This window comes from Bufo gargarizans, chromosome 6 (assembly GCF_014858855.1).
Source record: "Bufo gargarizans isolate SCDJY-AF-19 chromosome 6, ASM1485885v1, whole genome shotgun sequence".
Taxonomy (NCBI): domain Eukaryota; kingdom Metazoa; phylum Chordata; class Amphibia; order Anura; family Bufonidae; genus Bufo; species Bufo gargarizans.
Window position 1 is genome coordinate 77,750,473 of NC_058085.1, and position 72,089 is coordinate 77,822,561.

General features: G+C 42.4%; 1 protein-coding gene and 1 pseudogene across 3 annotated transcripts; both read right to left on the minus strand.

Moving 5' to 3' along the window:
* Positions 1-6,070: 6,070 nt before the first annotated feature.
* LOC122941847 lies at positions 6,071-38,331 on the minus strand. Of its 3 annotated transcripts, none has more exons than XR_006390529.1 (6): positions 38,072-38,331; positions 10,811-10,896; positions 8,549-8,683; positions 7,514-7,624; positions 6,453-6,816; positions 6,071-6,380 (listed from the first exon to the last, which is right to left on the minus strand). XR_006390529.1 is itself a non-coding variant. In XM_044299311.1 (5 exons), the coding sequence occupies exons 1-5, from the start codon at positions 17,909-17,911 to the stop codon at positions 6,523-6,525; spliced, it is 741 nt and encodes a 246-aa protein (XP_044155246.1). In that variant the 5' UTR covers positions 17,912-18,066; the 3' UTR covers positions 6,071-6,522. The 3 variants fall into 3 exon arrangements, 1 of the variants encoding a protein (XP_044155246.1); XR_006390528.1 differs by lacking the exon at positions 38,072-38,331 and adding an exon at positions 17,797-18,066; XM_044299311.1 differs by lacking the exon at positions 38,072-38,331 and adding an exon at positions 17,797-18,066 and having other exon boundaries at positions 6,071-6,816.
* On the minus strand, positions 21,071-21,284 carry LOC122942806 (annotated as a pseudogene).
* Positions 38,332-72,089: the final 33,758 nt, after the last annotated feature.

Here is a 72,089-nt window from a genome sequence, read left to right on the forward strand (position 1 = left end):
ACTTGGGAATCTAGCTAACCTGCAACGAACGGAGGACTATATTCACTGTGTGCTTTTCCATTAAGGTAAACCAGACTCTACTACTAACAGTGTTCGTTACAGACAGACATACATAGACAGAGATACATAAATAGATAGACAGATACATAGGTAGAGAGAGATAGGCAGAGATACATAAAATAATCTAATTTATATTTTAATTTATTGTTTTAATTATCATTAGAGGTTGACATACTCTGAGATATATGTGATTTTTTACATCGACTACCTACACAAAATCTACATTACACAGGTAAAAAAAAAACAATGTATTATTGTTCAAAGTAATATTGTATATGAAATATTTTTTTTTTTGAGTCTTTGAGTAAAGATGTTTTTAACAATAATTTTAATTGGTGCGTATATATTCCAGCTAGATTCCCACATTGTCTGAGATGTTATTACAATTTTATCTTTCAATATCCATTCATAAAACGCAAAGCGAACAGTATTATGTTATCATTAGATTTGGATAGTACACATAGCCTGCAGTATATCTTGAACACTTGCCTGTCAATCAAGGATGGTATAGCGCATGGATAGGTAGAGCAGTGTTTCCCAACCAGTGTGCCTCCAGCTGTTGCAAAACTACAACTCCCAGCATGCCTGGACAGCCTTTGGCTGTGCGGGCATGCTGGGAGTTGTAGTTTTGCAACAGCTGGAGGCACACTGGTTGGGAAACACTGAGGTAGAGCATGCCTGGTATTGCATAGAATAATGATTGACATGGAACACTTTAATCGTCAGATCAATTAGCACTCTTAATCAGTGACTGAGGCTGATTAAATTTTATTTATATAGATTAATAATATTTATATTTGGATTTTATATAAATAGTAATCTTTGATGTATTATTTTTGTTTAAATATATCCTCTAATATATACATAAACAAATTGGAGTAGATCAAGATGTTAGAACATTATAAATCACACCAAGCCCTGCCATTGTGTGATAGCTCTAGGCTGTCCGGTCATGCTGATAAAAGTAGTTTTAAAACTTCTGATAGTAGTCATTTTGAGGATGCGTGTTTTAATAATACACTTAAAGGGTTTCTATCACCTGAAATACCGTTATGTAGCTGACTGACATTAGCAATGCGCTGTCAGAACTACATAACAGTATGTTTATAACGTTGGTCCCTGCAGCCGTTTTTGTTAAAAAAGCACTTTTATTATATGCTAATGAGCCTATAGGTGCTATTTGGGCGTAAAATCAGCACCTAGAGGCTCCATCCGCTCACCCTGTATTCCGCCCAGGTCCAGTGTTGTGCCCGCCCAGCTCCTCTTGATTGTTGCCACGGTCCGCCACATGGCTGCCGAAATCCCGTGCCTGCGACGTTCACTTCTGTTTTCGGCGCAGTCAGTGAATGACGCGATCCTGGTGCCGGATTACTCAATGCACCTGCGCCAAAGACAGAAGTGAACGGCGCACGCACGAGAATTCGCCCGCTGGCTCAGAAGGAGGATAGCATTGCAGAGGAGATGGGCGGCCTTGACAGACGAGCTGTGCGGCATTTAGTGTGAGTAGATGGAGCCTCTAGGTGCTGAAAAGATGCCCCCATAGCACCTAGAGTCTCATTAGCATATCCATATAATTTAATTTTTTATCGAAACGGAACCACACAAAGTTATGAGAATAGCATTGTTAAGTAGATCAAACACTAGCAGATCGCTAGTGTCTGAGAGCTAATTATGTCAAAATTAGGTGATATAAACCCTTTAATAGTATTTATGCTTTGTATTGTTCGTGCTAGCGTTTATACTGTCTGTAATTTCTATTCTTCCTAATGTTTTTATTTCTTATATGCTCAAACAGGCCTAAAACAGAATATCGCGATGCCATCCTGCATTGTGTCTAAATGCCATAATAGAACTGGCGATAAAGGAAAAAATCCAAACATCATATTGCATTCTTTTCCACGAGATTTGGATCGTATTATATTGTGGCTATCACAGACCGGACAAAATTTTGAGGACATTCAAGCTCTATCTCGATCAATACAAGAAGGAAATAAATCAAATAAGTATGTTATTTGTTCTGAGCACTTTACTCATGATTGTTATAGAGTGACTCACTATGGAAGAGCACTAAACAAGGATGCTATTCCGACCATTTTTCCTGTTTCACGACTAGGAGAGTCTATAATTGAAGAAAGTTTAAAAAAAAAATAAAAATCACTCCAGAAAACGAGCACGTGAGGTTGACTTGCCAACAACAAGCATTGTTGAAAATCCATCATCGTATTGTGAGTCTGTTGAAATGGAGATTGTAAAACCCGGTATGTGCAGTGTTTCAACACAAACAGATTTTAATTTAAAAAATTCCTATTTAAATTATATAGTTCATTCTGAAATTGTAAGTGAGATGGATGTTGAAAAACGAGCAGAACCTCACTCTATACAACCGTTATTATCAACACCTCGACATGAAGGTGTAAGGAGAGTTCTCATAAGTACTCCGGATGTTTCTTCTCCACAAAAAATAAATAAAAAATACTGGTGAAGTACAATTTTATCCCGATTGTGACATTTATGAAGGAATATGTTCCTTATCACCAATACATGAGGAGAATTTAGAGACTTATGAATTCCCAGATGATTCTGTAACTACAAACAAAGAATTAGAAGATAGAGTGATTGGTTATCTTCCTGGAAATGAAAGTTTGGATGAATCTGATCTATTTATAACAGATACAAATATGGAAAAAAAGAAAAAAAATGAAAAAGAATCCATCCATTCCATAAGTAATGAACAACTATTAAACCAGCATAAACTTTTAATTTTTGAAAGTTGTCTAGAACAGCTCTTTACCAAAGTTACTTGTCAAAGTAATAAAGGGTGTAGATTTTTGGTTACATCATGGACAAAACATATGTCAGGATCATATTGTAAATATAAAGGTACATGCGCTGCTGGCCACAAATTTATCTTATTTGAGACACAACCAATGATTGGAGGTTATGCTGCTGGAAACATATTGATTGGAGCCTCAATACTGTTTACTGGACAAAATTTCCAAAAAATAAAAGAGTTCTTTAACGTTTTAGATGTACCCATTATCTCAGAAAAATCATATTACCGATATCAAATGAACTTTTTGTTCCCTGCAATAGACATAGCTTGGGAAAATGAAAAAAAATTGTTTATAGAATTTAAAGGCTCAAAACCCCTGTGTGTGTCTGGCGATGGCCAGTGTGATAGTCCAGGACACAGTGCCAAATATTGTATTTATACACTAATGGACAATGTAACTAACAAAGTTATTGATTTCGAAGTGGTTCAGAGAAGTCAATGCACTTCTTCAGTAGCCATGGAAAAATTTGGTTTTGATAGTGTACTAAAAAGAATTCTCGATAAAGGATTGAAGGTGAAAATCTTTGCTTCAGATCGCCATGTTGGAGTAAGAAAGAAATTGAAAACAGATTATCCGTCTATAATTCAACAATTTGACGTGTGGCACTACGCAAAATCATTGAAAAAAAAACTTCTGTCTGCTTCAAAATTAAAATTATGCAAAGAAATCACACCATGGATAGAAAAAATTATCCTACATTTTTGGTGGAGTATCCAGAATTGTGAAAACTCTACGGATCTTCTACGTGAAAAATGACTTTCGTTACTCCATCATATAAAGAATGAACATAAATGGGATGGTGAATTATATTCTTCATGTGCGCATGGACCGATTGAAGACTTAAACAGAGATCTTTTTTGGCTGACAGAAGAAACACCACCCTACATAAAAATTGAAGAAATTGTGACCAGCAATCAAATCTTAAATGACTTACAGCATCTCACCCATAATTGCCACACCGGACAACTTGAGAACTTCCATAGCCTTGCTCTCAAATACAGAAGCAAGAGAATTCATTTCGGGATAGACGGCATGGAAGCCAGAACTAAACTTGCGGCACTGACAAACAATAACAATGTTGGTCGTGAACAAGCAGTAGTCAGTGTTGCAAAAAAAAAATACTGAGGAACAAGGTACTCTTAGAACTTCTTTGAGAATAAGAAAAGGCAAAGGCAAATGGATAATTCGAAACATTTATGAGAAAATGAACGTCGACTACATTGAGAATATTACACTGGATGTCATTAGACTAGTGAAAGGAGAAATAAAGAGTGGTTGGATATCACGTGCACCGAATCTACCTCCAAATCTGTTGAATTTAGAGCGTCCATGTAAGGAGGACATAAAGAGGCAACAGCAAATACGTTTTAAATGTAGAGTAGTGGCAGACAAGCAGCAATTTGTAATTTAATAAAAAGTATTTATTATTTATTTGAGTTGCTTTAAAGTTAGTGTTTTTTTTTTTTTTTTTTTTTGTTCTGTCACTAATATATTATATTTGTATGCAATTTAATATATTAAAAAATTTTCATTTAATCATATATTTGTTCTTGTTTTTCTTCTGAATTCAAATTAGTCAAGAGATAAATATTAAATTATTATTTAAATATTTACAAATTTTATATTGCAAATAGTACATTACCTATGACACCACCTAGCGTGTGCGCACTGCAGCTCGATAAAGTAATGTTGGTACCATGTTCGTATTAGTACACATTATTGGTAAAAATTATTATTTTATATATGCATATGATGCTCTAGTGCCTACTAGGGTGTGACCATTACACACATAACCTTTTTTTTCTTATCAATTAATAGGTACTTTGCAATTTGATTAGATTTATCCATGCATGATCTGGTTGACACTTTCGGGTATAGTCAATGAAAAGTCCTTATGGTTTTTGTAGTTGAAAACGGAGTAGAAACTAATGGTCTAATTATAACATCCAATTTGCTTAAAAATGATCATTTAGAGATGATAATTAATTCTACTATTAATAAATGCAGACACATAATAAGATAGCCTCAACATGGATGTTTTAGGATGTCAGGAGAACTTGTAATTGGTCAGCCAGTGTTAGGCCTCTTTCAGACGGGCGTTTGTGGAAAATGTGCGGGTGCGTTACGGGAACACCCGCGATTTTTCCACATGAGTACAAAGCATTGTAATGCGTTTTGCACTCGCGTTAGAAAAATTGCGCATGTTTGGTACCCAAACCCAAAATTCTTCTCTGAAAATTCGGACTTGGGATATGTTTTCCGTTGATTGTATTATTTTCCCTTATAACATGGTTATAATGGAAAATAATGTCATTCAGAATACAGAACACATATTAAAACAGCGTTGTAGGTGTTAAAAAAAAAAAAAAAAAAAATAATTTAACTCACCTTAGTCCACTTGATTGCACAGACCGGCATCTCCTTCTGTCTCCTTTGCTGAACAGGACCTGGGGTGAGCATTCATTACAAGAACAGGACCTGTGATGACGTCACTACGGTCATCACATGATCCAGCACCATGGTAAAAGATCATGTGATGGATCGTGTGATGACCGGAGTGACAGCATCACAGGTCCTATTCCTTTTAAAGAATGATCACCACAGGTCATGTTCAGCAAATGAGACAGAAGGAGATGCCGGTCTGCGCAATCGAGTGGACTAAGGTGAGTTAAAATTTTTTTCATTTTATTTTTTAACACCTACAACGCTGTTTTAATATGCATTCTGTATTCTTAATCACATTATTTTGCCTTATAACCATGTTCTAAGCGAAAATAATAATAATCGGGGCTCCATCCCGATCGTCTACTAGAAAACTTGCGTGAAAATTGCACCACATCCGCACTTGCTCACACAACCCCATTCAATTCTATGTGGCCTGTGTTGGCTGAAAAATGCAGAATATACAGCATGATGCGATTTTCATGCAAAACAAAAGTGATGCTTGAAAATCACCGCTCATGTGAACACCCCCATATAAATAAATGGGTTGGTATTCAGTGCGGGTGCAATGCGTTCAACTCAAGGATCGCATACATGCGGAATACAATCCCGTGTGAAAGGGGCCTTATAGTTTCAGATATTTTGACATAGGCCCTTTATTTTCAAGCTTGAATTACAGGAAAACATGCAAGCTATTCATATTATATGACTAATAAATTCTTTTATTTAACAAAATAACATATTTTTTAAATATGACTTTAAAATAGTCAATTATAAATTCAAACATAACTAAATAAATATCAAATTGCTTAATTTAAATAAAACTTTTTTTAAACGGTATAAATTTAATTCAGCTATTCAAAAGCCATAAATTCAGCAGCATGGTCCCTTCGTGGTTTGAAGCCAAGGTATTGTAAATCTGGATCTGGGAAAGATCTTCTTACACTTGCGACAGCACATGAAGGAATAGGTTTTCTATTTCCAGCACCAAGGTATCCATGTATCCACCCAGTAAATGATCTGTAGGCGGTTTTCCTTCTACACCTATGTTGATGGAATATCAAAATTAATTAATATGTAGATACATTTTTTAATCTAATTTAATAAATATATTACCTGTTCATATCCTTTCTGGATGGTTCTTTTTCTGTGTAAACAAAAGATATTAAGTTTACAGTTACTGTTTCTACTCTGTTACAGAAAATATTAAACAATTCATGTTCGGTTTGCAATTTAGGTTATCCATTAATGGTTCTGCATTTGTGATTTCTTTGCAGCATACAGACTCGATATTTGTTCTCATAGGTATGCAGTTCCCACACTGACACCAATATACACTTCCAACTCTATTCTCATCTTCAGTTTCGTTGAAAACTATGTAATTCTCATTTTCAGATCGTCTTGGATTTTCAGGAAAACAGCCAATCGCCTGTGTATCAGCAGTGTATTTTGCTTTCATTTCTGATAATAATGTTTGCAACTATAACAAAAATAAAATGAGATATCAGTATCCAGTACTAGATTGTCCCACACCGTTATTACAAAGTTCAGCTGTTAATATTATGAAAAATATAAAAATAAAGTTATGGAACTATTATATTTATATGTAAGCTCCGGGCTATCCAAATTAAATTATTTATTCAGTCAGTGTAAAGTCATCTCTGTCCCCATTAAAAGCAATGCTATGTACCCATTGTATTTAACCAAAAATCATCATAAAACTCGAGATACAATTCATCTAATTAAATTTTCAATATTTTCTTTGTATGGAAAAAACTTTATATAAACTATGAAATCAAAATTTATAATGATATATAATAAATTACTATTAATTGTGTTTTTAAAAAAGATAGAATAGAACGTTGTTCAAATATCACACTCCACATAGTATTAAAATTATGCACTAATGTGATTGACAATTATAGACGGCCCTATTTTTGAACAATTGTTTATATCATTTGGAGGCTTTAATTATTGTCCCCAGCCAGACTTTACGGCTGCTTATTTTGAGTAAAGAGTTCTCAGCATTGGTACCATTAAAATAAATATTTTACTTTTACAGATATTACATTTTAAATATTGACACAAGCCTGTAAACCAATAATTTTCTAAATGTTTACTTGGTTTAGTATTCGTTTGTTTAAAAAAAAAAGGATAATGTAATGAATTTTTTTTACCTCCTCATCCACTGAATTACGTGTGTTATCGATGCGATCCTTCAGATTTGATATTTGCTCGGCAGCAGCAGTATGTTCGGGATCACCACTAAAATCTTGTTCAGCAAATGGCTTTAAAAAAAAAAAAAAGGAATAATTTAAATATTAATTTTTTAATATAGCTATATATGGCCCTCTTATGGATCGCATCATACCACAAAGATGAGAAATTTAGCGTCTTCCACTCTCACACGACCTACTCATAGAATTCCCTCTCTGTTGTTGTCCCTCATGATTCTGTCCTGGGAACCCTCTTATTCTATATATTTACAGTTTCATACTTGGACAGCTGATTGAATACCATGGCCTTCAGTATAACTTATATGCTGATGACAAACAAATCTACCTTTCTGGTCCAGACATTACTACCTTACTATCCATGATCCAACAATGCCTATCTTCCATATCGTAATTCTTTTACTCACAATTTCAAAAACTTGACATGTATAATACAGAATATATCATCTTTCCACCATCTTGCTAAAGGCCTACAACATACCTATCTATAACGATCAATAGCTGAACACTCTACTGGGTCAAAGAAGTCATCTGCCTTGTAGTGATCTTGGATTATGCCCCCTAGTTGAGAAACCATATACAATTACTTTCCACCACCTGCCGCCTTTAACTTAAAAATATCTCTTTTATCCGTGCATTACTCAACTAAAGTCTTCAAAAATGTTAGTGCATGCCCTCATTATCTTCCGCCTAGACTAGTGAAACAGCCTTACATCTAGCAATATCACTCCCCTCCAATCTATTCGAAACTCTGCTGCCAGACTAATCCACCTCTCCTCCTGTTACTCCTCTTCCTCTACCCTCTGAAAATTCTTTAATTGCCTCCGCAATAACCATTGAAAACAGTTGAGATGACTCACACATTTCATCTTGTGTCATAGGGACATATGCGGTGACATTTTTACTCTCCAATTTTCAGGATTATATGTTTTTAACCATTTTACATACTAAGTATAGAATAACAAAAATAATACTTACAAAAATATATTCTCCCTCATCTTCCACAATACACTGTACAATGTCATAATTGCTTGAAATAATGATTTCCGAATCTTGACCGCTGCTGAATGTGATAATAATTTCTTCTTCTGTATTAATATCCAAGGTAGAATCCTAATAATTTTTTAAGAAGAATAGATTTTTAAATTTATGTTTTATTTAATTATAATAACTTTTCATATTTACTATGATCATTGACATTACAATGTAGATAGTGATACGTATCCACCTTAATCTGAATTAGGTGTTCTAGATTAATGTATTGCATGCAGGCTTTGACTGGCCAACCGGGATGCCATTGAAACGCCTGTTGGGCCCCTTGCATGTCTCCGTACACTACAGCCAGAACAAACTAACCAAGCGGGACAGTTACTATACTGTGAGGTGCCTGGCTGTTTGAAAGGTGCTGTAATGCAGCATTGGCACCATTTTTTTTATTTTGGCAAAGGGACAACACAATACCTGCATGGCTTATTCCTTACTCCAAAGTAAAACTATAGATACCCAGCATTAGCAAACATTCAGCGCTGGAGCGCTGGAGCGTTATCCGAGGAGAAGTTGATATCAGTCACATATGGTATAATGTCTCTGGAGATTATATCAGCACTAGAGCGTTATATAAGGAGTGGCTGATATCAGTCACATATGATGTAATGTCTCTGGAGGTTAGATCAGCGCTGGAGCGTTATCAGAGGAGAAGTTGATATCAGTCACATATGGTATAATGTCTCTGGAGATTATATCAGCACTAGAGCGTTATATAAGGATTGGCTGATATCAGTCACATATGATGTAATGTCTCTGGAGGTTAGATCAGCGCTGGAGCGTTATCAGAGGAGAAGTTGATATCAGTCACATATGGTATAATGTCTCTGGAGGTTATATCAGCACTAGAGCGTTATATAAGGAGTGGCTGATATCAGTCACATATGATGTAATGTCTCTGGAGGTTAGATCAGTGCTGGAGCGTTATCAGAGGAGAAGTTGATATCAGTCACATATGGTATAATGTCTCTGGAGGTTATATCAGCACTAGAGCGTTATATAAGGAGTGGCTGATATCAGTCACATATGATGTAATGTCTCTGGAGGTTAGATCAACGGTGGAGCGTTATCAGAGGAGAAGTAGATGTCAATCACATATGACTGTGGATAGGTCATCAGTATCTGATTGGTGTGGTCTGACACCCAGTACCACTGTCGATCAGCTGTTTGACAAGGCTCCGAGGCTCCTTTGAGCGGGGTGCCCTTCTCTGTGCTTTTTATAGGTTACCTGACTTGGGGTTCATAAATCACATGACATCATCCCCATCGAAGTGCAAGGTGATGAGCGTGATACCAATCACAGCCGCTATACAAGGGATGTCGCTGAGCTTGGTGAGCTGTGAGGAGGCCGTGGCGCTACTGCCATTCTCCAGGCATATTCATCATTTTGAATATGCCTGGAGAAATACCCTTGACTTTGGATTTTGTTTAGGCTGTGGGACTGTGTGTTTCATCTAGGACATGGAATGTCAACGTGGGAGCGCTTTCAAAAATAGAGAAATAACAGACAAAGTTAGCAACCAAGGCTACTTTCACACTAGCTGCACGGATATCCGTTAGTGAACGGCGGGTGAACAGCCTGTTGGATTCGTCCTACAGCTAATGACCGTAACCCATTAAATATAATGTTGGCCAGGTGGAGTGCATGACAGAATCAAACTAGGACATGTTGTACTTTTATTAATGCATCCTCTTGGCGTGTGCCGCCTTTGCTCTGCAGGAACTCCGCCTGGCCACCATTCTGGCCAAATGACCCGGATCAGTAGTCCGGGGGCAAACGTTCACAAGCGGCAAGACGGATCCAACAGTCTGGTTACCCGCTGAAACAGCCTGCAGGAGGTACGTGCCGCTAGCGTGAAAATACCCTAAATGAGCTACATAAAGAGGGCCTTTCATTATGATAAAAAATATCAAATAAGTATACTGACATGTAAAATGGCGCCAATGCATCTCCCTTTACTTACTATTAGCCCAGGGAGACGATACGTTCTCCAGGTATGTCCTCCGGTATCTTCAGAAATATATCTCAACTGGGAGGAGTCAGCCATTTTAGTCCTGGGAGTATAATTATACCAGGCTGTAGCAGGCTGATGGCAGCGCTCAGCTGACCTAGTGTTTTGTGTTTTTTCAAAGGCTAAGTACTATTACATTTATTGGTAATGCATAGTTCAAATATTATGCTTTTCAAAAACTCACCAGAGTACTTTGTGAATTTTGTCTTGAAATTTCTTCATCCGTTAGATCCATATCTTGAATTTTTTTGTTGCATATAATCCTATTAACTTTTTAAATAAAAATTTAAAAAAAAAAAATTTAGGCAAAGAATTTCATTTATTCATTGAATATTAATAAAATTGTTTGTTTGTTTCATATATATATATCTGACAAAACTTAGATATTAATAAACTTCTAACTCAAACTATCTCAGTCTATATGTTTATCGGGGTCTTTCTTTGTCTATCTATCTCTGTCTATGTATCTTTGTATATGTGTCTCTGTATCTCTCTCTGAGTCTCTGTATCTCTTTCTCTGTTTCTATTTCTCTAAATCTCTGTCTCTGTATCTATGCCTCTGTATCTGTGCCTATGTATCGCTGCCTAGGTATCGCTGCGTGTCCATGTCTGCCTGTCCATCTCTGCGTCTCCATGTCTGCCTGTCCATCTCTGCCTGTCCATCTCTGCCTGTCCATCTCTGCCTGTCCATCTCTGCCTGTCCATTTCTGCCTGTCCATTTCTGCCTGTCCATCTCTGCGTCTCCATCTCTGCGTCTCCATCTCTGCCTGTCCATCTCTGCGTCTCCATCTCTGCGTCTCCATCTCTGCCTGTCCATCTCTGCCTGTCCATCTCTGCGTCTCCATCTCTGCGTCTCCATCTCTGTGTCTCCATCTCTGCCTGTCCATCTCTGCGTGTCTGCCTGTCCATGTCTGCATGTCCATCTCTGCGTCTCCATCTCTGCGTCTCCATCTCTGCCTGTCAATCTCTGCGTGTCCATGTCTGCCTGTCCATCTCTCCGTGTCCATCTCTGCCTGTCCATCTCTGCGTCTCCATGTCCATGTCTGCGTGTCAATCTTTGCGTCTCCATCTCTCCCTGTCCATCTCGGCCTGTCCATCTCTGCGTCTCCATCTCTGCGTCTCCATGTCTGCCTGTCAATCTCTGCTTGTACATCTCTGCCTGTCCATCTCTGCGTGTCCATCTCTCCATGTCCATCTCTGCCTGTCCATGTCTGCATGTCCATCTCTGCGTCTCCATCTCTGCGTCTCCATGTCTGCCTGTCAATCTCTGCGTCTCCATGTCTGCCTGTCAATCTCTGCGTGTCCATGTCTGCCTGTCCATCTCTCCGTGTCCATCTCTGCGTCTCCATGTATGCCTGTCAATCTCTGCGTGTCCATCTCTGCCTGTCCATCTCTGCGTCTCCATCTCTGCCTGTCCATCTCTGCCTGTCCATCTCTGCGTCTCCATCTCTGCGTCTCCATCTCTCCGTGTCCATCTCTGCCTGTCCATGTCTGCATGTCAATCTCTGCGTGTCCATGTCTGCCTGTCCATCTCTCCGTGTCCATCTCTGCCTGTCCATCTCTGCGTCTCCATGTCCATGTCTGCGTGTCAATCTTTGCGTCTCCATCTCTCCCTGTCCATCTCGGCCTGTCCATCTCGGCCTGTCCATCTCTGCGTCTCCATGTCTGCCTGTCAATCTCTGCTTGTACATCTCTGCCTGTCCATCTCTGCGTGTCCATCTCTCCATGTCCATCTCTGCCTGTCCATGTCTGCATGTCCATCTCTGCATGTCCATCTCTGCGTCTCCATCTCTGCGTCTCCATGTCTGCCTGTCAATCTCTGCGTGTCCATCTCTGCCTGTCCATCTCTCCGTGTCCATCTCTGCCTGTCCATCTCTCCGTGTCCATCTCTGCGTCTCCATGTCTGCCTGTCAATCTCTGCGTGTCCATCTCTGCGTCTCCATGTCTGCCTGTCCATGTCTGCGTGTCCATGTCTGCCTGTCAATCTCTGCGTGTCCATCTCTGCCTGTCCATCTCTGCGTCTCCATCTCTGCCTGTCCATGTCTGCGTGTCCATGTCTGCCTATCCACCTGTGCCTATCTATCACGACTCTATCTATATGTATCTTTATGATAATATATCTAAATTTCTCTATGTATGTATATATATATATATATATATCTATATCTGTTTCTATGTGTATATATATGCCTGTCTGTGAACATGTAATATATACACAAAGAAACATATATAATGATATATATCAGTTACACAAAAATATATTCATATTTATATATATACTATTTGACAAATATATACAGATATTTATATACGTGTCATATATAAGTATCTGTATATTTATTGAGCAGGTGCTTATTATTCATAATCGTTGGTGGTATAGTGTTAATAATTGTACTTTTTATCAAATCATTTATTATTATTTATTCCCATTTCGTTGGTGTTTTTTTGTGGCAGCATGCTTATTACCTACATACTTACCAGATTCGAGCATCCAGCGACGTCATCCAGACTCTCCGCCTCCTTCCAGCGATGCCGGCGTCTTCTCTTCCGGGTGTATGCGATGACGTCATCGGCGCAGGCGCATAGAGGATGGAGCGGCCGACAGAGCAGCCGCCTCTCAGTGCGCCTGCGCCGATTAAAGAAAGGTACGGCGCAGGCGCGATATTTTGAATTAGAACAGGGCCAGCAGAGAACGATCCCGTTCCCTGGCCCTGTCAATCAAACGACGGAGGGGGCGTCATGATGAGAGGAGGATGCGCTGCTACCAGCAAGTAGCCGCCCTACTTGCTGGTAGCAAGGTAATTTACATATTATAAAACTTGATTTTTAACCAAATCTACTGAATGAAAATGGATATTTAGCATATGTACAGGGAGCTTGCAGTGTAGGGATTAATATTAACCAAAAAAAAAAAAACGGTTTAGTGGGCTGACAGAAGCCCTTGAAGTTGTTGACCACAAGGGGGCTATCATCCCCCGAATCCTCTTGGACTGGTTGCCTCTTCTGTCTTTTCTTTTTAGCCCTCCCAGTCACATCCTTCCACCTATCCTCCTCTTCATTGTCCTGGCCAAAATGGAAAACTTCTCCAGATGAACTTTCTGGTATCGCAGGCAAGTCTAAGAGGACTAAAGGGGGTTGGGCTACCTGCCCTTGCTTCCATAGGCTCCGACCCACCTTCTTGATCCCGAACAGAATCGATGGCTACCAACTGGGATCCCGTCAGCTGCTCGCCGTTAAGTGTGGGACCCAGACACATCTTGAGGATCAACCAAGTCACTGTCTGGTCTACTAGGCTTCAACCGCTTCTCAACCAGCTTAGCAGTCTTTTGCAGGGCATATGCATAAGAACGCCCCGGGATGAAAATATTTGGGCATTCCCTGCACGCATGCCCAGTCTGGCTACAAGCGTCGCATTTACGAGCCCTAACACAATCACCTGCCTCGTGTCCTGGCTCTCCACAATTCCGACAGCATCTCCCCATTGTGCAATCACTTGCAACATGTCCGAATTTATAACACTGACGACAATACTTTGTTTGACCTTCATAATTTAAAAATCCTCTGTAACCACCAACATAAAAATTTGCCGGAAGGTGTTTAACTCCTCCAATACCATCAGAAGAGGGGGAAAGTCTAATTCTAAATTTATGCTTTCCAGTAGCCAGTCCCCATCGGTCATAAAGTTTCTGAGGGCCTTTAACTGGAACAGCAAATTAAAATGCACGTACCAAGTCCATTGGCGTGTAGGGGTTGAAGAGGTGTACTGTGACTGTTCTCTCCTCCATCAAATAAGCAGTAAAAATGTCAAAACTGTGCAAAATAGAAGCAGGATCCTTCTCCTTTAAAGACTTAACTTTTTCGAAGACATCATAACACAAACCCTCTTCTATGAGAAATCCTGCAGTAAAAAAAAAAAAAATGAAATCCAACTCCATGGCTCTGACAATAACGTCCTCCACCATCGTCTGTCTTCTAGGCTGGTGCAAAAAAGCTGGCTTAACCAGAAAACAAAGTGTATTCTGAACTAATTGACGCTCCATAGCAGGACCTAGGCAGCAAATGATCACTCCTTGTTGTCTCTGGACTAATCCGCTCTCCTATAGCAGCATGGGGGTAAAACACCAGCTATAAACCGATACCCTCCCACAAGGCCGGAGAGACTGGTACCCTTGACATCTCTGACTAAAATTTTTTTTTTAAAATTCTTAGAAGCCTGAAGAGCATGCCACACAAAAACGTGGACTAGGTCGCGGTCTATCGCAGGCCCTCTCCATAAGAGAAGGGCCCCCCACAAACCATTCCCTATCCCTCCGGGGCCGAAGCTCCTGCAAGGGATTGGGACAAATGGCAACTACTCAGCCGAAGCCAAGGGTACGCCCATCTATGCTCCCGGCTTTCGCCTAGGCTGCGACCCAAGGCGTCAGCCAGGAGCCTCAACAAAGGTCTGGACCTGTAAGAGCACTGCAACCCTGAAAATCCTAGTGACAAACAACGTGTAAAGTGCACACAGTGAACACAAAAATAAATAAAGTGAATGTGTGCCCTTACGGACCGGACATTAGACTGGAATTATGAAAATTCCTTGTCTCGTCAAGGCCGAAGCCGAGCAAAGAGAGGTGAGTGTGCTAAAATGTGTGAAAGTGAAGTGTGTGCAAATGTGCCATCACTCAGTGGGATCCCACCCCCAGTGAGTTCAGGCATCCCTGGGGCACTTCTGCACCTCAGGCTTCCAAACAACTCAGCCCGTGGCTTAGAATCCAGCAGAGCCCTTTGTCACCTAACAAGGGTACCTTTAAACCCGTACACGCTAGGGATGCTGTGTGGTTCACTGCTCTCCTCCATACCACACTGCATGCCCTGTATGGACGGAGTTTACAGCCCGGGAGCAAGCTCAACTGGACTGATAAGAACAGATTTTTTTTATTTTAATAGTAATAAATTTACATCAGCAAAAAAGTACATACAGCAGAAGAAAGAAAGTGGAGTAATCACAACATATTAACCATCTGCATGTAACAGTTCAATTACATAAGCATGATCTCCATCAATCCCACCAATATATGACATAAAGTCTCGACAAAATGATGTTAACACATACATTCACAGACACCTCATCCCTCTTAAAAACCAACAAATTCCTGGCGTCCCACAGACCTTCCATCACACATACCATAATAAACCACAACAGTCTAGTGTTCATCCTACCCCGCACCCCTATACCATACATAGCTACCTTCCATCTCATGGATGCCACACCTGTCAAAGCTGTCACCAGACCCCCCATTCGTTTCCATACACCTTACGCATACTCACAATCCAAAAATAAATGTTTTTCCGATTCATTTGCTCCACAACCATCTCTCGGACAAACGTCCACCTTAACCAGGTCTCTTCTTTTCTGTACATCACAAACTGGTAAAACATTCTGGAACCAAAACCATACAATATCTTTCTGCCTGTTGGTGATACCCTTTATAGCCAATTTCCTCCATACAGTCATCGCCTCAGTCGACCGTACGCCTACTATATCGCATACAATCTCCTTGTCTCTCATCCCAGCCAACATCTGCCTTTTATCCTTCATTTCTTTAGACAACAAGTCATACTTTCTAATAAACTTCTCAATGACTTCGTACAACTTTGGACATTTAAACGACACAGGCACTCTCGTATCCCTGGCATACCAACACAAACCGTACAACATCCATCCAGCCATATATCTTGCCGTGCACGCACTCTTACTCTGCTTTTCAATTAGCAGCACGAACATCTTAATATAATTAAGTCCAAGGAAAATCTCAACGTTTGGAAAATCTAGACTTCCATTTTCTCGCTTGTTATATACATGTTCCCATTTAAGTTTCTCCATCCGACTCCCCCAAAGGAAAGTAAATACTAACAACCCTCATGATGTTCCTATTACACCCCGGATAGACACCCGCTACAAAAAGGCCAATCGGTAAGATCACCGCCTTAATAATCAAAATTTTCCTTGTCAAAGATAACCTCTCTCAGCCTCCAGAAGTTTAATTTACGCTCTACCTTCTTCCCACATTCGTCCTAGCTCTCATTCCCTTTCAGATGATCATTCAGCCAGACTCCTGCACCTTTCTCATTCTGCACATCTTCAAAACAAACTCTATTATCCCCAAAACATTTAAAAACTGACTTACCCCAATTAACTTTGAATTGCAGACACACCACAAATGAGATCCAACCATAACTTGCCTCTTCTCATAGTAGCCAGGTTATCACTCACAATGGCCACATCATCCATGTATCCTAATATTTTCACAGTTTTTCCCATACTACCTGGCACTATTAGGCCTTTCATCACTTTATCTTTCCTCAAAAGACAAAAAAGCACTTAAATTACACAAATAAACAGAACAGGGGACAGTGGACACCCCTTACGCACGCCACTCTGTACTCTCACCTTCCCGCTCAGCCATCCATTCACTAATATCTCACTCGACACATCATCATACAAGCTCCTGATACCATCCACAAATTTCTTAGGGAAACCCATTTTTACCAACACACCAAACATAAACTGATGAGCCACCCTAAAGTAGGCCTTCTCAAAATCAAGAGCCAATAACATAAATTTTGGTTTCCTCACCAAACAATCACCAATCAGATCCCTTAACAAAAACAAATTTCACTCATCCTTCTCCCTGGCGCTGCGCATACTTGATCTTCATTCACAACTTTACCAACCACCTTACGCATTCTGTTCGCTAACAATTTACTATACATCTTATAGTCTACATTCACAAGTGTAATAGGTCTCCAATTTTCCAATTTGTCTCTATCACCATTCTTCTAAAAAATTAGCACCACCACCCCTTCTTTCATGGACGCCCCTATCACCCCTTTGTCCCACATCCTTTCCAAAAATCATTCCCAATCAACTCCCACACTTTCACATAAAACTCAACAGGCAATCCATCCTTCCCCGGTGTCTTATTTTTCTTACAACTCCCCACAACCTAATTTCTTCTACCAAGATAGCCTCACTCAAGCATTCCTGATCAGCAACATTCAATTTCTCATCCAGAACTTTCATTACATCCAATCTGATAGCTTCATCCAGCAATTTTTTACTATACAAATTACCATAGAAATCTTCAGCAACTCCAATTATACTTTTGCCCTTAATACACTCACCCATATCATTAAGTAGTTCCTGTACGTCTTCCTTTTTACTACATATCTTCTTAAAAAAGAACCTGGAGCACTTCTCTTCCTTTTCAAGAACCTCAATCTTTGACCGGAAAATCATTTCTTTCCCTCTTCTTTCAGTAACCAAAGCCCGTTCTCTTTTTGCCTCCTCCAGTAAAGCTGTTATATCCTCCCCTAACTCCTTCAACTTTCACAACCATTCAAGCTTTCTATGCAACCTATTAAATTTGTTCTTCATCCTCCTTGCTCTTCTCTAGCTCCATTTCTTAAAAAATACCTTAAATATAGACTTCATCCACTCCCACCAACATAATAAATTCTCAAACTCACTCTTCCTCCCCTGCCACCTTTCATACTGACATAAGTTTCCACACACCCCTACTATACAAAACGTTCTGCTTCACTCTCTACACAAACTGACAAACACATATGGTCAGAAAGAATTGCATCATATTGCAACAGCTTTGTACACTTCAAATTTTGGGAAATGAAAATAAAATCTATTCTAGAAGTGATATCCCCTCTATCCGACTTAAAAGTAACCGGCAGTGGTTTCCCTATCACAAGCCCAACATCAAAAAAGTAAAAATCGTTAACAATTTTTTGTAACTTATGCCTAGTTACATCAACCTTCCCACCCTCAATACTACAATTGGAGTCCCCTAAAAGAAAAGTTGGCAACCTGCCTGCTAAATAAAAACTCAATTTGTCTAACAAAACAAATCTGTCCTTCTTACCCGTAGGATAGTAGACATTAACTATATTAAACCACCACCCCTTATAACTAATTACTGCAATAATGCACCTCCCCACCTCCACCACAAAATGATCCTCAAAAACAAGATCCCTTTGACCTAACAGAATCCCCACCCCGTCATTTTTATTAGAGCAAGAGCCCGACCATATTGTATCGCCATATGGCCATTCTCCTGCACAAACAGGAACTGTAATCCCACATTCTTGCAAACAGGCAACATCAGGATTATGATTTTTAACATACTCAAAAAGAGGAGTTCTACGTATTTTTGACGTTATCAGTCTCACATTAAGGGATAGGACATTGATTTTAACTTGTTCCCCTATTGTAAAATTTTGTTCCAGGTATAGTTATAAATACCCCATTGCTTCTTTAACCGATCCCTCCTGGAGGCTGTCTCCCTCCTGTGCAGAAGGACAGGGAGCCGTCCTCGTCTAAAAAAGACGCAGTGTTCTCCAGAATTGAAGGTCCCTGTCAAAGACAAATCCACCTCACCTCCTTTAAGATCCGCAAGTAGATCTAGCATCTGGGCAAGCTCCTCCGCCACTTGGGCTACCTCCATATCTGTACATCCAATAATCTTCCCGCCGGCGCGAGGAGATGCTTCCTCCTGCTGGGAAGCGGCGCCATGCTGCACATTCTCCTGCTCACTGACAGGCGCTAAACGCTGCTGCTCCGCCCCCTGCGGTGGTTGGCTGGGCAGTTGAGATACTTGCGCTGCTCTGTGCGGTACCCGGTGAGGCGGCCGAGGCAGCTCTCCAGCCCCGGCTCATGATGGGGCAGCTGTTGAAAGCGTATCCTTCCTTGTCGCACAAGTTGCAGACAAGGGGATTAGTACAGTCTCTAGCTACATGCCCGCTTTTCTGACATACCTTCTCTGTCTGGGTACAGTTCTCCTGCACATGTCCATACACTTTGCATCTCCGGCAGTAGCTTGGAGCATCCTGGAAAAAGTGGACGTTTGTGCGTATGCCGCACACCCCCCGGCCCTGAGGGGTCCGGGCGAAAGCGCACAAAAAAACATATGCTTGCCAGTCCAGAGGCCGTGGCTTCCCATTATCTTATGTGAATAAACCACTTTATCACAAAACTTGGTCAGAAAAAGAAAAATGTCATCAATATCCACGTAAGGGTTAAACATGACGACAATAAGATGCACATCTCTGTCGTACAAAACGGTGAAAGTCAGTCCATCCAGCTCAGGGTTATTTTTGTTGGCTTCCAAAAAAAGGTACAAGTTATGGCATGCTGCAATAGTAGTAAGCACTAGAGTACATCGTCCTCCAATATGGTCTTGCAAGCATAAAACATCAGCCTTCTGCACATAATGTTTCTTGAAAAGTACTTTGTTCACTAGGTATTCATCTGTAAACTTCGCTTTCTTGTCTTCAGATACATAAATCCCCAAAGTATTTCTGACCCGATATTCATCCGTCCCGGCGTAGTCAATCATTTTTGATCGCCTTCACAGGTTCCCCGCCTTATCCTCAAGAGGATGGTCCAGGATCCATGGCCCTCTGGCAAGACACTTGATCTTAGCCAAAAGGACGAGAAGCAATACCCGGTCGGCCTTGACGACCAGGCCGATGTTCCCCAATGCAGATCACTTCTCAAGGCGACAGCCTACAGGCCCCAGCCACAGTCCAGGCTTCTTGCTCTTACAAACCCGGGAGAACGAGCGTCCTTCACTCTGCAATCATCATCATGCTCTCTATCTGCATAGCACCGCCCACCCGGTGCACGCCCACTGTTGGCCGCGCCTTTTCTTCGCGTGCCAAAGCATGTCAAACAGAAAGACAGATAGGAGGAGAGAATGGAGAAGTGAAGAGTAGTGAGAAAAAATTGGCATTGTTGATGTCAGGGCCCCATTGTTCAGTGTTCCTTCAGGACCCCTTGTGATGTCATCCAGTGACCTGACCTTACTTGACCTCTGACCTGACCAGCCTCCTGTGACACGTGCAGTGTTCCGTCCATTGTCCAGACAAGGTAGGTGCAGCTGCTGCTGATACATAGAAAGTGATGGACTACTTTCTAGCCTCCAAGTAATCCTGTTCAGAAGATCCAATCCACAAGAGGGAGACACAGGCGTACTTTACTTACTAAAGCAGTGGAAAAGCAAAATGGTTACATCCAGCCAACTTGCTCCAAACAACGTGTCACTTTCCAGGAACAACTGAGGATCCCATCACATGTGCCCAAGAGGGCAGGCCAATCAAACCCAAGGTGCGTGATGGGCCAAACACTTCATTCAGTTGATAAGCCAATTGATGTATCAGTCTTAATTGGATTTGGGGTGTGAGGAGACTGGGCGGGTGGGTGCCGGAACAAACCTACAGCTGCTGCATTAGGAGATTGACAGACTAGATGCAGGTACGCAGCAAGCAGCACAGCACTGGGCAGAGAGAGGAAAAGCTGAAGTGCAGACTGAAGCAGGACACACACAATGTTCCACTTGCTTGCTGGAAGGATGCTTGCTGCTTACTTTTTTATACTGGATTAGGAAGGGGGTGCACAGGTCCTGGAGGTACTGCAATACCAGGTCAATGCATGGAGTGGACAGAGCAAGCTCTTTTTCCATCTCCCTGTTCAAAAAATCCATTTAATATATGGTCCCCAGATAGGGGACATATCAGATATTAAACTGATAAAATGAGGTGATATTTTTATTTATTTTTTACCACTCAGGGTACAATACAAGCAACCTAATATAAAAGATCAGCGTATGTTCAAAATTGCTTTTATCACCTCATCATCGTGGTATTTTCTTTTTTTCTTTTTATTTATTCATAAAGTCAATTCTTCACCAAAAACCTCCACTTTTTGTGATTCCATACCACCTTTGTGACAATCCCAAACGTAAATTACATACAATCTAGATAGATTAATTTTACACATTCAAAAACTGGTACATCCTTTTTCTTAAAAACAATCAAATTCCGTAAATCCCATAAACTCTCTATTACACACATCATAATAAACCACATCATCCTCACTTTTAATTTTCCACAAGCTCCCATTCCGAACATAGCACTTTTTGCATTTACATTACCAACTCCCGTTAATTCCTTAATCAATTCTCAGAGTTTCTTCCATACTTCTTTGGCATAATCACATCCCCACAATAAATGTCGTGGATTCACTTTCACCACACACTTCAGACTTAATTAATTCCCTTCTCTTTTGCACTTACGTATAGGCAAAATATTATGACAACTCATCCACGCAATATCTTTTTGTCTATTCGCTACATTTGTCATAGAATTTTTTTCCAACACTCCTATTGTTTCATCCGATCTCAAACCTAAAATGTCACAAGCAATTCAAGTTTGTCGAATTCTTCACTATGAAATCATTCATACCAAAAGACATCAAATCATTCTCCTTAATAAAGTTTTCAATCATCACATACCAAACCGGACACCTAAAAGCAACAGGAATTCTTGCATCACGTACAAACCAATTTAAACCATATAACATCCTTCCTGCCGTATATCTTACCATAAATGAACTCTTATTACCCTTACCTAACACACAAACAACTTAGTATGATTAATACAAAAAAAAATAATTAAGTTTCATAAGTCCCAAACCACCATTCTCACTAAACTTATACACATACTATTTTTTATTTTTCCATGCGACTACCCCACAAAATAATAGGTAAAACACAAACAAAATCTGCCTTGATAATCAAAATCTTGCCCACTAGCGTAAGTTCACTCATCCTCCAAATATTTTATTTATTTTCAATTTTTTTACCACATTCATCCCAACTTTCATTCTCTTTTAAATCATCGCTAAACCATACACCCAACACTTTAACCGCACCTTCCAATCTAGTATCTTTATCACCAAAACATTTAAAAATACTTTTCCCAATTTACCCTAAATCCTGATGCCCCGCAAAATAAATCCAGACACAGTCTTTCTCTTTTTATGGCAGCCATATTATCATTTATAATTACTATATCATCCATATATCTCAACACATTCACAGTTTTACCCATACTTCCAGGAATCAGCAATCCACTCATAACTTTATTTTTTCTCATCAGACATAACAGCACTTCAGTTACACATATAAATAACATAGGTGACATCGGGCATCCTTGTCTTACTCCGGATTTAATCTCAACCTCCTCACTTAACCTCCCATTCACCAAACATCTACTCTTAGCTTCTTTATATAAACATTTGACACCATTCAAAAAAAATAATTGGAAAATCCATTCTTTGCAAAACAACAAACATAAATTAATGTGCAACTCTGTCAAAATCAATCAAAAAGCATACAATCTCCAACTAAATCATGCAATAATGCTAAATTATCGCACATACTTGATCCTCCTCAATTATACTTCCAATCACACTCATTCTACCAACCAACATTTTACTAAAAACTTTGTAATCAGCATTCAACAAGGATATAGGAATCCAGTTTTCTAGTTTTTTTTATCACCTTTTTTATGTATAAGAACCACCACGCTTTCTTTCATACTTTTACATAATACACCATGCTTCCACATACAGTAAATGTACTAATCTCCACCAAATTATCACCCATCCAATTCCAAGCTTTCATATATAAATCTACTAGTATCCCATCCATCCCTGGAGTTGTATTCTTCTTACTTCCCGTAACTGCATTCTTTATTTCTTCTACTGTGATTTTGTCACTCATAACAGCACAATCCTCCTTACGAAGTCTTCCTTCCATATATCTCAAAACATCATACATTAAACTTTCATCAATCCACTTTTTTTTAGAATAGATTTTGATAAAATTCTTCCACCACACCCATCATTTTTTTCCCCACTAATACACTCTCCATCCTTATTCAGGATAGCATCTATATTTGCTTTTTTCCCACATACTTTTTTAAGGAAGAATCTAGTGCATTTCTCATTTTTATCAAGATATTCTATTTTTGATCTATAAATTAACTTTTTACCTTTTCTTTCCACCATTTTTTTCCTTTGTACTCTCACCTCTTCCAACAAATCATTCACCTCAACCTCCATTGCTCTCAATTTTAATAACCATTCATATCTAACATTTAAGTCATTATACTCATCCCTTAACATTCGTTCTTTTTTATATCCCCATTTTTTGAAAAAAGATTAGATTTTACCTTTTAACCACTAACTAACACATCATTATACTCTTCATTCCTTTTTTTCCCAAAATGCATACTCCACCTTCCAATTTCTATATTTCACTACAGCAATCATACATCTTCCCACTTCCACCACCATATAACTATCAAAACTCAAATCTTAGTTTTTTAACAGTATCCCCACACCATCATTTCTATTGGTTAAAGATCCGGACCAAATGGAAGCCCAATCTAACCAATCCTTTTCAGCTGAGGAGTCTGAAATTCCACACTCCTGCAGAGCAATAATGTCTGCCTTTTGGCTTTTAAGAAAGTCAAAGACTGCAACCCTCTTTGCCCTTGATTTTATAGATCTCACATTTAGGGAAAGCGTATTAAATGCAGCTTTGGCATCTATGTAAGAATTCTTTCTCTTACATAATTACCGGTTCCCCATTGCTTCCTCACCCTACTTCTCCGGGAGGCAGGAAGCCTGATGTGAAGGCCCCAGTCCCTTGATCTTCTAAAAAAGCCACATAATCTGGGATTTGGGATATAGGGTATGCACTCTCTTTGAGCGGGTGTGCCTCTTCATAGCCTCCAGGGGTCATCAGGATTTTCTGTCTTTTCGGGGTCGTACTGCCGTCTTCCTCTGCTGGTCTTGTTTATGTAGTTGTGAAATCGCCAAAGCATGTCAAACAGAAAGACAAATAGGAGGTGGGAAAGGAGAAGTGAAGAGTAGTGATACATTTTTTTTTTTAAATGCCATTGTTAATTGTGATGTCAGGGCCCCATTGTTCAGTGTTCCGTCAGGGCCCCTTGTGATGTCATCCAGTGACCGGACCCCTGACAATTTCCAGGAACAGCTGAGGATCCCATGTGCACAACAGGCCAATCAAAACCAAGGTACGTGGAGGTCCAAACACTTCATTCAGTTGATAAATAAGCCAATTAATCCGTTAGTCAGTCTTAATTGGATTTGGGGTGTGAGCAGACTGGGCAGGTACCGGAACAAACCTACAGCTGCGCTGCATTAGGAGATTTACAGACTAGATGCAGGTATGAAGCAAGCAGCACAGCACTGGGCAGACAGAGGACAAGCTGAAGTGCAGACTGAGGCAGGACACAACTTTCCACTTGTTATATATATATATATATATATATATATATATAAACATCAAAAGGATGAGGCAGCACTCCAGGTAAAGTGAAATGGTGGATCTTTTATTCCCTCTGCAACGTTTCAACCGTCTCAATGCGGTCTTTCTCAAGCATATCACAAGGTGTCATACAAGGGTATATATACCCACAATACATAGCAATCTATTATAGTGACAATTATTCAATACACAACATGGTTAGTCCATACAAAATATAATAAAGTGCATAGTGCAATCTACAGTGAATCTATCTGACATGATTACATATAACGTGATGATTTACATATCATGATACATTACAATACAATGTGTACAAATCCAGCAATTCTGGTAACGGCCTCAACTGTGAATTAATTATTGGCCTGTAATTCATCAACACACTAACAGTCACCTGTGTATCTATAAAGAGTGCAATTATAACAACTAAAGTTAAAAACAACTCACACCGTAGCACATGTGCAGGGGCGCCAAAATCCGCGTCCTCACTGTCGAAACGCGCATGCCCAAACTGTCAGTCGCGTCACAGACGCGACACCATCCAGAAAGAAGCCAGGAGCCGTCACCATGGAAACGTGACGTCAAAGACACGCGACCAGGGAAGCGGCCACATGACCAAACCAGAGGCGTCGCCGAGACCCGCCCACGATGCAGGGCCCGCGTCACCCGGCCAGACACGCCTACCAAAGTGGCGTCGCTGCTATGGCAACAACAGGCCCAACACCATGCACAGCGGCCCCACGAAGTACCGCGGCAGGCATAGGGCAGGCGCGAACTAACAGAAATCAGCGGAGGGAGAACAGTAGGCCTAAAATAAAATCTATGAAGGCAGACAGGCGAGGGTTAGTGAACACCTCACCGGGTCATCATACATATTTAGAGATCGGAGTGAACGTGGTCCGAGTATGTCGGCACCATGGGTAACCCCTAAATAATCTGTGCCATACTCATGTTATACGACAATGGGACGGGGACCACAGGGCCACGTCGTTCTCACGATCATCACCCCCGGTCCATAACGGACATGGGATCCAAGACACGTCCATGCCAAGGTACCCAGATCCAGAAACCGTCCCTCATGTCTATGAGACAAAAAAAGAAACCACCACTCCAGAAAAGTAATATAGTTACAGTAGACCCATTGAGTTTCTTATTGAAGGAAATACAGTTACACAGGCCCCAAAGATCTCCCCCAACGCCACATATCGACAAAAAGACGCCCACTGTCCATGAACAACATAGGTGGAGTCCCAATAACTGGAGAAAGAAAAAGAAAAAATATATGTAAGAGGATGAAATAGAAAAATTGTACATATATACACAATTAAATTCCATAGTTGATGACACCAATAAATATTCACATACACGAGGGCACGGCAAATTGAGGATCCAACGGGAGTAGCAAAGAGCCCCCTCCTATACCACACTCCACTTGAAATCGACATTGAGACCATAAGGTCTCAGGGTGTTGAGGCGATGAATCCACCTCAATTCCCTCTGTTTAAGGGCCAGCGTCCTATCCCCTCCCCTTCTAGACAGGGTAATCTGGTCCACTAGCATAAACTTCAAATCCTTCTCCCTGTGATTAGCCTCCACAAAGTGTTTTGGAACGGGCAGATCTTTTCTTTTTTGTCTAATTGAGAACCGGTGATTATTCAAACGTGTCTTCATGTCACAAGTGGTCTCCCCAACATAAAGGAGACCACAAGGACAGGAAAGCACATAAATCACAAAGGAGCTATTGCATGTTAAAAAATGACCAATCTCATATTGGGTCCCTGTAACTGGATGCGTAAACTTCTCACCCTTGGTCATGTAAGAACAGTTAACACAACCCAGGCAAGGGTAAGAACCCCTCCTCCGGGAGCCAATATGAGATTGTACCAAGGTCTTAGTAGGAATGTCTGCCCGTACCAACTTATCACTAAAATTGGCATCCCGTCTGTAAGAAAGCAAAGGTGGCACAGTCAAGGCTGTAATATTAGGAAAATTACTCCTAAGTATTGGCCAGTATTTACGGACAATCTGAGCAATAGAAGCACTCTGTTCCGAGTACGTAGATATAAACGGTATCCTCTCAATTTTACTACATGTATTCTCAGATGGTACCTGTTGTAGATCTCTCACCCTGATGAGGTGTTTATTAATCACCTGAGCAGGGTAGCCTCGTGTTTTAAACTTATGTACCATCTGTGAAAAACGAGTAGGGAGTAGGTCAGGGTCCTGCACCACCCTTTTGACCCTAAGTAATTGACTATAGGGTACAGAGTTTATGATTGACCTCGGATGACAACTGCTGTAATGTAACAGCGTGTTACAGTCAGTAGGCTTGGTATAAATATCCGTAGATAGTGTGTTGTTCACTATAGTGACCGTGGTATCAAGAAACTGGACATGGGTGGCCGAGTGTACCAAGGTAAAACTAATGTCCGGGTCCATGTTATTCAGAAAATCATGAAAACTCCCTAACGAGGTGGAATCACCCTGCCAGATGAGGAAGACGTCATCTATGTATCTCCACCACCCCAGGACATTCCTGAAGTGGTGGGATACATAGACAAGGTCCTCCTCGAGGGCCGCCATGAAGACATTGGCATAAGTGGGTGCCACATTCGACCCCATGGCGGTCCCTCGTAACTGGAGATAAAAACTCTCCATAAACAGAAAATAATTATTTCTCAAAACCAGATCAAGAAGATGGATAATAAAATCCTGACAGTGTAAAGAATGGCTACTGCCCGACAACTGCCTCCGGACTGCAGCCACCCCCCTATCATGGTCAATGGAGGTGTACAAACTCGTTACGTCAAAAGATGCCAGGAGACAATTGTCCGGCAACACAATGTCAGAGATCTTATCCAAAAAATCACCAGTGTCCCTAATATATGACCTGGCAGTAACCGCATATTGTCGGAGTAATCTGTCAAGAAAAATAGAGATGTTGGAGAAAATGGAGCCAGTGCCCGCAACAATGGGGCGGCCTGGTGGGTCAATCAGTGATTTGTGAATCTTTGGGAGTACATATATAACTGGTGTACGTGGTTGTGACACAGATAAAAACGATTAAAGTTCACCATCAATAATATCCTGACGCAAAGCTGCGTCCAGGACCTTCTTGATGCATCCTGCAATCTCAAACCTCGGATCACCAGCCAACTTCCTGTAGACACTCGGGTCACCCAGCTGTCTCCTGATCTCCTGGATGTATTTAGAGGTGTCCATGACAACAACCGCACCACCCTTATCAGCTGGTTTGATGGTGAGGCTGCTGTCATGGCACAACCCCTCCAAAGTGACAACCTCAGAAGAAGTCATATTGGGATATTTTAAAGGCATATTGGTAGCCTCCTCACGTAATGAGGCTACATCCCTAGAGACAGCCTTCTTAAACGTTTCTAGAGCAGACGAACCACTATGTGGTGGAAAATCACTCTTATTGAACAACCCAAAGGATTTCAACCTCAATTCAGTACCAGCAGTCGATTGCTCCACAGGAGGGCGGCCTGCAAACCATATCTTGAGTTCAATGTTCCTATATAGGCGCTGCAGGTCGACCTCCAGATTGAACCAATCGACCCTGGTTGAGGGGCAGAATGAAAGGCCCTTAGACAACACCTTAATTTGTAAATCAGACAATGGCACAGAGGAAATATTTACCACAGTAGACAGATTATTCACTGAGCCTGATTCCCCTTCCTGCGCAACGCCATAGGTTTGATTGTTCTTGGCGATTTGGGATTTCCGCCACTTGTGGTGTCTTCTGCCACCCCGTCTGGTTCTCTGACTGTCCCGGGGCCCATCTCTAAAAAAGATTTCATAGGTGTAGGGTTTTGGGTGGCCGACGACCCAGACTGTCCCGACTGGTAGTGTTTCCTGTTATTACTCTATCGCTGTGAAGAGAACTGTCTCTTGGATATGTCATTTTGCCATGTATAGATTTTGCCTTTAGCGTAATCATCGGCGTCCCGCTGCCATTTCTTCCTTTTGGTGGCTTCTTGTTCCTTGGTAAATTTAGATAAATACTCCATACAACTGTCCTTATAGACTTTAAATTCATCCTGCCCCAGCATAGTTTCGAAAGCCGACGTGGTCTGGGCTTGCCGCGTCCTGCTATCCGCCAGTTCCTGTTGTAGATATTCCAAATTCAGGAGAATAATGTCATAGGCATATTTATTAGAGATCTGTATAAACTTTTGCGTATAAACAGATTCGGCAGGGAAAAGATTCGGTTTAAGTTGTGAACGTATGCCTCTAGGGATTCTATGTTCCCTAAAATATTGACCAAGAGTCATTAGGTGCAAGTCAGTGGACACAATCTTCTTGGCGTCTGCCTAAAAGCTTCTCTTTAACTCAATCAAGGTGGGTGTGGACAAAAAAGAGGGATCACTCACCAGACCCCGCAAGATCCTCTCCTCGTCCGCCCTGGTGTATGTGAATACGTCGGGGAGATCCATATTGGAGATCCAGTAAGAAATGGAGTAAGGTGCAAGCTGGGGAAGTCCAATAATACAGAAACCAAAATGCGGATCCCAGCAGCACAAGACAGAGATATAGGTGCAAGTCCTCTCAGCCGTGGGCTCAAGCGGCTATAGATAGATAAACATCAAAAGGATGAGGCAGCACTCCAGGTAAAGTGAAATGGTGCATCTTTTATTCCCTCTGCAACGTTTCAACCGTCTCAATGCGGTCTTTCTCAAGCATATCACAAGGTGTCATACAAGGGTATATACAGTTGTGTTCAAAATTATTCAACCCCCACTGAAATTGAGTGTTTTGGCCAGTTTGACATTGATTTTGATCATTTCAGTCATCTTGTTTACAATTAAATCAAAGAGGCACTTGTAAGTCAGACAAATATCACATAACATTTATAATGAAATAACCACAAATGTATTTTCAGTGCTCACATCATTATCAGTTTTATTCAACCCCCAAGTGACATTCAATCTTAGTACTTAGTACAACATCCTTTTCCAGTTATAACAGCTTTTAAACGTGAAGCATAGCTTGACACAAGTGTCTTGCAGCGATCTACAGGTATCTTCGCCCATTCTTCATGGGCAAAAGCCTCCAGTTCGGTCACATTCTTAGGCTTGCGCGCTGCAACTGCTTTCTTTAAGTCCCACCAGAGGTTCTCAATCGGATTTAAGTCTGGTGACTGCGATGGCCACTTCAAAATGTTCCAGCCTTTAATCTGCAACCATGCTCTAGTGGACTTGGAGGTATGCTTGGGATCATTGTCCTGTTGAAAGGTCCAACGTCTCCCAAGCCTTAGGTTTGTGACGGACTGCATCACATTTTCATCCAATATCTCCTGGTACTGAAGAGAATTCATGGTACCTTGCACACGATGAAGCAAAACAGCCCCAAAGCATGATTGACCCCCCGCCATGCTTCACAGTAGGCAAGGTGTTCTTTTCTTCATAGGCCTTGTTCTTCCTCCTCCAAACATAGCGCTGATCCATGGGCCCAAACAGTTCTAATTTTGTTTCATCAGTCCACAGAACACTATCCCAAAACTTTTGTGGTTTGTCCACATGACTTTTGGCATACTGCAGTCGACTCTTCATATTCTTTGGAGACAGCAAGGGGGTGCGCCTGGGAATTCTGGCATGGAGGCCTTCATTACGCAGTGTGCGTCTTATTGTCCGAGCTAAAACTTCAGTACCCACATCTGACAAATCTTTTTTCAGTTCCTCAGCAGTCACACAGGGACTTTTCTCCACTTCGCGCTTCAGGTAGCGCACAGCAGTCGAAGTCAGCATCTTCTTTCTGCCACGACCAGGTAGCGTTTTAACAGTGCCCTTTGCCTTGAATTTGCGAATGATGCTTCCTATGGTGTTTCTTGGTATGTTTAACATCTTTGCAATCTTCCTATAGCCATTGCCCTTCCTGTGAAGAGAAATCACCTCTTCTCTTGTCTTCCTGGACCATTCTCTTGACTTCACCATGTTTGTAAACACACCAGTAAATGTCTAGAAGGAGCTGAGTATCACAGTCCTTTTAAATCTGCCTAATTGGTGCTTATTATGCTTGATTGCTGCTCCTTGACATCCACAGGTGTTTTCAATACCTGATCGAAAACACTTGAATGAACCTCTGTTCTTAAGAGTGGTAGTCTTTAAGGGGTTGAATAATTGTGTCAATGAAGAAATCACAAAAAAACACATTTAATACTGTATTACAAAAACAATTGATGTCATTTTAGTTGCATTTGGTTCTTTAAAAAGTCCTTGTAAGATTTCATTCTGAACACAATTGCAAATGTGCACTAAATTCCCTAAAACCCTTTACAGCATTGGGGGTTGAATAATTTTGAACACAACTGTATACCCACAATACATAGCAATCAATTATAGTGACAATTATTCAATACACAACATGATTAGTCCATACAAAATATAATAAAGTGCATAGTGCAATCTACAGTGAATCTATCTGACATGATTACATATAACGTGATGATTTACATATCATGATACATTACAATACAATGTGTACAAATCCAGCAATTCTGGTAACGGCCTCAACTGTGAATTAATTATTGTCCTGTAATTCATCAACACACTAACAGTCACCTGTGTATCTATAAAGAGTGCAATTATAACAACTAAAGTTAAAAACAACTCACACCGTAGCACATGTGCAGGGGCGCCAAAATCCGCGTCCTCACTGTCGAAACGCGCATGCCCAAACTGTCAGTCGCGCATGCCTAAACTGACAGTTTGGGCATGCGCGTTTCGACAGTGAGGACGCGGATTTTGGCGCCCCTGCACATGTGCTACGGTGTGAGTTGTTTTTAACTTTAGTTGTTATAATTGCACTCTTTATAGATACACAGGTGACTATTAGTGTGTTGATGAATTACAGGCCAATAATTAATTCACAGTTGAGGCCGTTACCAGAATTGCTGGATTTGTACACATTGTATTGTAATGTATCATGATATGTAAATCATCACGTTATATGTAATCATGTCAGATAGATTCACTGTAGATTGCACTATGCACTTTAGTGTTAAGCAAGATACTAGTATTTTGCTGTATTTGTGAGAGGAGAAGCTGATTACATGGCTACTTACTTGCACCTGTGAGGCCAGGCTGGTTGGGTACTAGGCTATTTATAGGCTCCTGTAGGCCTAGGCTGACGACGGTTCAGCTGATTTCACTACCTGTGAGTCAGCTCTAGGATACAGCAGCATGGTGTGGAGGCTCCTTACGGCTGGGCGATGGCAGAATGTCTTAGCAGGGCGCTGGTATTCACGGTAGGATCGGAGTGGTTTGCACGGGACCAACGCTGCGGTCCGCGACATGTAGCGCTAAACGGTTGTATGAGGGTTGTTAGTTGGTTCAAGTCATGCACGCTGTGTTTTTATATCAATGGTAAGGAAAAAAATAAAATAAAAATGCTGTGGTATTGCACTTGATGGCATGGTGCCTACAGGGCGGCATGCGATGCGCAGTACTCTGGTTCAAAGCAGAGCGGGGTGCTAACGGTCTAGTGAATGCTCGGCTGTCTAGGGGCTCGTTGGGGGTCATTGCATATAGTTGTTGGCCTAGCAGGCGCCTGGTGTAGGTATGGTCGCAGGTTTCCTCTATTGGAAAAATAAAATAAAAAATGTGTGTGTTTTTAACATGCAGGGGCACATCCGTAGCTAACGCCAAACATGCAAGGAGTTGGGGCGTGTATACCAGGGGTCTCTATGTGGGGATCCATGCAGATCAATCGAGGCGCCCGCATTTGAGTTCTGATGCTCCTGTAGGTAAGAGTGGTTTATCTATAAACTGTATGTTATGGGCACGCATGTATCAGTGGTTCTGTGCTGGGGTATAGGTGCATTATATGTTGCCTTATTGTCGTTGCTCCAAGGTTCATGTTCATACACGTTTTGTGTTTTTTGGGTGGTGCTGTGGTGACCATCCCTGAGAGTAAAAAAAAAAAAAAAAAGCCTGCAGCATTATGTGGGGGCGTTACCTTCAAAGCTATGTCCATGTGTCTGCATTTACAATTTATACTCTGTTCACCACTAGAGCTGCGTTCATGCGTTGCTGTTGCATAACATTGATACCCTGTTATCTCAGATTGCATTCACAGCTGCGTTATACAGTGCTCTTCATGCTCACAGCTGGGCCCATACCATGTTTCAGGCACTACTCACATCCACAGCTGCGTTCACCCACCTGTTCATACATCACTTCGGCTTCCACTTAAGGCCGCATTTTCCTTTTCATTGCTACATCATGGTTACTCAGTATTTTCTCTGGGGCAGTCAGTGCACCGCTCTGATACCGTTCTCCTAATGAACATAACTGCTTTCCTTCAGGTTACATTTCTTCCCTCGCTGGCGCCTGGCCCCGCCATTAGGGTCTCTCACGCCTGGCGGTTAATAAGTCCTGTCACGACTACAGGCGATTACGAAATCCTGTCACGTCTACAGGTTAATAAGTCCTGTCACGTCTTCAGGCAATTACGAAATCCTGTCACGTCTACAGGTTAATAAGTCCTGTCACGTCTTCAGGTGATTACGAAATCCTGTCACGTCTACAGGTTAATAAGTCCTGTCACGTCTTCAGGCGTTTACGAAATCCTGTCACGTCTACAGGTTAATAAGTCCTGTCACGACTACAGGCGATTACGTCCCGATCCATTATCAGAGTTAAGCGGCATATGCCATCCTCTAAGTTTTTGGGTCCTTTATTAATAATAAGAAATAATTTAAGCAGTGGCCTGGGGAAGTATAGGTGTAGTATTTGCTACCAGCAATAGTTGGTGTCCGAGCAGGGCCCTTAGCGAATGGTTGGACTTCATTAAGCCCTTCCATCACATTCACCATTGTTATTTCAGTCGGCAGCTCCCGGGTTCAGACCTTCTTGTAATATGTTCATATGATCGTCAACATAGGGGTAAATCGTTTCTGACTACCGACCGCTCTTTCAAAACATCAATTTTAGCTACCTCCAAAAACAACGGCACGTGACAAAGAGGTAAGGTATATAGAAGTCGCTGATATGTACGGTATATTCCGCACCTTCATCGGGTAGAGTTTTCGGCGTTCAAAGCGGGAATCGTAATGGTATGTATATATTTACTCTAAATAAGGTCTATGCTTTTTGGCCCCTTTAGGCTGCCCTACAGCAGCAGTTACGGCACAATTCTACTGCTTGTTGAAGTTAGGGTTAGATAGGTTAGGGACACCTTTCTGATAGCCGATCCGAACATAAGTGTTAAGCAAGATACTAGTATTTTGCTGTATTTGTGAGAGGAGAGGCTGATTACATGGCTACTTACTTGCACCTGTGAGGCCAGGCTGGTTGGGTACTAGGCTATTTATAGGCTCCTGTAGGCCTAGGCTGACGACGGTTCAGCTGATTTCACCCACCCACCCACGCCATCTTACAGTCACTTCATATAGGGGTGGCCCCCTTTAGGCTGCCCTACAGCAGCAGTTACGGCACAATTCTACTGCTTGTTGAAGTTAGGGTTAGATAGGTTAGGGACACCTTTCTGATAGCCGATCCGAACACAATTATATTTTGTATGGACTAATCATGTTGTGTATTGAATAATTGTCACTATAATTGATTGCTATGTATTGTGGGTATATATACCCTTGTATGACACCTTGTGATATGCTTGAGAAAGACCGCATTGAGACGGTTGAAACGTTGCAGAGGGAATAAAAGATCCACCATTTCACTTTACCTGGAGTGCTGCCTCATCCTTTTGATGTTTATCTATCTATAGCCGCTTGAGCCCACGGCTGAGAGGACTTGCACCTATATCTCTGTCTTGTGCTGCTGGGACCCGCATTTTGGTTTCTATATATATATATATATATATATATATATATATATATATATATATATTTTTTTTTTTTAAACCTTTCAGGTTAGATATCAGCAACATAATATGAAACATCAGTGTATCATCAAAGTTGCCTCTATCAACTCATCATCGGTTCTCTTTTCTTCTCTTATATATATATTTTTAATTTTTTTATTTCCTTTATTTACTTGAACTTTGTCAATCCTTCACCAAAAACCTCCACTTCTTGTGCTTCCACACTCCCTCTGCATCCATATCACTCTTCTGACGATCCCAAACATAAATAACATACAATCTCGATAGGATTAATCTCACACAATCAAAAACTAATACTTCTACTTTTTCTTGAAAACAATCAAATTTCATACATCCCATAAACTTTCCATTATGCATATCATAATGAACCACATCATCCTCACTTTTAATTACCCACTAGCACCCATTCCAAACATCGCACTTTTTGCATTAATATGAGTAACACTAGTCAATTCCTTAACCAATCCTCCAAGCTTGTCTCACAGATTCACTTTCACCACACCCTTCTCTTGGACACACATCAGATTGAATTAATTATCTTCTCTTTTGGTACTGGTAAAATATTCTGACAACACATCCATGCAATCTCGTTTTGCCTATTTGTCACATCAACAATAGAAAAATTCTTCTAAACTCCTATTGCATCATCCGATCTTAAATTTGAGATATCACACACAACCTCATTTTGTCAAATTCTCCTCATCACTACTTTCTTATCTTTAAAATCATTCATACCAAAAGACCACTAATTATTCTCCTTAATAAAATTTGCAATCATCATATACCACATGGGACACCTAAAGGCAACAGGTATTCTCGCATAAACCACTTTAGACCATACAACATCCATCCAGCCATGTATCGTACCATACATGAACTCTTATTATTCTTACCTAACAAACACACAATCAACTTAATATAATTAATACATAAAAAGAATTGAAGTTTCATAATCCCTAACCCACCATTCTCAACCAGCTTATATACATATTCTCTTTTGAGTCTCTCCATACGGCTACTCCACAAAAAGGTAAAAATCTTTTTCTCAACAATCTTCACTTTCTTTCTATTTACCGGATATACAGAAAATACAAAAAGAATAATCGGCAAAACAACCGCCTTAATAATCAAAATCTTTCAACAAGCGTAAGTTCGCTCATCCTCCAAAAATGTAATTTCTTTTCAATCTTCTTACCACACTCATACCAACTTTAATTCTCTTTTAGATAATCATTGAACCATACACCCGACCCTTTAACCACACCTTCTTTATTTTTCACATCTTCCAGTCTAGTATACTTGTCACCAAAGTATTTAAAAATACACTTGTCCCAATAAACCCTAAATCCTGATGCTCCACAAAATAAATCCAAACATAATCTTCTTCTCATCGCAGCCATATTATCATTTATTATTACAATATCGTCCATATAACTCAACACATTCACAGTTTTACCCATACTCCCAGGAATCAACATTCCACTCAGAACTTTATCTCTCCTCATCAGACATAGTAAAAGTTTAATTACACAGATAAACAGCATAGGTGACATCGGGCATCCTTGTCTTACTCCTGATTGAATCACAACCTCCTCACTCACTCTTCCATTCACCAAAAATCTACTTTTGACATCTTTTATATAAGCATTTTACGCAGTTCAAAAAGACCTTTGGTAAACCCATTCTATACAAAACAACAAACATAAATTCATGCTCGACCCTGTCAAAAGCTTTCTCAAAATCCACCAAAAAAGTCATACATTTCGTTTTCCGATACATACTATCTCCAATTAAACCTGTAATAATACCAAATTATCAAACATACTCCTACCCGGAACAGCACATACTTGATCCTCTTCAATTACACTCCCTATCACACTTCTCATTCTACCTGCCAACATTTTAGCAAACACCTTATAATCTATTTAACAAGGAGATAGGTCTCCAGTTTTCAAGTTTAATCAAGTTTCTTTTATGTATAAGAACAACTATACTTTTACATAATACATCATGCTCCCACATAACCTGACAAATCTCCACCAAAATTTGATATATAAATCCACAGGTATTCCATCCATTCCTAGGGTTTTATTCTTCTTATTTCCCATAACAGCATTCTTTAATTCATCAACCGTAATTTCATCACTCATTAGACCACACTCTTCTTCACTAAGTCTTCTTTCCATATGTCTCAAAACATCATCCATTAGACTTTTATCAATCCTCTTTTTAGAATTTTTTTTTGATAAAACTCCTCCCCCACGCCCATTTCCTTTACCACTAACACATCCTCCATCCTTATTCAGAATAACATCCATATTTGGGTTTTTTTCACACATTTTTTAAAAAAGAATCTAGTACATTTCTCATCTTTTTCCAAAATTTCAACTTTTGATCTATAAATAACTTACCCGTCTTTTCTATTATCTTTTTCCTTTGTATTCTTACATCCTCCAATAAATCTTTCACCTCAACACCCATTGCTCTCATCTTTAATAACCATTTATATCTTACATTTAAGTCATTATATTTATTTCTCAACATTCGCGCTTTTTTATATCCCCATTTAAAAAAATATATATAATTTTACCCTTTACCCACTCCCACCACATTAACACATCACTCTACACATCTTTCCTTTTTTTCCATCTCTCATATTCAGTCTTAAAAGCAGCTATAATAAACTCATCCTCTAAAAGACTTATATTTAATGTCCACAAACCACGACCATATCCTTCTTCAACGTTACTTTCTACACAACATAACATCATATGATCCGTTACAATCTGCCACAATTTACCACCAGTCACGTCCTTCTTTTCACCTTCAATCACGCAGTTGAAATCCCCTAATAAAATTGTAGGTATTCTTCCAGACAAAAAAAAGATAAAAAAAATTCAAATACAATCTTTCCTCCTTCTTAACAGAACCATACACATTCACAATCCGCACCTTCCATTTTCTAAATTTAACAACCGCAATCATACATCTCCCCAGTTCCACCACCGTGTAACTATCAAAACTCATTTCCTTATTTTTAAGCAAAATCCCCACCCCATCTCTCCTATTTGATAGAGACCCAGACCAAATGGAAGCCCGATCTGTCCAGTCTCTCAGCTGAGGAGTCCGCTATCCCACACTCCTGCAAAGCAATTATATCAGCTTTTTGGCTTTTGAGAAAGTCAGAGGGCAACCCTCTTAGATCTTGATTTTAGTGACAGCGCATTAAGTGTAGCTTTGGTAGCCATGTAAGGATTTTTCCTCTAACATAATTGTCAATCCTCCTCTGCTTCCTTATCCTATTCCCCTGGGATTCGAAAAGCCTGAGCCGAAATCCCTGGCCTCTAAAAATACAACATTATCCGGAATAGGATTTTCAGGGTACATACCCTCTCTTAATGGACTTGGCTTGATGTACTCTTCCGGCGTCATCCGGACCTTCTGCCTTTTTGGAGCCGCACCACCACCAACCTGTAATCGCAGTTTAGGAGCACTATCGGCCTCCAATTTCTCAAACACCTCTTTTCACCCTTTTTAAACAACAAAACAATTATACTCTCTTTCATACTTTTTTTGTTAAAATCCACCTATCCAATACCTCCTTACTTACTTCCCACACATAAACCCCAATCACATTCCAAAACGTACAATAAAATTCTACAGGCAACCCATCACTCCCAGCTACTTTCCCTTTCCTCATCCCATTCACAGCCTCTTATATTTCTCTTTTCCTTATATCACTGCTCAAAAAATCCTTATCCACCATATTCAAACTCCCTTCCACATAACTCAAACATTCTTCTTCCAAACCTACAGTCACGACTCTTCTCTGAAAACAACTCAGAATAAAATTTCCACACTTCATCCAACACCTCATCTTTCCTCATTACTTCCACACCGTCCTCTCTAAACACACTTACCATTTCAGTTTTTTTTATAAAAGCCTTCTTGAAAAAAAATGTTGTAAACTTCTCATCTTTTCTTTAACTTCAACTCTCGCTTGTGCCATTATTCTCTTCCCTCTTTCATCCAACATCAACTTCACAGTTTCATTAGTTTCTCCACATCCATACAAATATTCTAATCTTCTCTGACACCTTTCATACTCTTCCCTTTCTTAACAAAAAATGTCTTAGTTTCTTGCTTTGCCCATTTCCACCATTCAGACACACTATAGAATTCTCCCTTCCTTATTTCCCAAATCCTGGACCACTCCTTATATTGCTCACAAATACACTCATCCTTCAACAAAGATACATTCAATTTCTATACACCCTTCCCATATTCATACCTACCACCATTGCTCACCACACACTCAACCCAGGCATGATCCGTGAAAGGAACCCTTCTCCTTTTAAACTCCATGACGGAAAAGAACCTAGAAATAAAGACAAAATCAATTCTAGATGAAATATTGGGTAAAACCAAAAGAACCATCATCTTTCTCTAAATGCATCTTTAAGATTAAATAGACTTGTGGTCGGGGCTATGCGTTAACGAACCTACCCCTTCATTCACCCACAACAGAACTAAGCGGTCTGAATTGTGCCATAACCGCTTCCGTCGAGAGTACACCTGAAAGAGGCCAAAAACCCAGCATGAAACACAAGACATGTATATTGCCATATTACCACGCCCAACTCTGAAAGGCACATGAAATTTCACTAACAGGGTTTGGAACATATCGGCCGTAACAAGACGAGCGCCACCGGCTCAACTTACGGATAAAGTGTGCCGGGACATGATTCCTGGAAGCGGCCGATGCTGCCCCTATCCTGAACGAATGTCCTGACACAGTGAGGGGGTCTAACCCAAATTGACCGCCAGTATCCGCACATGCGCTATGAATTGGGAGGTGGACAAGGCTGCTGCCCCGAAGGGTAACAGAGGGGTGTTAGTGCCGCGATCGGCCAGTGCCCCTGACCATCCCTACACCTGAGAAAACAAAGTAATTCTGCTAAGCTAGGGCGTCAACCGCTACTATCTGCGCATCATGTACGAGGGAGCCACAGAACAGGAAATTGTGCACGAGCGACAACTGTACCAGACGCCTCATCAAGGACATGGCCAGTTGAGACCTGGATTCGCCACTGACCAGGATAGTCATGGTGGAGGAGCTATCAGAGGTAAAGAACCCGATGCGGCCTGTCCACTGGTCACCCCAAACCTAGGCTGCCGCCACCACGGGATCCAAATCCCTTGCCTTCGTTGACCGGGGAATTCCTGTGGCCACGCCCCGTTCAGCCAATGGGAGCCAAAAATGCAGCGAAACCAGTGTCCACCCTGCTGCTGGAGAATATAATGGGGGAGTTGTGCGAGACTGCCGGCACAAACATAGACACGCCATTCCAATGACTCAACAAGTGGTCCCATATGCTTAAATCTGCTTGCGCCTGACTGTCCCGGAACACTGGACTATCCTGACAGGGAGCTTCTGATAGGAGTAGTAACAACCTAGCTACAAAAGACCTACCTTGAGGCATAACGCGCATCGCAAAATTTAGCATGCCTAACAACGATCGCAGTTCCACCTTCATGGTGACCCTACCAGTGACGAAACTGTTTCTTGTTTTATTTCTTTGTTTATTTTTTTTTATTTATTTATTTTTTTGCCTTTGTTTTTCTCTGTGAGAGACCCTAGTGGCGGAGCCACGCGTGAGGGACTCTAACGGCGGAGCCACGCGTGAGGGACTCTAACGGCGGAGCCACGCGTGAGGGACTCTAACGGCGGAGCCACGCGTGAGGGACTCTAACGGCGGAGCCACGCGTGAGGGACTCTAACGGCGGAGCCACGCGTGAGGGACTCTAACGGCGGAGCCACGCGTGAGGGACTCTAACGGCGGAGCCACGCGTGAGGGACTCTAACGGCGGAGCCACGCGTGAGGGACTCTAACGGCGGAGCCACGCGTGAGGGACTCTAACGGCGGAGCCACGCGTGAGGGACTCTAACGGCGGAGCCACGCGTGAGGGACTCTAACGGCGGAGCCACGCGTGAGGGACTCTAACGGCGGAGCCACGCGTGAGGGACTCTAACGGCGGAGCCACGCGTGAGGGACTCTAACGGCGGAGCCACGCGTGAGGGACTCTAACGGCGGAGCCACGCGTGAGGGACTCTAACGGCGGAGCCACGCGTGAGGGACTCTAACGGCGGAGCCACGCGTGAGGGACTCTAACGGCGGAGCCACGCGTGAGGGACTCTAACGGCGGAGCCACGCGTGAGGGACTCTAACCAGAGAAGCCATGCGAGAGAGACTGTAATGGCGGATTTATGTTCCTTTTTTTTTTTTTTTCCACCACTCATGCAGCACCAGTATGACTCGGGGACTTGCCTAACCATGACTCTCTTTGACAATAAACCATACCTGGATGACCTTGCAGTGACGATAAGCAATTAAAACGAGAGCCAGACCTAAAGGAAAAGCATAGACATTAGTGATCTGAACCACGTGCATAAACATCACCGTGGGGTGTCGCCGCAGTCGGCTGAATGGTTGACGGGCCCATGCAAAAAAAGGCAGCTATCTATGTAGTAACATATATGCAAATTGCGACAAGTGCATGAAAACAGGCAAATTAGAAATCCTGCCAAACTGAACCAAAACAATTAAATAAAATGCCATGCAATGTGAAGGGTCTGACGCGCCCCTACTGACGTAAGTCTAGGAGCGCATGTAACTGGGAGCACTACCCCCCCCCCCCCAATAATTTACCACAGACATACTGTATGGTATCAATCCCCCTACCTAACTAACAGCACGGCGGCCCGTGCCAGACTTTGCCCCCCACATGTAACATTAAAGGTGATGTGCAAAACTATGGTCGTCCGATAAGGTTAAAACCCAGCCAGGCTGAATGACACATGCACTTCTTGGATAGCCCAGACTGATGTAACCAGTTAATCAGCCCATCACACAAGTATGTGACTGAACCTCTCCTACACGTGCATGTGGAGCATCCAGCCTCATTGATATGTTGCCCATGCCGTCTCAATCTCCCCCCCCCCCCCTCCTAAGCCCCTTACAAGACTCCCCCCTAGCAGACAGATGAAACTCAACCCGAGTTCCTGCGCATATGCGAACGGAGTCCCGCTGCCTCCCGCAAGTCACGTGGGAGCGGGGCGTGCTGCCAGACTGTCGTTCCGGTGTGGGGATGTCCCTTTCATACCTTAAAGGGACCGACCCCACCGACCGGACAACCGAGCTGATGCTGCGCTGAGGCAGCGGCCACTTACCCGCCGCCCGAGGAGGAACAGGACGCCGGACTGCAGGGGGAAGCGCTGACCGGAAGTGACGCACTGTTGCCTAGGAGCTGCTGACGCCGCCGGCTGGAACAGGAACACTGCTGCCGTCCGTCCCCTGTAGTGAGAGGTGAGCAGCAGATATAGGGCAGGGCGCCCCTCCCACAAATTCAGGCCAATAAATCGGCCTTGATACTAATCAACTCTTTACCTGTGCTGTCCACACCACTTTCCCCACCGCACATTACTCCTCTCCATTTCACCTATTGTACAATTAAAGTCCCCAACTAACAAGGTTTTTTCCCTCCCCCCTTAAAAAAAAAGTTTTTCAAACACTTCACCCCTTTCCTTCCATCCAGTTGGTGCATATACATTGAACAACCTGTAACATTTCACTCAAAAAACCTCAATAATACCCTCTTCTTGCAAGTTGCATTCCTGTAAACATAAAATGTCAAAGGCATAACTCAAAATCAGATAAAAAATTGCAGGTCTTCCCACTGCTGAGTGAATACTCCTCACATTGAGAGAACCAACAGTAAACTGCATGTTATGTCACAATTGAAATAGTAATACATACATCACATCTTAAGTATTTACTTTTCCCTCCCTTTACACTTTTCCTGTTTGACAGAGGACCCTGAAACCCCCTTTTTTATGTCCTCCATACTTTTGGTAAAGTGCAGAGTTTTTTAACAATACCCCTTTCCAAATACATCGGACCCGACAAAGTTGAAGAAGAGTCCGAATCTACAGAAGCAGTAAGGGAATCCCCCTCGCCCCCCCCCCCCCCCTCAGAACTCTTCAATTTTTTGACTCGCTGGAATTGAGCACTCCTCCTCTGGCTTTCTTTTAAGGGACGCCTTATCTACCACTATTTCATCCGTGTCCTCAGGGACCTCTGAATCTGGGGTCGGAAGTCCTTGCCCTTCAGCCGACAATAAGTCCAAAACAGCTTCTGGGGAGACCTCCTCCATCTCCTGAATGTTTACAGTCTCCTCAGGTACCTCCACAGAAGGAAGAACAGGAGGAGGGTCATTCCTCACAACTGCAGCATAGGATCTGCCTTGTTCCCTGGTCTCCTCTAGGGTTGCACACTGTCTGGCCAGGTGTGAATCGGAACCACACAGGTGACACTTACAGCCTCTGTCACAATCTGAGGCTACATGACCTGTCTCAAAACAGTTCCTTTTTGGCAATTATCTTTAACATGGCCAAAACTAAGACAGTTCTGACAGAATTCAGGCTGTCCTGGGTACTGTATATATGCTCTAGTCACACCACTTTGTTGACTCTAGATAACTTCTGGGTGACCGCACGTCCCTGAGAAGTCGACGATCCATTTGGATGTCTGCCCTATAAACTTTCGATGTTATTTTATGCGCCTACCATGGTGACCACGGGTAACGAGGAATCAGGGTTCGCTTCTGGAGAGGGAGCCTGAGTAACGGCTATGGCTACCACTTCCATCAAAGGCAGGAGGGGGGCGCACAAATTACCCCCTTAGACTCAGGGAGGTAGTGACGATAAATAACAATACAGGACTCTTAAGAGGCCCTATCATTGGAATGAGTACTAAAAGATTACAGGAAATGTTATACAGGAGAGGTATCACAGGTAATGACACTGTTCGCATCATCTACGGCAAAGGTACACTGTATCTCACAGATATACAAGGGCCTGCAGGTGAGCTGACCCTGTAAAAGATTTTCGCTGAGGGCCTGCTGGTCAGCTGACGCTCTAAAAGATTATATTTTTTATATCCGCACACTTTACACAGCAGATGTGGCGTGGATAATTTAACTGTCCGCAGCGGACACAGTCTACGGAAAAAGTATGATTGATGGCCTGCTGGTGACCCTGAAAAACATTAGGGGTGAGGGTCTGCTGCTGAGGCTGACCATCTAAAACATTATGGGTGAGGGCATGCTGGTGAGCCGACCCTGTAAAAAATTAAATGAGAAGGCCTGCGGGTGATCTGACCCTATCATAAAAAATTATATGAGAGGGCCTGCGGGTGAGCTGTCCCTGTAAAAAAAATTATATACAAGGGCATTGTATGCGACGAATAAGCATGTTGATATTATGAAGGAGGAGAAGGAGAAAAGGAAGATTTAACCCAATACCCTTTTTTGTGGTGGAAGGGGTGCATGGGAATGCAGAATATTCAGTACATTATAAACAACACATTTAAAGTGCCTTTATGTTAATCCGCTTTCCTCTGGTAGAGTTGAGAAGTCAGGGGCAATCCAGGCCTTGTTCATTTTTATAAGAGTCAACCTGTCAGAATTTTCAGTTGACAGGCGGATACGCTTATCTGTTATAATGCCACCAGCAGCACTAAATACCCGGTCAGACAAAACGCTGGCGGCAGGGCAGGCCAGCACCTCCAAGGCGTAGAGCGCCAGTTCATGCCACATGTCCAGCTTGGATACCCAGTAGCGGTAAGGCACTGAGGGATCACTGAGGACGCTGACACGGTCTGCTACATACTCCTTAACCATCTTCCAAAACGTTTCCCTCCTTGTGACAGTAGGCCACGCATCAGGGTGTCATGAAACTGTCCAAGGCCTTGGAGAGTGTTGCCCTGCCTCTGTTGGAACTGCTGTGTGTTTCCCTTGTCTCCCCTCCTCGGTTGCTCAAGGAAGTACGGACTCTGCCGCCAGCATTGTCAGATGGAAATTTTTGGAGCAATTTTTCAACAAGGAACTTCTGGTATTGCACCATTTTGCTCGTCCTCTTCACCTGAGGAATGTTCTCTTTGTAGCAGGCATCGAGAAGGGTGAACACCCAGTAATCAGTGTTGTCTAAAATGCGTATAGGTCGCGGGAAAGGCAGCCTAACATGAAGTCAGCCATGTGTGCCAGAATACCAACAGGAAAGACTTTGCTGTATTGTACCGTGTCTCTCATGAGAGCAAGGCTGTCTGCAATCCTACAGCCAGGAATGCCGCAGGTCTGATCCGGGTGGACGATTCTGCCGATGACAACCTTCAGCCGATTGGCTAGCACCTTGGCAAGTATCTAGTAGTCCACGTTCAGGAGAGAGATGGGACGCCAGTTTTTCAAGTCACATCTTTCCCCCTTCGGCTTATACAAGATCGTGATCATTCCTTCTATAAACTATGGGGGCATTCTACCCTCCACCAGCAGGTCCGGACAGATCAAGCACAAAAAAGACTTAACAATAACTTTGCCCTACTCATCCCCGCTACACTCTCACTCACTATCACCACATCATCCATATAACAAAGCACTTTCACTGTCTTACCCTGACTTCCTGGAACCAACAATCTTCTTATCATCTTATCTTTCCTAATCATACAAAGCAACACCTCAATTACACAAATAAAGAAGACAGGGGACATAGGTCAGGTGTGAGGCAGGCTTGTCCTAACATTCACCTGCCTACTTAATACACCATTAACCAAAAACTCCCTCATTACATACAAACCCCTAACCGCATCAATAAACTTCTTTGGAAAACCCATTTTAGCTAACACACTAAACATAAACCTATGCGACACCCTATCATGCGCTTTCTCAAAATCTACAGTTGTGTTCAAAATTATTCAACCCCCACTGAAATTGAGTATTTGGCCAGTTTGACATTGATTTTGATCATTTCAGTCATCTTGTTTACAATTAAATCAGAGGCACTTGTAAGTCAGACAAATATAACATAACATTTATAATGAAATAACCACAAATGTCTTTTCTGTGCTCACATCATTATCAGTTTTATTCAACCCACAAGTGACATTCAATCTTAGTACTTAGTATAACATCCTTTTCCAGTTATAACAGCTTTTAAACATGAAGCATAGCTTGACACAAGTGTCTTGCAGCGATCTACGGGTATCTTCGCCCATTCTTCATGGGCAAAAGCCTCCAGTTCAGTCACATTCTTAGGCTTGCGCGCTGCAACTGCTTTCTTTAAGTCCCACCAGAGGTTCTCAATCGGATTTAAGTCTGGTGACTGCGATGGCCACTTCAAAATGTTCCAGCCTTTAATCTGTAACCATGCTCTAGTGGACTTGGAGGTATGCTTGGGATCATTGTCCTGTTGAAAGGTCCAACGTCTCCCAAGCCTCAGGTTTGTGACGGACTGCATCACATTTTCATCCAATATCTCCTGGTACTGAAGAGAATTCATGGTACCTTGCACACGCTGAAGCTTCCCTGTACCTGTAGAAGCAAAACAGCCCCAAAGCATGATTGACCCCCCGCTATGCTTCACAGTAGGCAAGGTGTTCTTTTCTTCATAGGCCTTGTTCTTCCTCCTCAAAACATAGCGCTGATCCATGGGCTCAAACAGTTCTAATTTTGTTTCATCAGTCCACAGAACACTATCCCAAAACTTTTGTGGTTTGTCCACTTTTGGCATACTGCAGTCGACTCTTCTTATTCTTTGGAGACAGCAAGGGGGTGCGCCTGGGAGTTCTGGCATGGAGGCCTTCATTACGCAATCTGCGCCTTATTGTCTGAGCTGAAACTTCAGTACCCACATCTGAAATCTTTTTTCAGTTCCTCAGCAGTCACACGGGGACTTTTCTCCACTTTGCGCTTCAGGTACTGCACAGCAGTCTAAGTCAGCATCTTCTTTCTGCCATGACCAGGTAGCGTTTCAACAGTGCCCTTTGCCTTGAATTTGCGAATGATGCTTCCTATGGTGTCTCTTGGTATGTTTAAGATCTTTGCAATCTTCTTATAGCCATTGCCCTTCCTGTGAAGAGAAATCACATCTTCTCTTGTCTTCTTGGACCATTCTCTTGACTTCACCATGTTTGTAAACACACCAGTAAATGTCTAGAAGGAGCTGAGTATCACAGTCCTTTTAAATCTGCCTAATTGGTGCTTATTATGCTTGATTGCTGCTCCTTGACATCCACAGGTGTTTTCAATACCTGATCGAAAACACTTGAATGAACCTCTGTTCTTAAGAGTGGTAGTCTTTAAGGGGTTGAATAATTGTGTCAATAAAGAAATCACAAAAAAAAACATTTAATACTGTATTACAAAAACAATTGATGTCATTTTAGTTGCATCCATATCCCTCTTCCATGCAATCTTCTCCCATCCACTTCAAAGGCAGCACTCATCATCATATACTGTAATCTGAAAAGAAAACATCAGATTGTTGTATACTTAAGCATTTTAAATTCCTAGAACAAAAAAACATAATCTATTCTAGACATTACATCCCCCCTATCTGATTTGTAAGTTGCCGGGCGCTGGTACCCCCATCTGCCACACTGCACAATCTGCTCAAGAAAAATCCCTAACCAGAAAACCTAATTTCCTCCCAGACGCATCTAACTTATTCCCTTCTATAACACAATCTCCCACCCATACCATTCTACCAGGCAAAAAGAGAGCTAGTTTCTCAGTATTAATAATTCTGACCCTCCACCCATTCCCCCCCCCACAATAACTATTACACACTTCCCCACCTCCACCACAGTATAACTTTTAATCCTTAAGTCTTTATTTCCTAATAATACCCCAACACCATCATTTCGATTCTTCTCAGAACCAGAGAAAACTAATTGTCCATGAGGCCAGTCTCTTCTACTCAGAGACTTACTTATACCGTATTTTTGCAAACACAAAATATCTGCACCATGGGATTTATAAAAATGTATAAAAATCAAAAATACAAGTCCTTCTTGCTCTTGACTTAATCAATCTAACATTCAAGGATGCAATATTAATATTGTGTTTACCTGCCATACAGGGGTTTTAATTGTATACATGCCAGACGTCTTCTTCCTCAACCAACTCCGTCTGGAGGCGGGGGACTTCATGTAAAGCCGAAGCCCCCTACTACTTCTTCTAAAAAAGGTTCCTCAGAAGAGATCACCGATTCAGGGTAGACCCCCTCTCTTCTAGGACTCGTACTTCCCGTACTCACAGGTGATGGATACCTCCTCATTCTCTTGGGATCCATTTGCCAGTTATCCCCATAGGATCGGGGAACCCCTCTTGAGAAGTCCCCTTGACCCCCACCTTCTTCTTCCTCCTCCACCTCTACAATTTCACTCCAGGAAAGGGGGGGGGGGGTTGTCTTATCCAGACCTCTACTCTCCCCCTCGCCCTCCCCCTGAAAATCTCTAAGTCTAGCAACTCCTCCTCCACTTCGGCCACCTCCATCTCCACCACAGTACGGCTCTCTTCAGGCTGTGGAGGCTCTGGACATGGGGTTTCAGGGGCTACCTGTACAGGTGGGCTCTCTGCTGTCTCCCCCCTACTTCCCCCCCATTGTGAACCTCAAGATCTCCACATAGGATGTCTTCTTTGAAGGCGTGACCCTCTGCCTGACAGAGGTTGCAAACCATATCATATGTACAGTACATTCAGCTGCCTTATGTCCAGGTCAGCTATACTTCCCACATGTTGGACCCACTCTGCAGTTCTCCTGGACGTGTCCATACCTTTTACACTGCCTGCAAAATTGTGGGCATCTTGGGAAAAACAAGTACTTCCGATCTCTCCCAATAGAAAAGTTCAATGGGGGATAATGCAAACCTCCAGGACCATCCGGGTCAGCACGAAACCGCACCCGGAATTGGTATTTTCCAGTCCAGAGTCCTTCCCCATTCATTACCCTCTTCTCAAATTTAGCATACTCAATGCTTAGATAAAAATGCTCTGATAATACTCATTTCCACATGGGGGTTATACATAAAGACAACAAGGAAAACTTTCACTTCTTCAAAAATAAAAATAAAGGAAAGTCCCAGAAGTTCAGGATTCTCCACATTCTCCTTAAGGTTGTAATAAAAGGTCTGGCAGGCAGCCAAATTGTTAAAGACGAGGGTAAATTTACCCACCTTGTTCTCTTGAAGGCACGGGATCTCCCTCTTCTCCACTTTCAGAATCCCGCATAGGATGTTCTTCACCAATGGCTCAATGAAAAGACCTTCTGCAATCCTACATCCACGTCGATATGCACTCCAAAACGGACCTGGTTCTCTCCGGCCCAAGCATGACAAATTTTAACACCCATAATGATCGCCTTTCGTTGCTCAGGGACTAATCCGCCCCCCCTATAGCAGCAAGAAATCCAACCATGGTTATAAACCGCGGCCTTCATTAAGGCCGAGGGTCCGGGTACCCTGAGCACCTCTGGTAAGATCCAATGCAGGACACCTGATCTTAGCCAAAAGGCCGAGAAGTGATACCCGGTCGACCTTGACAACCAGGTCAATGCTCCCCAATTCTCAAGGCGACATTCCAGGAAGCTTCTTGCTCTCACAAACCAGGGAGAATGTGCGTCCTCCGCTCTGCAATCACCATCATGCTCCTCTTCGGGTTCCCAATTTGCATAGCACCGCCCACCCAGTACACGCCCACTTTTGGTCACGCCTTTTTTTGCACGCAAGTTCTGGTGCCAAAGTGTGCCAAACAGAAAGATGTAATCCCTGAGCCTGTTTGAAATCCTGCGTGTGCACACTACACACTGTAGTCTGGGTCCGTGCGGACTACAGGTAATGGCATCGTCGAGCAAAGTGCGGATGCGCCGGCATGCAGCGCACTTCTCTTGACAATGCCATTACCTGTAGTCCATACAGGCGCAGACTACAGTGTGTAGTGCGCACGTGCGGGATTTCAAAAAGGCTCAGGGATTACGTCAGCGCGCCGGCTCTTGAAAATATTATATAAGAGGCGGCACTGAACTCAGGAAGGCGGCGCTGGGCACCAGACCGAGGGGTGCGACTGGGCACCAAGTTGGGAAAAGACATCCTCTTGGGCACCTTATGTAAGTCATTAGCATATCACTAAAATCGATTTTATAAAGAAATAAGTCAAGACTATTAGTTAATAAGGGCATCATTTAATACAGCTCAGGGAGACCTAAAAGCTATGTTTTACTGTAGGGGGTAAAATGTGGTGACAGAATCCCTTTAAATTCTTTCATTCCTATTGCCCATAAATCATGCTTTCTTATAAACCTTTCAATCACTTCATACCACACTGGACATTTAAAAGACACAGGCACTCTCGCATCCCTTTCACACCACTTCAAACCATACATCAACCACCCAGCCATATATCTCGCCATACAAGCACTCTTAGTATGTTTTTCCACTAATGTCACAAACATTTTTATATAATTTAATCCCAGAAAAGTTTCTAAATTAGGAAAATCTAATCCTTCATTCATCCTTTTCTTTTACCCATATTCTCGCCTGAGCTCCCTAATTTTTCAGCTTTCATTACTTTCCTTGAATACCCCTGCCACAAAAAGAATAATAGACAAAATTACTGCCTTAACAATTAGTATTTTCCCGGTTAGAGACAAAACTCTCATCCTCCAGAAATTAAGCTTTCTCTGAATCTTCCTTCCACATTCATCCCAACTCTCATTCCCTTTCAAATCATCATTCAACCAAATACCTAATACCATCACCTCATTTTTCTCATTCTTCACATCTTCCAGACACACACTCCTATCCCCAAAACATTTAAACACAGACTTACTCCAGTTGACTTTGAATGCAGACGCACCACAAAATATGTCCAACCATAACATTCCTCTCCTCATAGTGGCTAAGTTATCACTTAAAATAATGACATCATCCATATATCCTAAGACTTTCACACATTTCCCCATGCTGCCTGGTATCAAAAAACCTTTCATCACTTAGTCCCTTTTTATTAGGCATAATAATACTTCAATTACACTAATGAAGAGCAGAGGAGACATCGGGCACCCTTGTCTCACTCCACTTTTTTTACTCAACCATCCATTTACCAAGATTTCACTTGACACATCACCATAAAAACTTTTTACACTATCCACAAATTTCTTAGGAAACCCTATTTTCTCCAAAACAGCAAACATAAATTGATGTGCCATTGTATCATACGCTTTTTCAAAGTCTATTGCCAACAACATACATTTTTGCTTCCTAGTCAAACAGTCACCAATCATATCTCTCAACAAAATAACATTTTCACACATCCTTCTTCCTGACACTGCACATACCTGATCCTCATTCACAACACCACCAATCACTTCATGCATCCGATTCGCTAAAAACTTACTAAACACCTTATAATCCACATTCAGAAGAGTAATAGGCCTCCAGTTTTCTGATTTATTGTTATTGCCTTTCTTTTTAAACATCAACACCACAACTCCTTACTTCATTGAGGCACTTATTACCCTTCTCCCACATGTACTTACATACCTCTACAAAATCATTGCCAATCGAATCCCACACTTTCACATATACTGTACTTCAATTGGAATTCCGTCCTTTCCAGGTGTTTTCTTTTTTATACAACTCCACACAACCCTCTTTATTTCTTCTACAGAAATATCGTCGCACAAAAACTCTTGATTTTCAGCATTTAGTTTTTCATCAAAAACTTCCATCACCTCCCACATTAAGCCCTTATCAATCCATTTTTTGCTATACAGATTACCATAAAAGTCTTAACAACCCCAATCACACTTTTACCCTTCACACACTCTCCTCTATTATCGATTGTTTCCTACATGTCTTCCTTCTTGCCACATACCTTTTTAAAGAAGAATCTTGAACATTTTTCGTTCGTTTCAATATTTTCGACCTTGGACCTAAAACCTAAAAATTATCTCTTTTCCTTTTCTCTCTATGATAAATTTCTTTTCTCTTTTTGCTTCCTCCAACAAATCTTTTACATCCACACCCATTCCCTTCAATTTCCACAACCTCTCAAACCTCTTATTTAATTCATTATACAAATTTTTCAATCTTCTTGCTCTCTTATATCCTCATTTCCTAAACAAAAGTTTAATTCTAGACTTCACCCACTCCCACCAAAGTAATATATTCACAAACTCATCCTTCCTCAACTTCCATCTTTCATACTGGTACCTAAATGCTTTCATCACTCTCTCATTCTCCAACAAAACCGTATTTAGTTTCCATTTCCCCTCTACCATACAAACACTCTTCCTCACTTTCCACACAAACAGACAAACACATATGATCAGAAAAAATAGCATCATACTGTAACATTTTTGTACAATTTAACTTTTTTTTAAAGAAAAATACAATTAATCCTAGAGGTAATATATCCTTTATCCGATTTAAAGGTAGCAGGTGGTGGCTTTCATAGAACTAAAGCAGAATCAAAAAAATTATTTCTCTAACTTACTTCCAGTTACATCCATCCTCTCTCCTCTACTACAATTAAAATCACCTAGACGAAAAGTCGGCACTATACCTATTAAAAAGAAAATCTATTTATCCAACAATTCTAATCTCTATTTTTTCCCTATTTGACAGTAAACATTTATTACTCTAAACCGCCACCCTTTATAATTATTAATCGCTATGATACATCTCCCCACCTCCACCACAGTGTAACTTTCAAAAGAAAAGTCTTTGTGACCCAACAAAATCCCAACACCATCATTCCTGTTAGTACAAGAACCCACTCGATCATATTAATTCTCCATATTGCCATTCATTTGCATATATAGGTAATACCATCCTCCTGGAGACATGCTATATCAGGGTCCATTCACACATCCGTATGTGTTTTGTGGATCCGCAGATCTGCAAAACATGGACACCGGCAATGTGCGTTCCGCTCTATAATAGAAAATGTCTAATCTTGTCCGCAATTGCAGACAAGAATTGGGCATGTTCTATTTTTTTCTGGAACGGAATTGCGGACCTGGAAGTGCGGATCCACATTTCCAGATCCGGACAGCACATTGTGTGGCCCCATATAAATAAATGGGTCCGCAATTCCGTTCCTCAAAATGCGGAACAGAATTACGGACGTGCGACTGGAGCCTAAGGGTTGTGATTCCTGATAGTCAAAAATTGCAGTTCGTCTTGACATTTTCATTAACAGTCTTACGTTTAGGGATACGACATAAACTGCAATTTGTCTCCCCATTGCAAAATTTTGTTTCGGGTATTATTACCAGTACCCCATTGTCTCTTTATCCTATCCTGTCTGGAGGCTAGCCTCCTCCGCAGCAAAAGTTCCTCGAACCTGCCTCGTCTAAAAACGAAGAGTTGTCAGGAATGCAAGACTCTGGGTATACCTCTTGTCTTACCGGACTTTGCACATCCCCAATGAATTGTGGTGGTGACAGGTGGGGTTTCTTTACCACTGAATCCACGACTTCTTCTGCTGATCTTGTAGAGCCCAAATCACCTCCACTCTCATTCTGTGGCTCCTCCATTTCATCCCATCTGAGGACCTCTGGGGTTATGGCTAAGGACAAGTCCACTTCCCATGAAGGTCTGAGAGAGGCTAAAAAAACTGGGGAAAAACCTCCTCCACTCGAGATACTTCCATCTCTCTATTTTTTATGCAGTTCCCCCAGGATTAATAGGTGGTCCTTCACTTTGCTGGACAGTTTCTACCCGCTGTGTATTAGTCTGTAGTTGTACAGGCAGAGGGAGAGATTGAACTGTGGTCTGCGTCAACTGGACAGGCGCTTGTGGTGGCTGAACTTAAAGGGAACATGTCACCGGGATTTTGGGTATAGAGCTGAGGACATGGGTTGCTAGATCGCCGCTAGCACATCCGCAATACCCAGTCCCCATAGCTCTGTGTGCTTTTATTGCAAAAAAAAATCTATTTGATACATATGCAAATTAACCTGAGTTGAGTCCTGTACGTGAGATGAGTCAGGGACAGGACTCATCTCAGGTTAATTTGCATATGTATCAAATCTGTTTTCTTACACAATAAAAGCACACAGAGCTATGGGGACTGGGTATTGAGGATGTGCTAGCGGCAATCTATCAGCCCATGCCCTCAGCTCTATACACAAAATCCCGGTGACAGGTTCCCTTTAAGTATGAGCTTTTTGCTAAAACAAAGACTGGGATGGACCTACAGCATCAGCATGCGACTTTGGCTTTGTTGCTCTATAACCACAGGAGGGACAATTTTTTAAGGCATGCCACTCCTCCCCACAAAGGTTACAAACCATTAGTGATGGCCCGAACAGTTCCCGGCGAACTTAGCTTGTTCGCGTTCGCCGAGGCGGGTGAACATATGCGATGTTCGGTCCGCCCCCTATACATCATCATTGAGTAAACTTTGACCCTGTACCTCACAGTCAGCAGACACATTCCAGCCAATCAGCAGCAGACCCTCCCTCCCAGACCCGTCCACCTCCTGGACAGCATCCATTTTAGGTTCATTCGGATGCTGGAGGGACAGTGCTGCTGCTGCTGATTCAATAGGGAAAGCGTTAGCTAGGGCATTGTTCTGTGTCCACAGACTCATCTGCTGTAAGGACAGCGTCCTGACAGCACCCCAAAAAGCCCTTTTCAGGGCTGGTACATCAGTGTGTTTTTTTTTTAAATATATATATATATATATATATATATACAGTACAGACCAAAAGTTTGGACACACCTTCTCATTCAAAGAGTTTTCTTTATTTTCATGAAATTCACACTGAAGGCCTCAAAACTATGAATTAACACATGTGGAATTATAGACATAACAAAAAAGTGTGAAACAATTGAAAATATGTCATATTCTAGGTTCTTCAATGTAGCCACCTTTTGCTTTGATTACTGCTTTGCACACTCTTGGCATTCTCTTGATGAGCTTCAAGAGGTAGTCACCTGAAATGGTCTTCCAACAGTCTTGAAGGAGTTTCCAGAGATGCTTAGCACTTGTTGGCCCTTTTGCCTTCACTCTGCGGTCCAGCTCACCCCAAACCATCTCGATTGGGTTCAGGTCCGGTGACTGTGGAGGCCACGTCATCTGGCGCAGCACCCCATCACTCTCCTTCATGGTCATATAGCCCTTACACAGCCTGGAGGTGTGTTTGGTGGGGTCATTGTCCTGTTGAAAAATAAATGATGGTCCAACTAAACGCAAACCGCTGTGGTAGTCATGCTGGTTCAGTATGCCTTCAATTTTGAATAAATCCCCAACAGTGTCGCCAGCAAAGCACCGCCACACCATCACACCTCCTCCTCCATGCTTCACGGTGGGAACCAGGCATGTAGAGTCCATCCGTTCACCTTTTCTGCAGTCGCACAAAGACACAGTGGTTGGAACCAAAGATCTCAAATTTGGACTCATCAGACCAAAGCACAAATTTCCACTGCTCTAATGTCCATTCCTTGTGTTCTTTAGCCAAACAAGTCTCTTCTGCTTGTTGCCTGTTCTTAGCAGTGGTTTCCTAGCAGATATTCTACCATGAAGGCCTGATTCACACAGTCTCCTCTTAACAGTTGTTCTAGAGATGTGTCTGCTGCTAGAACTCTGTGTGGCATTGACCTGGTCTCTAATCTGAGCTGCTGTTAACCTGCGATTTCTGAGGCTGGTGACTCGGATGAACTTATCCTCCGCAGCAGAGGTAACTCTTGGTCTTCCTTTCCTGGGGCGGTCCGCATGTGAGACGGTTTGTAGCGCTTGATGGTTTTTGTGACTGCACTTGGGGACACTTTCAAAGTTTTTCCAATTTTTCGGACTGACTGACCTTCATTTCTTAAAGTAATGATGGCCATTTGTTTTTCTTTACTTAGCTGCTTTTTTCTTGCCATAATACAAATTCTAACAGTCTATTCAGTAGGACTATCAGCTGTGTATCCACCTGACTTCTCCACAACGCAACTGATGGTCCCAACCCCATTTATAAGGCAAGAAATCCCACTTATTAAACCTGACAGGGCACACCTGTGAAGTGAAAACCATTTCAGGTGACTACCTCTTGAAGCTCATCAAGAGAATGCCAAGAGTGTGCAAAGCAGTAATCAAAGCAAAAGGTGGCTACTTTGAAGAACCTAGAATATGACATATTTTCAGTTGTTTCACACTTTTTTGTTGTGTATATAATTCCACATGTGTTTATTCATAGTTTTGATGCCTTCAGTGTGAATCTACAATTTTCATAGTCATGAAAATAAAGAAAACTCTTTGAATGAGAAGGTGTGTCCAAATGTTTGGTCTGTACTGTATATATATTGCAGTTGCCTGGCTGCCCGTGTGTGAGAGGCTGCAGGCTCAGTCACAGACAGGACGTGCACACTATTCAAAAAGGGTGTGACAGAAAATACCTTGCAGATAAAAAAAAATTCTATGTAATATTTTTCTGTGATATAATCCCAGTTGCAAGCCAGTGTGTGTCAGGCCCACACAGACTGTATTGTGGCCACTGTCTAGGCCTCCACTCATACCGTTATAGGGTGTCATTCACTCAAATACCTTGCAGATAAAAAATTATATTTATAATTTTTCTGTGATATAATCACATTTGCAAGCCCGTGTGTCAGGCCCACACAGACTGTACTTGTGGCCACTGGCTAGGCCTCCACTCATACCGTTACAGGGTGTCATTCACTCAAATACCTTGCAGATAAAAACAAATAATATTTAAAAAATTTCTGTGATATAATCACAGTTGCAAGCTCGTGTGTGTCAGGCCCACACAGACTGTACTGTGCCCACTGCCCACCACTTATATAGGGTGGCAAAGTACCTTGCACGCATAGTGCCACTTATCTAAAAAAAAATGACAGACAGAGGCAGGCCACCCCGAAGGGGCCATCGTGGTCGTGGTGCTGTGATTTCCACTGGCCCTGGAATAATGCCCAGTGTTCAGAGGCCACGTACCCTGAACCCAAAAAACTCGGAGAAAATAGTTGACTGGCTTACACAGGACATCCAATCTTCAACAGCTTCCGCTAAGAACCTTGACCCACCATCCTCCTCCAGCTCAGCTTTGGTCACCTGCTTTCAAGTTACCACTCTCCCGCCCACCGCCACCACCACCACCACCACCGCCACCAAAGCCGATTTACTTGATCCCTCAGAGGATTTATTTACACATCAGTTGGATAAAATTAGTGATGCACAACCATTATTGCCAGAGGATGTAGATAACAGGGATATGTCTCAGTCAGGCAGCATTACACACATGGACGTACAGTGTGATGATGATGATGTTGTACCCGCTGCCGCTTCCTTTGCTGAGGTGTCAGATACAAGTGAAGTGGTTGATGATGACGATGTGTCCGTGGATGCTGCGTGGGTGCCTGCTCGAAGAGAAGAAGAAGAGGGGGGAAAGTTCAGAAGGGGAGACAGAGAGAAGGAGGAGACGAGTTGGAAGCAGGGGGAGGTCGTCGCAAGGAGCTAATGGCACAGTCAGACAGCATGTATCGGCACCCGGGGTCAGCCAGACAGCGCGCCAATCAACGCATGCTGTTGCCACCACCAGAGTGCCGTCATTGCAAAGCTTAGCAGTGTGGCATTTTTTTTGTGTGTCTGCCTCTGACAACAGCGATGCCATTTGCAACCTGTGCCAAAAGAAACTGAGTCGTGGGAAATCCAACACCCACCTAGGTACAACTGCTTTGCGAAGGCACATGATCTCACATCACGATGATGAGTAGAAGCAGCACACAAGCTCAAAGCCACCAGCCTCCTCCTGGTCCAGCATCTTCAGCCACGTCAACCACTGCTGTCCTCCTTGCCCCCTCTCAACCACCCGCCACTCCGCCTCTCACCTTCAGCAGTTCCATCTCATCTGCCCACAGTCAGGTGTCTGTAAAGGAAATGTTTGAGCGTAAGAAGCCAATGTCACAGGGTCACCCCCTTGCCCGGCGTCTGACAGCTGGCCTGCCAGCTTTTACCATAGCAGCTGGTGGAGTCTGAGGCCTTCCAAAAATTATTGGAACTCCACAGTGGAAGGTACCTGGACGAATTTTTTTTTCAAAAAAGGTAATCCCAAACCTCTACTCAGTGATTGAAAAGGAAGTCATGGCATCTCTGGCATACAGTGTTGGGGCAAGGGTCCATCTGATACCTGGTCTGCAAAGCACGGTCAGGGCAGGTATATCACCTACACTGCGCATTGGGTCAATCTGCTGACGGCTGCCAAGCATGGAATGCGTGGCTCTGCAGCGGAGTTGGTGACACCGCCACGACTTGCAGGCAGGCCTACTGCCACCTCCTCTACTCCTCCTACTCCATCCTCTTCAATAACCTCCTCGGCTGAGTCCTCTTCTGCTGTGGCGTCTGGCTGCACATCAACTGAATCCCCCCAGCTCCCCAGGGGCTATTCCACATCCCGGATACGACAGTGTCACGCTGTCTTGGGGTTGACTTGCCTGAAAGCAGAGAGACACACCGGACCAGCACTCCTGTCCGCCCTGAACGCACAGGTGGATCAGTGGTTGACCCCGAACCAACTGGAGATCGGCAAAGTGGTGTGTGACAATGGAAGCAATTTGTTGTCGGCATTGAATTTGGGCAAGTTGTCACATGTGCCGAATCTCATCGAACAATGCTTTGTGTCTAAGTACCCAGGCTTACAGGACGTCCTCAAGCAGGCCAGGAAGGTGTGTGGCCATTTCAGGCGTTCCTACACGGCCATGGCACACTTTTCAGACATTCAGCGCCGAACAACATGCCAGTGAGGCACTTGATTTGCGACAGCCCGACACGTTGGACTTCAACACTCCTAATGTTTAACTGCCTGCTCCAACAAGAAAAAGCCGTCAACGAGTATTTGTATGACCGGGGTGCTAGGACAGCTTCTGCAGAGCTGGGAATTTTTTTGCCACGTTACTGGACGCTCATGCGCAATGCCTATAGGCTCAGGCGTCCTTTTGAGGAGGTGACAAAGCTAGTCAGTCGCACCGAAGGCACCATTAGCGATCTCATCCCATTTGTTTTCTTCCTAGAGCGTGCCCTGCGAAGAGTGCTGGATCAGGCTGTAGATGAGCGTGAATAGGAAGAGTTGAGGTCACCATCACCACCAGAAACAGCCTTGTCATCATCGCTTGCCGGACCTGCGGCAACGCTGGAAGAGGAGTATGAGGAAGAGGAGTCAGAGGAGGAATGTGGCTTTGAGGAGGAGGAAGACCAACCACAGCAGGCATCCTCGTTGTTGTCACCTATCTGGGACCCGTGGTGTTGTACGTGGCTGGGGGGAAGAACAGACCGTCAATGACATCAGTTAGGACGAGGAACGGGAAATGAGTAGCTCGGCATCCAACCTTGTGCAAATGGGGTCTTTCATGCTGTCATGTCTGTTGAGGGACCCTCGTATAAGGCTACTTTTACACTTGCGTTCGGGGCTCCGCTTGTGAGTTCCGTTTGAAGGCTCTCACAAGCGGCCCCGAACGGATCCGTCCAGCCCTAATGCATTCTGAGTGGATGCGGATCCGCTCAGAATGCATCAGTATGGCTCCGTCTGTCCTCCGCTCCGCTCAGCAGGCGGACACCTGAACGCTGCTTGCAGCGTTCGGGTGTCCGCCTGGCCGTGCGGAGGCAAACGGATCCGTCCAGACTTACAATGTAAGTCAATGGGGACGGACCCGTTTGAAGTTGACACAGTATGGCTCAATTTTCAAACGGATCCGTCCCCCATTGACTTTCAATGTAAATTAAAACGGATCCGTTTGCACTATCATGAAAAAAAAAAAAAATGTTTATTTTTTTTTTTGTTCATGGTAATGCAAACGGATCCGTTCTGAACGGATCTAAGCGTTTGCATTATAGGTGCAGGATCCGTCTGTGCAGACACCAGACGGATCCGCCCTGAACGCAAGTGTGAAAGTAGCCTAAAAAGGATGAAGGAGAACGACCTGTACTGGGTGGCCACGCTACTAGACTCCCGGTATAAGCAGAAAGTGGCGGAAATGTTACCAAATTACTGAAAGTCATAAAGGATGCCGCAGTTCAAAACCAAACTAAAAAATATGCTTTACACAGCTTATAAGGGGGATGTCACAGCACAACGGGAATCTAACAGGGGAAGAGGTGAAAGTAATCCTACCTCCTACCACGGCGGCAAGGACAGGACGCTTTACAGATGTGTTGTTGATGGAGGACATGCAGAGCTTTTTCAGTCCTACACATCGCCACAGCCCTTCGGGCTCCAGCCTTAGAGAACGACTCGACCGACAGGTAGCAGACTACCTCGCCTTAACTGCAGATATGGACACTCTGGGGAGCGATGAACCCCTTGACTACTGGGTGTGCAGGCTTGACCTGAACTACAGGGAGTGCAGAATTATTAGGCAAGTTGTATTTTTGAGGATTAATTTTATTATTGAACAACAACCATGTTCTCAATGAACCCAAAAAACTCATTAATATCAAAGCTGAATATTTTTGGAAGTAGTTTTTAGTTTGTTTTTTTAGTTTTAGCTATTTTAGGGGGATATCTGTGTGTGCAGGTGACTATTACTGTGCATAATTATTAGGCAACTTAACAAAAAACAAATATATACCCATTTCAATTATTTATTTTTACCAGTGAAACCAATATAACATCTCAACATTCACAAATATACATTTCTGACATTCAAAAACAAAACAAAAACAAATCAGTGACCAATATAGCCACCTTTCTTTGCAAGGACACTCAAAAGCCTGCCATCCATGGATTCTGTCAGTGTTTTGATCTGTTCACCATCAACATTGCGTGCAGCAGCAACCACAGCCTCCCAGACACTGTTCAGAGAGGTGTACTGTTTTCCCTCCTTGTAAATCTCACATTTGATGATGGACCACAGGTTCTCAATGGGGTTCAGATCAGGTGAACAAGGAGGCCATGTCATTAGATTTTCTTCTTTTATACCCTTTCTTGCCAGCCACGCTGTGGAGTACTTGGACGTGTGTGATGGAGCATTGTCCTGCATGAAAATCATGTTTTTCTTGACCGATGCAGACTTCTTCCTGTACCATTGCTTGAAGAAGGTGTCTTCCAGAAACTGGCAGTAGGACTGGGAGTTGAGCTTGACTCCATCCTCAACCCGAAAAGGCCCCACAAGCTCATCTTTGATGATACCAGCCCAAACCAGTACTCCACCTCCACCTTGCTGGCGTCTGAGTCGGACTGGAGCTTTCTGCCCTTTACCAATCCAGCCACGGGCCCATCCATCTGGCCCATCAAGACTCACTCTCATTTCATCAGTCCATAAAACCTTAGAAAAATCAGTCTTGAGATATTTCTTGGCCCAGTCTTGACGTTTCAGCTTGTGTGTCTTGTTCAGCGGTGGTCGTCTTTCAGCCTTTCTTACCTTGGCCATGTCTCTGAGTATTGCACACCTTGTGCTTTTGGGCACTCCAGTGATGTTGCAGCTCTGAAATATGGCCAAACTGGTGGCAAGTGGCATCTTGGCAGCTGCACGCTTGACTTTTCTCAGTTCATGGGCAGTTATTTTGCGCCTTGGTTTTTCCACACGCTTCTTGCGACCCTGTAGACTATTTTGAATGAAACGCTTGATTGTTCGATGATCACGCTTCAGAAGCTTTGCAATTTTAAGAGTGCTGCATCCCTCTGCAAGATATCTCACTATTTTTGACTTTTCTGAGCCTGTCAAGTCCTTCTTTTGACCCATTTTGCCAAAGGAAAGGAAGTTGCCTAATAATTATGCACACCTGATATAGGGTGTTGATGTCATTAGACCACACCCCTTCTCATTACAGAGATGCACATCACCTAATATGCTTAATTGGTAGTAGGCTTTCGAGCCTATACAGCTTGGAGTAAGACAACATGCATAAAGAGGATGATGTGGTCAAAATACTCATTTGCCTAATAATTCTGCACTCCCTGTATCCCAGTTTGCGATAGAACTTCTAGCCTGCCCCGCTTCAAGTGTCCTGTCAGAAAGGACCTTCAGTGCAGCAGGAGGCATTGTCACTGACCGAAGAAGTCGCCTCGGTCAAAAAAAAGTGTTGATTACCTCACCTTCATTAAGATGAATGATGCATGGATCCCGAAGGGACTGACAGTGGGGGATACGTTTGACTAACAAAAGGCCTGATGACATGCCTTGGCCTCAAAATGGTCCCTACGCTGCTGTATTTAATGTCTTAATCAACAGAAGAGAGCTGGTACCATAAAATACCCAATAAAATACATATTTATTTGACATAAAAACATGGACAAAAATACATATACATAGAGACCACACAGGGTACTTCCAGAGAGCAGTCCACAATGAATGCTATATTCTCAAATAACAAATCATGTGGTATTTTACATTTACCGTGTGAGATACTGCACATAATCTATCTGTGTCAGCATGCAATATATATGAGCTTTTTCTAATCATAAATGCAGTTATCTCTCACCTTAAATGCAAATAGCGTCACTGTAACTGGGGTATCAGTAATATTTGTATTCAGAGGCTGGTGCTATGTATAGTTCACAGCATGTTGCATAAAATCTGTTGTCTACACACCAAGGCTGGTCTAAACTCCTCTCTTACCCCAATATCCAGTGATTCAAATGCGGCCCGTCTCTGTCAAGCGATCCTCGACGCACGTTTCGCTTATTGCTTCATCAGGAGGATTTAGTTTCTAAGTGGCTATGGAGGTCTATTTATTTAGGTAATGGCCAATGGCTGGCTACATAGAGATCATGTGATATTACTTCCTATCAGCTGTAATTAATATCCTTAGCGGCACATCGCACGATCGTCAGACACAGATGTTCAAGGGACTTCCGCCCTTCCGTCTGCACGATCCATGCGAGGGCAGAATGCGTCTGACGTCACATGGATCACGTTTGACGGGACGGCGAAAGTCTTCCTGCCCGCGATCTGCGATGCGCTCAGGATTCCCTATTCTATTCATTTAAAGGTGAACGTGGAGTTTTCTCCTGCTCGTAATATATTACTTGCTATAATATATATATATATATATATATATATATATATAGATTAGAATACCCTCATACAATCTTACTACTGTTAAATAGGTCCGAATGGCATACCAGATCTCACATTTAAAGAGGTTGTCCGGGATCAAATTTTTTTTTTTTTAAACTGCTTACTCACTGTTAGTAGCCAAATCTATCTTCCTAAGATGTTTTTAGGTAGCTTTTGCACTGCTGCATGGCTCCTACAGTCCCCAGCAGACTGTGTACATACATGTTTATGTATGCCATCACTTCCTGCTGCAGTGCATTGTGGCTCCCAGTGCAGCTCAGCAGCTCCTGGTTTCTACAGTGTAAGATCACCTCCCTGCACCCGCCCCCTCATACATATTCCGCCTCCTCCATAGATCCACCCCCCCTCTTTCATATTCCTACCCCATAAACTCCTCCTTGCTCTGTCTCTTGCACATGTCATGTGCTCAGTGTTTGCAGACAGTGAACTAACACACAGGGAGCAGCTCCATCTTTCCACAATGGTAGATCATTTTTATGCTTGTGCTAGTTACTCATGGTATACAACCTTAGGGATAGCAGACTGCAACAAACTATAAGGGCCACGCTCTCACATCTATCCATAAACATCGCTGACAGCATCACACTATAAGGGCCACGCTCCCACATCTATCCATAAACATCGCTGACAGCGTCACACTATAAGGGCCACGCTCCCACATCTATCCATAAACATCGCTGACAGCGTCACACTATAAGGGCCACGCTCCCACATCTATCCATAAACATCGCTGACAGCATCACACTATAAGGGCCACGCTCACACATCTATCCATAAACATCACTGACAGCATCACACTACAAGGGCCACGCTCCCACATCTATCCATAAACATCGCTGACAGCGTCACACTAAGGGCCACGCTCCCACATTTATCCATAAACATCGCTGACAGCGTCACACTATAAGGGCCACGCTCACATATAGATCCCTAAACATGACTGAGAGCTTTACACAATTACAGCAGCTTTGAAACAAAAAAATATTGTTTTAGTGTGTCCATAGTCTGAGAGCCACCGTTTTTTTTATTTTTTGACCGATTGTCTTAGTTAGGCTCCTTTCACACCTGCGTTCAGGTGTCCGCTCGTGAGCTCCGTTTGAAGGGGCTCACAAGCGGCCCTGAACGCAGCCGTCTGGCCCTAATGCATTCTGAGTGGAGGCGGATCCACTGAGAATGCATCCGTCTGCCAGCGCTCAGCCTCCGCTCCGCTCAGTGAGCGGACACCTGAACGCTGCAAGCAGCGTTCGGGTGTCCGCCTGGCCGTGCGTATCCGTCCAGACTTATAATGGAAGTCAATGGGGACGGATCCGCTTGAAGATGACACCATATGGCTCAATCTTCAAGCTGATCCGTCCCCTATTGACTTTCAATGTAAAGTCTGAACGGATCCGCTCAGGCTACTTTCACACTTAGAAAATTTTCTAAGTTATAATGCAGACGGATCCGTTCTGAACGGATGCAAACGTCTGCATTATAGGAGCGGATCCGTCTGATGAAACATCAGACGGACCTGCTCCGAAAGCTATCGTGAAAGTAGCCTTAGGGATTCATTTTTTGCGGGTTGAGGTGACGGTTTGATTAGTACTATTTTGGGGGACATGCGCCTTTTTAAACGCTTGTTGTTGCACTTTATGTGATGTTAGGTAAAAAAAAAAAAGGCTTTTTTTTAAAACAGTTTTTATGATATTTTTTTAAGGTGCTTTTCGGACATGGTGTGTAATGTGATATATTTATGGAGCCGGTGGCCCCCCCTCAATATAATAAACATTGGTGGCGCAGTGCGCCCCCCCTCAATATAATAAGCATTGGTGGCGCAGTGCGCCCCCCTCAATATAATAAACATTGGTGGTGCAGTGCGCCCCCCTCAATATAATAAGCATTGGTGGCGCAGTGCGCCCCCCCTCAATATAATAAGCATTGGTGGCGCAGTGCGCCCCCCCTCAATATAATAAGCATTGGTGGCGCAGTGCACCCCCACCTCAATATAATAAACATTGGTGGTGCAGTGTGCCCCCCCTCAATATAATAAGCATTGGTGGCGCAGTGCGCCCCCCCTCAATATAATAAACATTGGTGGCGCAGTGCGCCCCCCCTCAATATAATAAGCATTGGTGGCGCAGTGCGCCCCCCTCAATATAATAAACATTGGTGGCGCAGTGCGCCCCCCTCAATATAATAAGCATTGGTGGCGCAGTGCGCCCCCCCTCAATATAATAAGCATTGGTGGCGCAGTGCGCCCTCCCTCAATATAATAAGCATTGGTGGCGCAGTGCACCCCCCCTCAATATAATAAGCATTGGTGGCGCAGTGCACCCCACCTCAATATAATAAACATTGGTGGTGCAGTGTGCCCCCCCTCAATATAATAAACATTGGTGGCGCAGTGCGCCCCCCCTCAATATAATAAACATTGGTGGCGCAGTGCGCCCCCCCTCAATATAATAAACATTGGTGGCGCAGTACGCCCCCCCTCAATATAATAAACATTCGTGGCGCAGTGCGCCCCCCTCAATATAATAAGCATTGGTGGTGCAGTGCGCCCCCCTCAATATAATAAGCATTGGTGGTGCAGTGCGCCCCCCTCAATATAATAAACATTGGTGGCGTAGTGCGCCCCCCCTCAATATAATAAACATTGGTGGCGCAGTGCGCCCCCCCTCAATATAATAAACATTGGTGGCGCAGTGCGCCCCCCCTCAATACAATAAACATTGGTGGCGCAGTGCGCCCCCCCTCAATATAATAAACATTGGTGGCGCAGTGCGCCCCCCCTCAATATAATAAACATTGGTGGCGCAGTGCGCCCCCCCTCAATATAATAAACATTGGTGGCGCAGTGCGCCCCCCCTCAATATAATAAACATTCGTGGCGCAGTGCGCCCCCCTCAATATAATAAGCATTGGTGGCGCAGTGAGCAGTGCCAAGGAGAGTTAAAAAATAATTAACTCACCTCCTCCAATTGATCGTCTCCTGTACTTTCTTCGGGACCTGGCAAAGGACCTGTGGTGACATCACTGTGCTCATCACATGATACATCACATGATCCATCACCATGGTAATGGACCATGTGATGAGCTCAGTGACGTCACCACAGGTCCTGAAGAATGAACAGGAGACCGGCAGCTACGCGATCAACTGGAGGAGGTGAGTTAATTTTTTTTATTATTTTTAACCCTCATTGGCACTTCTCACTGAGCCACCAATGTTTATTATACTGGGGGAGGGGGGGGGGGCGCACTGTGCCACCAATGTTATTTATACTGGGGGGGGGGCGCACTGTACCACCAACGTTACTTATACAAATACAGGAGGCGGGTGCCGGAATCAAATAGCCGACACCCGACCTTTGTGACAGGGAGCTGATCAGCGACAGTTAACCCCTCAGGTACTGCACCTGAAGGGTTAACTCAACTGCAGCTGATCGCAGCTCCCTGTCACAGAGGTCGGGTGCCGGCTATTTGATTCCGGCACCCGCCTCCTGTATTTGTATTACAGGTCAGTTTTCTTCATTGGTGGCGCATTTTGGTCGCCATCTGGAGCCCTGACTAAGGCTAATCAGACCTCAGGTTCTGATTAGCCTTAGGTCCATAGCAACCAGGACGCCTTTGTTAGGCGTCCGGTTGCCATGGCAACGATCTGCCGCTGCAATCGCAGCAGCAGGGGCGCGATGGTAGAGAGAGGGAGCTCCCTCCTTCTCAACCACATGGATCTGGATGCCGTGCACCTGTTACAGAGAGTTAGCTGTTACAGTTACAGCTAACGCTCTCTACTGATGGCAGTGGCTCCGTTCCTGAGCCGCTGCCATCAATATCTGCACCACAAGGAGCGGACGCATGGGGGGGAGGCACTTTATTTCACTTTGACGTCACCGGACTGGAGGGGCGGAGCTTAGCGCAATCTTGGCCAGGAGAGTTACTGCCCTTCCTAGACTTTTGAATAATTAATTAGGCTGTCAGTGACGTCACCGGGCTCCCGGAGCAGCGGAAGAGGAAGCTTTCCTCCTCTGCAAGGGACCCGGTACGTCACTGACTGAAAGAAATCAGTTACTTCCTGCCATAAAGGTTTTTGGTAAAAAGGGTACTTAGAAACATGCTGAAAAGGTAGGACATGGGTGTATGTAAAGTGTGTGTATGTGCAATGCTATTAAACAATGGTCCCTAATCCTGGACAACCCCTTTAATTAAATACTGGATATTAGGGCACCAGGGAATCAGTATGAATTAAATTTTATCATACATGTTTGCACATTATTATATCATAACTGATAATATTTTTAGTATTTCCACCTGGTTCTAGTACATTTATAGTACATTTATGTATATTCTTCAATTATACTGTTATCCCTATAGGTTGCCAATATCTTATTTTATTCCAATGTTCATTGATTACGATATGGTGTAGGACATATCACTATATATATATATATATATGGTGGCTATTACTGAATACTATATGAAGATAAAATATATACCTGAATAACTCCCAATAAGTGAATAGAGTTAACTTCATATCAGAGTTACGGGTGTCCGTCCACATACTTTTACACATACTTAGTATGTGTGAAATGTTTTATACAAATCTGCATATGTAATTGAATAATATATGTCTGTACATATGCAGTCATATTAATCCATCACATATTTGATTTCTCATATGTGTCGGACATCCGCAAGTCTGTATACATATTCCTCCTTTTTAATCTATCTACAATAGTGTAAAGTGCATGAGATAAAGTGCATATTTATTATAACATAATCATACCATTACGTAGATAGGTCTATTCACTCAAGACTAATGGGTGAGTAGACATTACCCCATTTCATATCCAAAAGTATCAAATTATTAGTGGACATTAAAGTGACATGTGCATTACATCTTATTTTTCCATATAATAAATAGTTCAATATAATCCTATCCATACTTAAATAACATCTAAAATTACTCTACAAAATATATTCATTAATATGATATTTGGATATTACCTAACTGTGCAGAACACAATATTTCATTTAATTAGTGCAAATGTATTAGGTTTTTATGACTCTATATAGGTGTTGGCATACAGTACATAGGTCTAAAATAATTACATCTGGTATATAGCTTTAAACTGTTACATATGATAAGTTATCATTCTATATATGTTTCTAACTTACTTCACACTCGAGACATTTCCCATATGGCCCATTTATTCACTTTTTTTTTATATATATGTGCCTTATATATACCATTACTATCTCGTTCACACAGCTGTATGATTACAAGATGTCTTATTTTTCTTATTTCTCTTTTCTTTTTTTCTATTCATTTTTATATTTCTTTATCCATAGGTTCCTATAGTCAGTCACAGATACTTGGAGTCAGCCATCATCCATTCCCAAATAACCATGTAAGTTCTACATAAATCAACAAAAGACAGTGTTAAAAATGTTATACATAACACTACATATTAAAAAGCTGTCTAAAGCCTCCTACAGCTACAAGAAGGAACTAAATCCCAGGGTTTCATTAAGTCCCTTGGGTGCCATTGTACCCAGTCTAAAAATCCACTTACTCTCAACTTGGGCCAATTTTTTACTCAGGTCTCCCCCTCATATTCCCATGTGGATCTGGTCTATACCTGTGAATTTTAAGAGTTTTTCATTACTTTGATGATATAATTTGAAATGCCTTGGTATTGTCTTAAGATTATTTACATCTTCTTCCTCTTTGCTTTTCTCTATATCACGTATGTGTTCCCTGATTCGTATCCTCAGTTCTCTAGTCGTGAGGCCTATATAAATTTTATTACAGGGACACCTAGCATGATATATTACTCCTTTTGAGGAGCAAGAGATGTATTCTCTGATCTTATACCTTTTGTCATGGTTTAAACCAGTAAATTCTGTGGTCTTTATCATGTTTTTACATGTCTTGCATGTCCCACACGGGTAGGATCCTTTTAATTTGTTGGTGCCATCATTATCTGTTTCGCTTATGTAGTGGCTATGTACCAATAGGTCTTTAAAATTCTTTGCCCTTTTTGCTGTTATTAGGGGTTCTTCCGAAATGCATTTCTTTAAAGCCATATCTGTCTGTAGTATATTCCAATGTTTTTTTTAGGATGTCTTTTATTTGCCACCATTGGCTATTATACTCAGTTAAGAATCTAGTTTTATATTTTCATCTCTTATTATGTTAGGGCACAGTAGTTGTTCTCGGGTCTTTTTCTTTATTTTGCCTGCTCCTTTCTTGATTTGTCTGTTGCAATAGCCCCTGGCTTGGAATCTCTCTATCATTTCCTTACTCCGTTCTTTATTGCCCAGTGGGTATTCCATTTATGGTAGTCTTTAAATGGGATGATTCAGCATGCAACAGCGCATTGACCGCAGTTTCTTTCCTGTGCACATCGGTTTCTAATGTGCCGTTGTCTTTTATTTGTATCTTTAAATCCAGGAAGGTAACCTCTTTCCCCATCTGGAAAGTTAAAAATATGTTGCGATCATTGTTATTAAGGATGTTAATGAACTTTTTAAGATCTTCTTGTGTGCCTTCCCATAGAAAAAAGATGTCATCTATAAAGCGCATCCAATTGTGCACTTTATAGATGTCAGGTATCATTTCGTTCATGAATATTTCTCTTTCCCAGGCTCCTAGGAAGAGATTGGCGTAGGATGGGGCACAAGTGGCCCCCATCGCTACGCCTTGAATTTGCAAGAAGAATTCATTATTAAAGAGGAAGAAATTATGATCTAATATGAATTTTAGCAAGGTAAGGATTAGCTCATTGAACTCTCCTTCCATGTTGTTACCTTTAAGGTATTCAGCCACTGCTTGTAGACCGTCTTCGTGTTTGATATTTGAATACAGTGCTTCCACATCCGCTATGACAAGAATCATGTTGTCTTCCACCTGCATGTTGTTTAATCTGTTTAATGCTGCCGTCGTATCCTGTATATAGGATGGTAAGGTGTTAACAAGCATTTTCAAATAGTGGTCTACAAATTGACCAATTTTCTCACTTAAACCGCCATTGCCCGATATAATGGGTCGTCCAGGTGGATCTATCACATTTTTGTGTATTTAATGTCTGCATACCGGATGACTTTCGTGAATACTCCGCCACCAACTAGGGTTCAAGCCGCAATGTTTTGGTCACCTTTCTGCCTGGAAAACATCAATTTTTTCAACAACACCAAATTTTTTAGGCATGTGCGCATGCCTAATTTTTCTGGCCTCTAGTGCTGCACTGTGGCTGCAAAAACAAAACAAAAAAAAAGGCACATACATGTGTCAATTCCCCTTCGTGATCGGTACCTTGTTGTGGTGAAGGGGCTTGCGTATCACAATGAAGCGATCATCACCTCTATGAGTGTGTTATCAATGTTGTCACACCCCAGATAAGGCCGTTGCTTCATTATGATTAGACTAAAAGCGATCGGCTGGATAATTTTTCATAGAAAAAACTTTATTTATTTTTTAAGCTGTATGGGTTTTTAAAACATAAAATAAAAAAATTATAATAAAAGTTTCTTAATAGTTTATTAGAAATAATGCAGACAATTTAAAAAATCCCCATCAATTCTAATACAAAGCAAGTACAGAGCTCAGAACAAAATTATTTCAGGATGTCGTTAATTCGACAATGATTAATCAATTCCCCGGATAGGGATTAGACTGATAGGAATAGGACTAGTTAAGACACCACTCATATAGTGTGTCACAGCACATTGCTCCGTGCATGTGCAGTACCCCAACTTGGGAGTAAGAGGACCGACCAAGCTGCTTTTTCCATCTCCCGGTTCCTAAAATCAATTCAGTTTGGTGTATCAGAGTTTGGTCTGTCACTGTGAAGGCAGTCGAAGGTACCCGGCCTAAATTTTTTTTCACAAAAGACAATCCCTGATATGGGACGTAACAGGGATTAAACTGATGAGAATAGTACTACAGAAAATACCACTCATATCGGGTGTGACAGTAAATTGCACAGTGCAGACGCAGTGACCATGGCGTGGATTCAAACAAAGGGGAGGTAGCCAGCGTTTTTTTTAACCATCTCCCCGTTCGAAAAATCTATTTAATAAATGGACCCCAGATTGGGGACGTCTCCGTAACAGGGATTAAACCAGGGGTGTCCAAACTTTTTTCGAGGAGGGCCAGATTTGATGAAGTGAACATGTGCGAGGGCCGACCATTTTGCCCAACATTCTTTGAACCATTAAAATTACATGCAAATTAACTATTTTATGCAAATTGTATTGCAAACGGCATACCTTTCATTTTGTGACTTGGATGACAAATCTAAACAGGTGTTAAATCACTCTGCCTTCAATATAAAAAACAAGAGGCAGAAATATGTCAGAAACAGTACATTACAAGGTTGTCTGTTAACTTTTAAATTCCAAAAATGTGAACAGGAATATAACACCAAGTATACACATATGTTCAAATATATTTAAAACTGATTGACCAACTGACATTAAAGGGAACCTGTCATCAACTTTATTCCGCCCATACTATACTAAAGGCAGAATAAAGTAGAGACAGGTGAATGTATTTCAGCACTCTGTCATTTATAAGTTAAAAGTGAGTGTTTGCTGAGAACCAACATTACAATCATTGCAGACTGGGCCTGGAAAAGAGTCACGGCCACCTGAAAAGAGTCATGGTTATTCATAGATTCCTGCTCTCCCGCCCGCCTGCTGATGACTGACAGTCTTCTCCTAAGTTCCCCTTTTTCTCCAATCATCAGCAGATGGACAGGGAGAGCAGGAGATTAGGAATAACCATGACTCTTCTCAGGTAGATTTGTCTCTTTTCAAGGCCTGGGCTGCAATGATTATGATGGTGGTTCTCAGCAACCACTTACGTTTAGCTCATGAGGGGCACACTGCTGAAATCAGCATTTCTGTCACCAATTTATGCTGCCCTCAGTGAGATTAGCATAAAGTTGAGGACAGGTTCCCTTTAACTGAGACTTTACAACGCATTCATCTCAACTGAAAAAAATCTTGCCTGCACTAATGTGAAGGGTAAAACTGACATCTGGACTGCAGCAGATAGGCTAGATCTGGTTCAAAGGCTGTGGTTTTGATGCGCAAAATATCACGCAAGTGAGAGTCACTTAGTCTTGTCCGCATGCGATTCTTGTTAAGGTTCATAACAGAGAATGTCTTCTCACACAAATATGTTGAGCCAAACAAGCTCAGCATTTTCTTTGCCAATGTTCGAATCTCTTTAAAACGGCTCTTATCCAGTTGGCTGTAAAATTTCACAAGAGAGAGCTGTTGGTGCCAACTGCGTAACTCACTGTCACAATGCAGGTCAATGAGCTCGAGCTGCAGCTGATCTGGAGCATTGTCGGGGTCAACAGAGAATGGAGAGGAGAAAAGGGTGATCTCCTTTTCAATAGCTGCAAAATCTTAAAAGCGCTGTCTAAACTCCGCAGCAAGAGATACGATGTCTGCTGCATACCTGCTAGTTTGCACACTGATATCATCCTGTGGAAAACTTTTC

What these genes read in the sequence shown, in the direction of transcription:
- LOC122941847 (XM_044299311.1), bottom strand. Translation starts at nt 17,911, where the DNA reads ATGATTTTCCGGTCAAAGATTGAGGTTCTTGAAAAGGAAGAGAAGTGC. An exon ending in ATGAGGGAGAATATATTTTT is followed by an intron (nt 7,625 to 8,548) that starts GTAAGTATTATT and finishes TTTTTTTTAAAG; the next exon opens with CCATTTGCTGAACAAGATTT. An exon ending in GTAATTCAGTGGATGAGGAG is followed by an intron (nt 6,817 to 7,513) that starts GTAAAAAAAATT and finishes TTTTTGTTATAG; the next exon opens with TTGCAAACATTATTATCAGA.